The 63,017-nt window shown below is 46.7% G+C and overlaps 1 protein-coding gene across 2 annotated transcripts; it reads right to left on the reverse strand.

Annotated features, from left to right (window-relative positions):
- Positions 1-2,136: 2,136 nt before the first annotated feature.
- XPO7 (exportin 7) lies at positions 2,137-38,029 on the reverse strand. Of its 2 annotated transcripts, none has more exons than XM_069767000.1 (28): positions 37,947-38,029; positions 29,497-29,643; positions 26,866-26,959; positions 26,189-26,355; positions 23,541-23,606; positions 22,975-23,079; positions 19,959-20,124; positions 19,801-19,874; positions 19,588-19,707; positions 18,384-18,530; positions 17,705-17,877; positions 15,512-15,705; positions 14,851-14,956; positions 14,390-14,525; positions 13,753-13,826; positions 13,592-13,672; positions 13,296-13,359; positions 11,800-11,908; positions 10,951-11,057; positions 10,635-10,723; positions 9,332-9,439; positions 7,195-7,277; positions 6,888-7,102; positions 5,190-5,328; positions 4,945-5,105; positions 4,380-4,478; positions 4,165-4,292; positions 2,137-2,733 (listed from the first exon to the last, which is right to left on the reverse strand). In XM_069767000.1, exons 1-28 carry the CDS (start codon positions 37,962-37,964, stop codon positions 2,640-2,642), a joined length of 3,264 nt encoding a protein of 1,087 aa, XP_069623101.1. In that variant the 5' UTR covers positions 37,965-38,029; the 3' UTR covers positions 2,137-2,639. The 2 variants fall into 2 exon arrangements, with proteins under 2 accessions (XP_069623101.1, XP_069623100.1); XM_069766999.1 differs by having other exon boundaries at positions 2,485-2,733; positions 13,296-13,356; positions 13,589-13,672.
- Positions 38,030-63,017: the final 24,988 nt, after the last annotated feature.

Below are 63,017 nucleotides of genomic sequence, written 5' to 3' on the forward strand. Positions count from 1 at the left end.
AGAAGCTCATAGGGAAAAAAAAAAACAACCGCGCCATGTCTGTAGACACTTCAAGTAAAAGTATCGAGAGAGAAAAAAGTAAAAACTATAAAACTCTGTGTAACTAATGAATTTAACAGATATAGTAAAATATAAAGCACTACAAACAGAATTTTGTCTTTTTTCCCCATAGGCTTCTCTATAGTATTTGGAAAAAGTGAATGTTGCCTGGAGTCGGATCATTGCAACCTGCATTTACATGAATCATTTTTAACTTTTGCAATTAAAAATTATCCTGAAATGACATGGACCTCTTTCAGCTGCAATTTCATTTTACTTAAAGGGAATCAGTCAGCAGGTTTTTGCTATGTAACCTGCCAACAGCATGATGTAGGGGCAGAGACCCCGATTCCAGCGATGTATCACTTAGTTTACTGGCTGCAGCTGTTGTGATACAATCCCTGTTTGCAGAAGAGCTTGGAATGTTGAGATGTGTATAACCCCACCCACTCCACTGATTGGCTGCTTTCTCTGAAAACTGTGATGGGGGGCGTGGTTGGACCAGGAAGCACGAGACACTTAGACCTGCAGTGATAAAATCGGGTTTTTTTTTTTAAGAAAAAGATTATAAAGACAATAAATAGCCTAGTGAGTGACACATTGCTGGAATCGGGGTCTCTGCCCCTACATCATGCTGCTCTCAGATTACAGAGCAAAAATCTGCTGACAGAGTCCCTTTAAAAATAAAAATGGGCTGAAAATCATTTTTGCAATTGGGTTTCTTTATAAATTTTGCACCATTTGCCTGCTATAGCCTGTGATACTTTGTCTATTATTGGCCGCAGAATGAGTTTACTGAGATTTCATCAGTGAGCTCCTTCTGACTGAAGAGTTTAAGTTTTAACCTTGTTCCTTATGAGCTCCTCATTTTTCAACTCGTGTTGTACATAATTATAAAATCAGCAGAGAGATCACAGGTAGGAAGATAAAGGCTTTAAGTTCTCCCTTGAGATGGATCTTCGCTGATAGATTCTCAGTTGACTCATCTGCCTTCTTCTGAGCCCATTATGGACCACATGAAACGTGAGCTGAACTTTGGGATCAAGGTTGGAAGAAAAAAAATAAAAAAAATGATGAGTTACAAACTCTGTCAGAAGGAGCTCTCTGATGGATTCTCCGTTAACTCATTCCGCAGCTAGGAATATAGTGCGACAAAGGTTATATAGAAGGCAACATTTTTAATGACAACTAATTGCAAAAATAGATGCATTTAAAAGGCGTCCATACCATGGAAAATGCATGCAACTTCCAACATTTGGATGAAGTTTTTGGATGTGTTTTTCTTCCTGCGGTATCTGAATAATTTTTTTAAGTACCTAAAAAAAAAAAGAAAACCCCGCTGTAAATGCACAGCTAAGAGTATGCCGAGGCATTAAAAAACCACTAATTTTTCAGCAGAAACAGCTTCAGGAAACTCCACTTTTTTGGGGAAGTTTTTTGATTCCGAAAGTGTTTTTTCTTTAGGACGTTTTAGGGTCTGTGCACACTGAATTTTTTTGCTGAGTTTTTGGAGCAGTTTCAAAGTTTTAAAAACTTTTGACTTTTTTGAGCAGCATTTGGAGAGTCCCCCCCCCCCCCCCCCACAAAAAAGAAGCAAAATTACTACCTGATCACATAGCCTTGAAGTGTTCTTTGCAGCATTTTGATAGGACATTGCCTAAGTTTGGAAAGTTTTGCTTCAGGATCCTTAAAAAAAAAAAAAATAAATAAAAGTGGCAGAAACTTTAATTTTTCTACTGTCTGATTCACGGAACCTTTTCAGGATCATAATACAAAAAAAAAGCTCCAAAAACTCAGCAATGTGGAAATGAATTGGAAAAGTTTTTTGAAGCAGAATCTGCCTCCAAAATAAAACAGATCACCTAAAATGTAAAAATGCCGCCGCTGTGCACTATGTGGGACGCAGTTGTGACCGATCCATCCGGGACCAGTGAGGCAACTATTGGCTATGGTAAGCACTGGTGGTCTCCCAATACTTCGGTGTGAGCGCTGATCGGTGGGCTGCATTCTCTCTGGTTGCATCCAGGTGGCGCCGCAGACCCAACGAGAGAGACGAGAGCTGGTTCTGCTGCCAATCATTCAAACCCACAGTCAAAATAAGAGCAGAGAGGGCTGTGTCCCTCAGTATACAGGAGCGTTTATTACAAAATGTCCTTGCAAAACCTGTCCACCCTTTTAAGTGCAGTCTCTGCAGAGCTTCACTCCAACAACGCAATGCTCTGCCACTCCTCCGTTCATCCACGCTGAGGGGAAGGGGCAGGGGAATCTGTGGGGTAGGCGATTTTACTTGTCACTCCAAATGACGCATACATACATATAATATATATATTTATATATTTGTAATTTATCAATAGGGGGGCTCAAGTCCAGGTGAACAGGCGTGACTATCATTCGCTCATCATATCAGCGCCCCGACCACCTCCACTCTGTGGAAAGAGGGGGCAGGAGGCAGAGATCCACTCGCCATATTTATATCCCCCTGTCCGTAGAAAGAATTCAAAACATTACCAAAAAAATGTGCAGGGGGGAGAGGATTTTTTTTTTTGTACAAGGGGAAGGAAGATGGTGGGGAGAAGGATGGCTGGAGCTGTGGGGAGAGGTCAGCTCATCATTTCATTACTGTTGGGGCCGCAGGTTGAGTTTTTCATGGAGTCGTTGACTTCTCGTCGGAAGGCGGAGAGGTTCTGCGTAAACCTGCGAAAGGGAGAAAAGTCAGGGCTCACTCATATGTATCTGCAACATTAAAACATGGCTGCTGGGCTCCACACCTGTCCGTGGGTTGTGTCTGGTATTGCAGCTCGGCTCCATGCAGGAGAATAGGGCTGAGCTGCAATACCACAAATGACCTGTGGACGGGGGTGGCGCTGTTTTTGGAAGCATTTTATTTGGTCCTATGAGTCTCATGAGCACCAAACCGTCAGGATTGACTGACACAGGATATAAACTGGTAATGTAATGATATAATATACCAGATATAGAGCAGTTGGCCAAAATGGTTCCCCATCGAGCCTCGCTGAATAGAAGTTTCTGAGAAAACTAAACTTTATTCCGTTTTTCTCTATCCTACCTAGCAGACACTTTAATTGCCTGCAGATCAGTGGGGGTCCGACTCCCACTATTCACTCCATAGACCTGAGAGTGCGCGGCTTGGCAAGCGGGAGTGCGCGGCTCGGCAGGCGGGAGAGTGCGTGGCTCGGCAGGCGGGAGAGTGCGCGGCTTGGCAAGCGGGAGTGCGCGGCTCGGCAGGCGGGAGAGTGCGCGGCTTGGCAGGCGGGAGAGTGCGCGGCTTGGCAGGCGGGAGAGTGCGTGACTCGGCAAGTGGGAGAGTGTGCGGCTCGGCAGGCGGGAGAGTGCGTGACTCGGCAGGCGGGAGAGTGCGCGACTCGGCAAGTGGGAGAGTGTGCGGCTCGGCAGGCGGGAGAGTGCGTGACTCGGCAGGCGGGAGAGTGCGTGACTCGGCAAGTGGGAGAGTGTGCGGCTCGGCAAGTGGGAGAGTGCGTGACTCGGCAGGCGGGAGAGTGCGTGACTCGGCAGGCGGGAGAGTGCGTGACTCGGCAAGTGGGAGAGTGTGCGGCTCGGCAGGCGGGAGAGCACGCGACTCAAAATAAGTCAAACTTGAAACATTTGTGTCGACATTTTTCGAGGCTCATAACGTTTTTATTTGGGCTAGTATGACGACTTGTTTTTGAGTGGCCAGTCTTGGTACCATTTGGGGGGAGTAGATCAATCACTTTGATCACTATCAATAGCATTTTTTGAGGAGGTGTGTGTTGGCATTTTCAATTTTTTTGATGCACTGGGCATTTACAAAGCCACTAATAGGATTCCCCCCGGACAGGTAAATGCGTACGATTTAAACATTTTGAGCATGTTCCTAACGCCCATGTCTTCAGTATAAAGCACTTTATCCACAAATATGATTAAAACTGTAGCTTCCTGTTGCTGCCACAAGGGGGCAATCTGTAAGTAGATTTATTCTTATCCATTGAGCCCCTAGTGGCAAGTTAGAGATATACATCTCCATCTATTCTCTTACTTGATTATATAGTAGATTTTTCCCCATTTCTTATTGGGGAGAGAAATATTTCCATTGTTGAGACCACGTTGGCCATTGACACCACTAACCTGTCTCTGTTTTTTGTGAGGAGGTTTCCCTCAATTCCTTCCATTAAGTTCTCAAAACAAAGATGCATGGCTTGCTGCTTCTCCGGGGGCTGACTACTTACAATGCTTCTCCGAAGGTCCGAGAAATACTAGCAGCAAAAAACAAACACATTAAAAATGGTGGAGAATGGACCCAACTAAAAACGGTGTATATAATTATGGTGCGGACTTATTACCTTCTCGTTGAGGAGGATGAGGCCTAACAATGGCCGGCTCATTGACCACTGATTTCGACAGTCTTCAAAGATAATGATATTGAGAACCGTGGAAAGCATCTGGGGGTGTAAGAGAGAGGAGCACATACGATAAGGGGGTCCTCGTACACAAGGGAAGACCGGACCCACATCCTTGGCCTCAGCTAAAAGCAGATTTCACATCACATCATTAAATAGATCTCAGACCTGATGGGTCGGGTGTACTTACTTTACAAATCCATGTCAGATTGGCAGTATAATCCTTCGTAATTCTCCCCTCTTGATGTTAAGAACAAGAGCTTGACTCATTTTAATAATCAGGATTGTACAGCTATATGGATCTGAATTTTGAAAAGTAAGTACACCAGCCACATCAGGTCTGAGAGATTTATGCAATAATGAACGTCTGCGTATTGTGAAATTAGGCAACACATTTGCTTTAACCCAGGTAGGAAATCTAATAATGCTTCCGGATTTACCACTATATATAAATGGAAACCTAATTTAACCCCTTAGTGGCCAGAAGGTTTCGCGATTGAGGGGTCACCTGTTGGATCATTTCCGGGTGCTGCTGCATTATGTGTAGGAAGCGTTCACTTTCCTGCGGCGGCGGCGCTCCCCTTTTCTTCCCGCTGCGAGATAGCTGTTTAAAGAGGTATGTGACTATGTGGTCCAGGCAGGAGCAGCACCCCGTACACACCATGGTGTCTGTGGGCATAAGACACGTGATGAATCAGGACATCACACAAGGTGGAGGAGGTACGGGGAAAGGTGACCAGGCCCCCCGCTTACCCAGAGCAGTCAGCCCCTCGGAGATGGAGGAGAGGATGTACATGATGACGTGCGGCTCCAGGCTGGCGATGAAAGACATGTGATCCTGAGTCAGTACCTCCAGAAGCGAGTAATAGGACTGACTGAGCTTGGGATAATCCTGCAAAACAGGAAGCCTCCGCGTCACAAATCCACAGCTGTGGACGATTCACATAGTGCGAAAAAAAACTATAAAAAAAGGGCATCTCTCAGTAAGATCAACCATCCTAAGCCGTCTATATGGACACGCAGGTCATAGGAAGCTGAATAAAATTATACCTTCATATCTGCAATCCAATCTTTTATTCTAAAGAAATCCACGTTTTTCCTAATATGTAAATGAGCTGTTAAGATCTATGAGCCGGGCATAGATCGCCCCGAGAATCTGCCTCTAGGGTTTATTTTTAATGAAAAGGGGTCGTTATCATTGTGCTATATATAATTACTGACAGTCTGCTCTCCTGATCTCATTGCAGAGCCGTGTGATTATAACTAACACGGTACAGCAGAGCAGAACTTTGTCTCATTACAAACACATCTACAGCTGTAGCTCTCACAGTGCAGTTTGCTCTCCTCTCACTTTTTTGTCTACTCAGATCCAAGGTCGTGTCTCATTACAACTACCCCTTCTTCAGCATCCCATTTCAGAAAGGCAGTGTGGGAAGGAAGGAAAGTACAACTGAGCTGAGAGCACTTTGAGAGAAGGACTACAACTGCAGATGTGTTTGTAATGAGACAAAGTTCTGCTGTGCTATGCTAGTTATAATCACACACAGCTCCGCAATGAGATCAGACTGTCAGTCATTTCAGATGTCACACTGGTAATGCCTCTTTTTCTTTATAAAAAGCCCTAGAGGCAGATTCCCAAGGAGATCTATGTCCCGCCCATAGATCTTAACAGCTCATTTCATATTAATGAAAAAAACTGAAAACCGTAGATTTCTCTGGAATAAGATATCAGATCGCATATATCAAGGTATCAATTTATTCAACATCCTATGGCCTGCATGCCCATATAGAAGCTTAGGAGGGTTAATCCTACTGACATATTCCCTTTAAAAAATAGACACCTTCAGGGACATGTTTCTGTACTTAAATGCATGGATTTGAGATAAAAATCCTTTTAAAAATTGGGTTTCATTAAAAATGTTGCAGTTTTTGGCTCTTTGTATCACTGCACATTGTTGGCTGTAGTATGAGTTGTTCTGTCAACAGTATTTCTAACTTTTTCATCTGTTTTTTTTTTGTTTCAACTTTGATAGGGTCTGTGGTCATAAATCAGCACAGAGAAGCTCACTGTTGTATACTCAGTTAACTCATCCTGCAGACAATAACGTGCAGGAAAACAGAGTGCTTGAAAAAAAATACAGAGTGCAAACATTTTCAATACAATCAACTTAAAAAAAATTATGTGTTTGTACAAAATACATACATTTAGAGAAAATCTGTTTGCTCATTCCACCCCACTGTAAACCACATACATGTGGATGTAGGATATAAGGACAAAAGTGAATCGAAAAACTCTGATCTGGTGCAGAGAGATGCACTCTAGAGGTGATATGCAAATGAGTCAGTAAGTGCTCTGGGTGGGACTGAGCACTTTATCTGCCTCGGCTCCATTCTCTGCTAGGTGATGGTCAGCGCTGCAACCGATCATAACATTTTGCAAAGGTTAATTACCAGCAGATCACTGTGTGGCACAGACAGCAGTAATTTGACAAAGGTCTGAAGAGCGTTGTCCAGAGCTTCATCACCGTAAAGGCGGAACACCCCAAAATTGACGTAGCTGCCGCTGAGAGCAGCTTTTAGCACCGAGAAACATATGGAGATTCCCTTCAGCTTCAGAACGTACAGCTGCTCCTTGGGGAGCTCGCCCAGCGTCAGGATCCGGTTACCTGGTGGTGAAAACAAAGACACGTGTTCATTATCTCCTGCAGAGAAAGAAAACACGACCGGGTCCAACAGGTAAAGATACGAGAGAAATCACCGTAAGTTGTGATCATTTTGCTGGTCTCCCGAAACAGAAGAATGCCATTTGGAGAAGAGACGTCAAACTGTAACCTCTGTGACCTGCAGGAGACAAAGCCGCAGGTAAGAGCAGGATGGAAATGTCCACAAGGACAATACATTTGTAGTTGGATTAATTACTCTATCGTGTTGCCTTCTTGGAGAAGAAATATTCTAAAGTGAGCAGAAGAAAGATGCTAAAGTGAGCAGAAGAAAGATGCTAAAGTGAGCAGAAGAAAGATGCTAAAGTGAGCTACAGAAAGATGCTAAAGTGAGCTACAGAAAGATGCTAAAGTGAGCAGATGCTAAATTGAGAAGATGCTAAAGTGAGCAGAAGAAATATGCTAAAGTGAGCAGAAGAAAGATGCTAAAGTGAGTAGAAGAAAGATGCTAAAGTGAGCAGAAGATGCTAAAGTGAGCAGAAGAAAGATGCTAAAGTGAGCTACAGAAAGATGCTAAAGTGAGCAGAAGAAAAATGCTAAAGTGAGCAGAAGAAAGACTAAAGTGAGCAGAAGAAAGATGCTAAAGTGAGTAGAAGAAAGATGCTAAAGTGAGCAGAAGATGCTAAAGTGAGCAGAAGAAAGATGCTAAAGTGAGCTACAGAAAGATGCTAAAGTGAGCAGAAGAAAAATGCTAAAGTGAGCAGAAGAAAGACTAAAGTGAGCAGAAGAAAGATCTAAAGTGAGCAGAAGAAAGATCTAAAGTGAGCAGAAGAAAGATGCTAACGTGAGCAGAAGAAAGATGCTAACGTGAGCAGAAGATGCTAACGTGAGCAGAAGAAAGATGCTAACGTGAGCAGAAGAAAGCTGTAAAGTGAGAAGATGCTAAAGTGAGAAGAAAGATGCTAAAGTGAGCAGAAGAAAGTTGCTAAAGTGAGCAGAAGAAAGATGCTAAAGTGAGCAGAAGAAAGATGCTAAAGTGACAGAAGAAAGATGCTAAAGTGAGCAGAAGAAAGATGCTAAAGTGAGCAGAAGAAAGATGCTAAAGTGCTAAAGTGAGCTTACCAAGTGCACAGAGCTGTGCTCAACAGATCATAGATCTCCCAACTATGAGAGCAGGCTGCAGCTGTTATGAAGAGACTATGCTCTCTATGGGGACTCTGCTCCCCCTGCACTCCTAGTTGGGAGAATTAACATGTTACACTCTCCAATGTGCTGCAATGTAGGGTCCCATGATAAGAAGCCTCCCTTCGCCTTCCAGGTTTCCCCAAATTACATTGCAGAGGGGCCAAGCCAGCAATCAAGTTCCCTTTAAAGTCATTACATGGGGGCCTAAAGGTGTTGTGCGTCGCCGCTCATGTCGGCATCTGGTGGTGACTGGTGCAGACGTCTGCAAATACCTGCAAGTACACATGTGCAATCCCTGCTGAAGGTGCAACCTTCATGAGGGGTATGTGCAGACATGACGCCATCAGCGACAGTCAGCTCCCTAAGTGGAAGAAAGTATTTAGAGACTATTCTTGCCAAAACTCCGTGCTCATTCCTAGGTGGGACTTCAGCATCCAACAACCAGCGCAGATCAGTGGTTTGAAGGGGCCATGGTGTCCCAGCCAGCACCACGTCTTCGTGTTTACCGGGCAAAGCTTCCTACCTTGAGTCGTGGCTGATACTGCAGCCGAGTCCTAGTCACTGGAATCGGTAGACAGTGTAGCGAGCTGTAATACCAGTAGCTGATCAAAGGGGTGTCTATATTCGGACCCCCACTGATCTAATACAGATAGGTCCTCAATTGTAAAGTCCTGTATGACCTCTATAAAAACATTACTGGTCCCCTCGTAGTTTCTCATCCTGGTTAGTAGGGGGGTTATAATATATCTACTGGATCAGTGGTCCCTAGCTTTCTGTGGGTTGAAATAAAAACTCTTAAGTTTGACACATGGTGTAAACTTCATTTAAAGGGGTCGTCCTCTCCGTGGGGAGAACTGCACTACAAAGACGGTTTCCTTCCTACCTAGCGAGTGACTACTAGCTGGACCTCTGCAGAGGTAATCAGCATGAGAGGTATAATTGCGCAATAAAGAAAAAAACATGATGGTGGATAAAAAGAAGAAAAGATGAGAGTATATATCATTGATAGGTAAGGAAAAAAACAATATAAATATAAGATAAAGAACCAACCTGTTGTGCACTAGTTCTGCCATGAGCTTGAGGATGGGCGTAGTGCAGGCCGGGTCATGGAACCAGAGTTCTAGCGCCCTCTGCAGGATGGGCATGTATGCGGGATATCTGAGGAGGGCTAAGGAATAACCCCAGCCATCGCTGCCCACAACAATAATGTCACCTAGAGTATTCAGGACTAAAAACTGGACTACGGCTCATTTTAAATTGTCATAATGGTGCTCTAGTCGATGATTTAAAGGGAACCCATCAACAAGATGACGCTGCCCTCACTGTATGACTAGTGACAAAATGTTCCTGTGCTGAGATAATCTTATAAATCTGCTGTGTCCTGTGTAATGGCTGTGTCTGACCAAGTAGAGGTGCTCCAGGTTATGGTCAGGATATACAACAGCTCCTGGCTGAAGAGGGAAGCATAAGTCACTTATGATAAGTGAGTATACAGATGAAACAACAGAGGCATACAACTCCTGCTTTTTGAGAAAACACATTTCCCTGTCTTTTATCACAGGAGTGTGTGTTTCCGCTGCTTCACCAATCCTGAGAGCTCATCATAAATCAAGTCAGTGACGCAAGAGCTCCAGCAGCCGCTGACCTTACAGGTTACTGATCTGGTTTTTAATGAGCTTAGACAGATGGAGTCACATCAAAAAACACTCACTCCTGTGATAAACCAAGCAAGAAAATAGCAGCTGTGAACGCCTGCTGTGGTACTTTCCGACCATAAACTGGAGCAGCTATGCATGGTCAGATATAGCAATTGCACAGTACATAGGGGTGCATTTATAACATTATATTTTAACACATTCAATTGTGCAACTTATTATTATTACTAGATATATTGATTAAAATGTATTTTGTTAGTGGGACAATCCCTTTTAGGCTTTTATGAAAAATTTTCTGGGATTTTGAAGTTGAAAATATTTCTGTGACGTGAACTTGCACAACATTTTTAATCTATTTAAGCTTTGAGAAAATAAAAAAAAGTTTTTCGGGCTTAGATAAAAGGAACGGATCCAAAGGTATCCTGACCGAGTCACTATAATTTGCACCAAAGAGTGGCACAAATTATAGCAAAAATCTACTGTACAGGGGCAGCCCAAAAAATGTACCAAAATCATTAAGATGCGCGCAAACTCTTAATAAATTTGTCACTATATCAGAGGATTTTCATCCATAACTTGATTTAGAAACACCATTTTTGATGACTTGAGCCCTACGATTTCTCCAAACGCAACAGCGCCTTGAACTGGATTGTACGATCTGAATTTATCCGCTCAAGTCCAGAAACATTTTAGGATACATCCAGTCAAATAGCATCATGAAGCTGCTCTTAGCATTGAACGCAAAGGCGATTCCTCTGAGATCTCTCACCAATCCAACCAGACTCCTCTAAAAACACAGAAATCAAAGTTAAATGTTAATCTCCACCCTTAAAGGATTATGCATAAAGTATGGAAGTTATCGTTTATCCGTAGGGTGATCAGGAAGCTAGAATTGGTACAACCCTCTAAAAGAGATGCACATGATTAGATAGACATGGCTGCTTTTGTTTGGAAACAGCACCACTCCAGTCCACAGGATAAGTCTGGTACTGCAGCTCCGCAGCAACGTCTTACCTTGGCTTCTTGTTCGTTGAAGCTGTTGCTGTTGAACATTTGGGCCATTGACTCGAAGGCAGCGGTGAGAGGCATCATGAACTGAGAGAACTGCTCCTCATCCTCTCCTATGAGCGAAAGAAAAAACACCAAATATGACATCTGACCACCACTAGATTTTACTTTTGTGCTTAATAAGGACTGATCACCTCTTGGCGAAAAGTAAATAAAAAAAATAATATATATATATATATATATATATTAAAGAAACTAAAAAAAATCCTCTCCGATATTGCCATAATAGTTCCGGCTCTTTAAGAGAGGGTGACAGAAGGGCTCTCCACTGTCTCACTATCTAGACAACTGTGTAAAGACTTTCTGCCTCAGTGCTGGGAGATACCACTGTGTGTGGGAAGGGGGGGGAAGCTGTGAGCAACTTGGAAACACAGATCTGTGCATCTGTCATTGTTTAACGTGGATGTATCACTACATGAAGCAAAGTGAGATGGATTCCTGTGTATTATGGAGCAGCAGGAGGTAGAAAAAAATAAGACTAAACGCCAATATAGGACAATTGATGTGTTCACCCTGAATCCTATCCAGATGTGAGCACAAGGTTCCAGCTACAGTTCAGATGCTGTGTAGTATTAGCTCCCCCCATCACAGTTGGTATCTCCCAGAGTAGACCATCTCACCAGATTCCGCCTTCTCTGTGATAAAGTGAAAGTAAAACCAGTTTCGCTGTAATACCAAGGGAAGTCATTGGATTTAATAATTATATGTATTTGGGAATTTTTTTTAAATAATTTCATGTCACCATTTGTGTTTTTCTAAAAGGCGCTAGGTCGCCCTTTAAATACCAGGCAGTACCTAAATCCACCATGAGGAGGCGTCCTAGTGCAGTGTAGAAGGTTGTCCGGCAGCGCATGTCTGACAAGTTCGATTGGCTGTTGATTCCCAAGAAGGAAAAGTGCTCGCTCTGTAACACAATGCACAGCTCGGGGTTATAACGTGCGGAGGACAGGACGGCATCAATGTCATCTACGATTATGTGAGAGCTCCATGATACTGTTCACCCCCCCCACTGAGCCAGCCTCCGGGGGGCGTCAGACAGAGGAAGGGCAATGGAAAAATCATTCACAATTTCCAGACTATTGTGTAATTTCCCCAGGAAAGAAAATATTAACCCCCAGACATGTGCCGACTGTACACCCAGGACACCAGGCATGTGCCGACTGTACACCCAGGACACCAGGCATGTGCCGACTGTACTCCCCAGAATGTGCCGACTGTACCCAGAGGACACCAGGCATGTGCCGACTGTACACCCAGGACACCAGGCATGTGCCGACTGTACTCCCCAGCATGTGCCGACTGTAGCCCCAGGACACTGGGCATGCGCCGACTGTAGCCCCAGGACACCGGGCATGCGCCGACTGTAGCCCCAGGACACCGGGCATGCGTCGACTGTAGCCCCAGGACACCAGGCATGTGCCGACTGTAGCCCCAGGACACCAGTCATGTGCCGACTACGCCCAGGCACGTGCCAACTATACCCCCAGGACACCAGTCATGTGCCGACTGTAGCCCCAGAATACCAGGCATGTGTCGACTGTACCCCCAGGACATGAGTCATGTGCCGACTGTACCCCCAGGACACCAGGCATGTGCCGACTGTACCCCCAGGACACCAGGCATGTGCCGACTGTACCCGCCGGCATGTGCTGACTGTACCCCAGGATACCAGGCATCTGCAGATTGTACCCCCAGGCATGTACTGACTATATTAATTTCCAAGACAACCAGGGATGTAGTTTATTCACCCCATGTCCCCCAGGCATGTATTAATTACTCCCATAGACACCAGGGATATTTATCTCCACCCTTTCCCTCAAGGCATGTATTTAATATATCCTTAGACACCAGACATGTTAGTTTTAAATGCCCTAGATGCCAGTCATGCTAATTATTAACCCTCTAGACACCAGACTTGTCATTAACCCCTGAGACGTTATTTTATTACCCCATAGATATCAGATATGTTGTTTATTAACCCACTAGATGAAAGCATGCTACTAACCTACGAGGCGTAACGAATGGTTAGTACACCTGTCCTGACATCCTGTCGTGTTTTACTTTATTTGTTGAGTTTGCAGGTCGACCATTTACATGACCCAAAGCAATGATAGCTGGCCGCCACCATGGCGCATTTTCCAGCTGTAAGGACTCCCGTTACCATCAGTGTGCGATCAGTCATCGCGTCTGAACGCCGCATAAACCGCTTGACGCCAAGAATACCATCATTTGTTAACCCTTTAAACACCAGGGATACCTGCAGACCCTATGGAGGTGCCCCTCGTACTCACCGTATGGTTATTTAGCATGAATTGCACAGCACTGAGCTTCACCAGCTTCCTGACACTGCTGTATGTGCGAGGGGTTAAGGGGACAAACAAAATCGAGAGGGTAACATGCTCCCCTCCTCCTCTATGGCCTATACGTCTATAGCCTGATCAATAATATACGGATAATCCTGCCAACATGAGCTAGATACAGAGGTCAGACCCATCTGTGGTCACAGGTCGCTGCCCCCCCCAGGTGATCCCACATGAGTATACGTCACTTATCCCCTCCTACACCCATATCACATAGTAAAGGATATCCTATAGACAGGTCGTTCAGCAGCTGCAGGGTCTTCGACGTGATGGGCTCGCAGCGACCCCAGTACTTGAGATTGGTGATACTGTGGGGAAACACAGGGGTTACCGCTCTCTTATTATACAGGTGAAAAACTAGATTCCGATTAGCTAGAAATGAACTTACATTTTGCCAATAAAAATGCTCAGCACCATGGTCTCATCATTCAGACCCAGAACGTCTGAAAGACGCCGATAAAGCTGTGAGAGAGAAAATGACGCCATATTAGAGAACAAAGGAGATTAATCTGTAATCTACTGGTAATGTGGACAGTCGCCATATGGAGGATCCACTGATTTTTATTAATGCGGCATCATCATTGCCGATATATACACTCACTCGTTTTTTTTTTTCCTGCTGTCAATCACACCGGGATGGCGAGAGCTGCACTCCATCATGATAGGATGGCAGGGCGCCTTTTTCTCCATATATAAGGATTAGTGATGTGCTTCGGTAAGGTGTTATCTGAGCATGCTTGGGTGCAAACCGAGTGACTTCGGTGTGCTCGAAAATTGTGTTTGAGTCCCTGCGGCTGCATGTCTATTCGACCGCAGCAGCTATCGCCTGTTTGTTAGGTAATCCCCACATATATTGTGACTGTCTAACAGCCTTAAGATTTGCTGATGCGGGGACTCGAACATATTTTTCGAGCACGCTGAAGACACTTGGCTAGCACCCGAGCATGCTCAGATAACACCTTATCCCAGCACGCTCGCTCATCACTAATAAGGATCGCACGCTCCATGAAGCTCTCGCCGCTTACCTTGGATGACTTTTGAACTTGATCCCCAATGTATATTTTCCTGAATTGCTCAAAGAAGCTCAGCATTGACAGCTCAAGCTTCTCGTTGCCGGCCTGGGCAAGACGCGAATCCGTGAGGTTCATCAGTTGCAGCACACTGCGGAGGAGGAATAGATTAGTCCTGACTCTTCTCTTATTTTCATGGCTGTTTGATTGACAGTGGAGATGTCACCTCTGCTCTTGGCCAAAATCTTATGCACGATCCAATCTTCTTTTGCGCAGGACGCTACTACGCGTTGGCCAAGAGAAGAGCGGTGCATGTGTGAGATTTTGGACAGGTGCGGAGTTAACATTTTGCGCCAGGTCTCCACTGTCAAGTAAGCCGGGCGGGGAGCACTTAGTCTAAAAAAAAATATAAAACTCTGAATTTAGCTGCAATGAAGCAACGGAGCGTGATGAAATACTATTGAAATAACACGTACCGACACACTAACTCTCCATCCATGGCGTCCTGTTCATCAGTACTGGCAAAAGATACTCTGCCTCCAATCACTGCGCCAATAATGTAAACCAACCAAGTGAGCCGACCTGTGAAAATAAATAGCAACAGCGTAAATAGCTGGGAATTGCAGAAACGGCCAAAAACTGAGAAATATTCAGATATCACGGAGAAAGGCAGCCATGTACTGACCATGCCCATGCATATAATGCATGGACCTGTGGGGTCTGAAAATATGGGAGACTGTCTTTTCTCTGGCCAATTAAAAGTGGTCAGGAGTGGTGGACTCCTCTCTAGTAGGACATACGGACAGGTTTTGTAAACGCCTGTCAGATTTGTACCTCCTGTTACATATAAAATCATTAGAGTGCACATAATAAGTTTTTTTTAAGTACATTGCATAACAGATTGTGCAGCAGTGAGGAGCAGCTGCAGTCCAGGCTGCTGGTATCTGTCCTGCTAATTATAGAGAAGCCGGAACTGCAGAACCTCATTAATGGGAGATAAAGCTCTGCCTCCCGGTGCACAGATAGGAGCATTGTACAGCAAGGACTGCGGCCACTCCGAGCCACTGTGCACGGTAATATTTTTGCTGTAATATAGGGAATGCACTTTAATGCTGGAGAGGGCAGCGAGCCGCTTACCTTCCTGCACGGTCAGCTCCATGCTGGGGGCAGATCCGCTCTGCAGAAGCTCCTGATAGGTCTGAGCTGACTGGTCAAACAGCTGCACCAAGAGAGCGCACGTCTTGTCGTACTCGCACCTCCCGATGGTGGAGAGCTGATCTAGCTGCTGCTGTACCAGACCTGCATCATCTAGAGGGTCTTCCAGGCCGTCCCTGCGGAAAAGCAATTTGTTAAATGCTAGAGATGTGGCTTAAATATTGCAAAGTGTAAATTATAAAAACATTTACTGAAGCAATGCTGAGACATCATACTATTGCTTTAATGGGGGGTGGGCGGGGGTGTCGAGTTAAAAAACGGGTAACATTGTAAAGTGCTTGCAAATATAAGCAACTGTACAGTTTAGGCTACGTTCACACTAGCGTTATGCTAGTTTGCGTCGGGCGACGCATGCGTCATGCGCCCCTATATTTAACATGGGGGACGCATGCGTTTTTGTTTGTTGCGTTGTGCGACGCATGCGTCTTTTTTGCCGCAAGCGTCGGACCAAGAAAACGCAACAAGTTGCATTTTTCTTGCGTCCAAATTTCGGCAAAAAACGACGCATGCGTCGCACAACGCTAATGTGAACGTAGCCTTACCCCTTATTAAAAGTCCTCTCCGTGTATAGACCCATCTCGCTATTACAATCTAATGTACAAAATGCTCGGCAAAATCTTAGCTAATCAGCTGCCATCTTCTATCCTTCAGATTATTCATGGAGACCGTGGATGAGTGAGGTAAGCGAATGTCTATCTGGGGATTCAGGTCTCCAGGAGCCTCGGAGACATTCACCGCCTGATTAGCTTGTCTCCACTATCCTGTACTCAGACTAAGATAACGGGATGGGAGACGCCACCCTTATCGTCTCCGCATCAGCCAGGTGTTATACATCGTCCTACAGACGCCAGCACAGGTAGTCATTCGCTTGATATTTTTATCTGGGGGGCCGTAGAGCCAGAGTCAGAAACTGTGGTATGCCTGAACACGAGGCGGTGCTGGACTGTCAGACCCCAAACTATATTACTGGGGTGCCCAGCTTTCTAATCTGTGTTGTTGGGGAGAGGGGAATTAGTAGAGAGCTCTTCTGAAGATCGTCCGTCCCTACAACCCAAAGATCTCACTACCACTACATGTGCCATTTTGCTCCTCAACGAGGGCCCCACGAGTCTCAATTAGGCCCTTATGGTCTGGTCTGCGGCATAACAAAACCCTTACTGGAATGGGGTCCTATATGGGAACACACAGGATTGATCGATCTCGGTCAGATCTTTGTGGCCTTTCCGGACACTAAAATAAGAGCTGAACCTTCCAAACAATTCCTTCTTCCGCTTCCTACAATTACGACCTGCCCTTCAGACCTTGTTCCCGGGCCCACCCCCTGTCCTGTGAGACTTCTCCTTATCCCAGGTGCTACTGGAGGCTCCTGGATCTGGGCTTATATCCAATTTACATGTCCCTTTACTGGCAGGGAGCCCGGATCCACTACATGACCTGCCAAGAAGCAAGTGGGAGACACATATGGGACTGATAAGCGATGAGCACTGGGAGCTCGGCCTTGGAAGCCCCTAACCATGTTTCCCCTAGATAAGCGATGAGCACTGGGAGCTCGGCCTTGGAAGCCCCTAACCATGTTTCCCCTAGATAAGCGATGAGCACTGGGAGCTCGGCCTTGGAAGCCCCTAACCATGTTTCCCCTAATTATATATTCTCAACCGTACGTCTTACACCTCCACACGGTACAACCTGAATTCCCAGATTAGTGCCTCAAATGTCAGAGGCCCAGGAACGTGACTCCCCAGAGATCAGGGGACCCTGGGCTGAAGTGATTCCGTTCCAACTTGACTGCATGTGAATCCCCGTCATAGAGAAGCCCAAGACTCGTCTGTTTGTTGGCCTTGAACAATATGAGAGGACCGTAGATAGATCGTTCCTGACTGAGGTCCTACTTATGGCCCGAAAATATGTGGCCAGACGTTGGATGTCATCAAGAGTGCCAACCAATTGAAATAGGCAGTAAACCTCTCCCTCACTTTTTAAAAAAAATGATGCATCTATGCCGAGGCTGCCCTGGAGAGTTCCAAAAAAATTTAGGGTACATGAATTGATTCCCCCCGACCGCCAGAATCCCTGCAATCTCTGAGTGCAAAATTACTCATCGCAAACACACTGTACCTGAGGATAATGTGCACAGACTCCAAGCGGGACGTGACGTAGGCTTTGGTCACCTCTGGGGTGTAGGTCTCTAGAAGATGTGGCTCCGTTGCCTTCACATAGGGCACAGATGCTGCAAGACGCTGCCATAAGCTCAGAAGATAATGTACTGAGTTGGGGGCAAATTCCCAATGCTGGAAAAAATAAAATAAAGAGTCCATTATAAACCAGAGTCAAGACGATACGGGAAAGTTCTAAAAAGACTCAATGGCTGTATTATAGAGAGGACATACGATGGCCATGGGGCCACCACCACCCCTCGGGCACATGGTGTGCGATGTTCATGACAGTCTTGATGAGGGAGTGTGTTGGGAGTCAAGTAGACGTGTCTTAATGAAACAGACATGTCTAGCGAGTGGTGTGCACCTTCATGCGTCTGGTCACAAATCTTACTCTAGTCAGCGCCTGGGGTAAGATTTCTGGTGCAAGGAATGCCACAGCTCATCATGGATTACACCAGCAGTGGCCTCACACCAACGCGGTGCACAAAAATTTTGAGACTTTTCAAAAGTAATTTCCTGCAGAATTCTGGGGTAATGGCTTGGATGGCCGATAGATTTGTTGGCCTCCGTAATAATTCAAGAAGCTTCTCCTCGGCCTGTAGAGGTACAAGATGGACTACACGGACTGATGCATTTACCTGTAGACTGGTGACGGTGAAATTTGCGATGAGTCTGATGACCTCGGGGTAGTTTTCTACCTTCACCAACTCCCCGAGCTGGTAATTACTCTTCAGGCGCGCCAGCAAGCGGCAGAACTCATGGTAGTTATTGGGGTCTGACAAGCTCTAGAGGAGCAAACACAGTAAGTGATGATGTATATACACATGATAATCATAGGGCAAAGCACGGGGGTCTCCCGAGTGGTTTAACGACCATTGTCTATGAGAAACCATAATGGCAGCCGGTATATGTGTATGTGGTGCAGTCATCACCTGCGGTTTTGGAACAACGTTCCCTCTGCGTGGCTCAGCTGCCGAGCAATAAAAGGAATCTGTCAGCGTAATATGACTGTGCAAACTAAGCACAGGCACTCGGTGCTCCCTCTGCAGTACCCAGATTAGTGCACTAATTGTTTTCTATCTCTGCTTCTTCCTCCTTGATTGACAGCTCTGGCCTTACAGGAGGGTGAGAAGGTGAACTATACTGTTCAGCCATGCCAAGGAAGGAGCACAAAGCACCTGTGCTTGGTTTGAACAGTCATTTTGTGCTGACAGACCCCCTATAAGGACTCCCCTCGCATAGAGATGGGGCTGAGCGTTTATGAAGTGCTCTGCTCAATCGTAGGCGAGAACCGTGTAGATTCATGGTCGTCCCTGCTCCCTGGAAGGCAATGATGGAGCCTGGAGAGGCAAGTGGCCTCTACGGATCTACAGACCATGAGTGATTGCAATATTCTGCCCTACACCACCAGGGATTTCACATTTACCCATATAATGGCCTGGATCATCAAGGATTTCAATACTGACCCTTATTGGGGGATCCTAGCATTTCCCCTACCTGTGCCCTAGAAAACCAAGAATACTGATAAGAACCTACTCTTTCCCCTACACCATGCTAAAGGCATGCATAGACCCCAAGGGATGCAAACATTAACCCCTAACCCTCCACAAATGCTCATCTACGTCTCCTATGCACCATACCACCAGGGACGATGATAATAGTCATCTTCTTTGCCCTAGACCACCAGGGATCCTATCAACAACCAATTCTCTATTACAGACCATTTGGGATGGTCTATTTTCCACCTTCGACCCCAAGGTCTGATTAGCGTTGGGCTAGTCCAAGAATATTAATGACTGTTCCACAATATGTAAGAGCGATTTCACCTTGCTTCATACTTACTTGGGGATTTTCTAAAATTCTCTTCACTCCGTCCACCAGGTGAGAGAGGAACTTGGCTCTTTCTGCATTGTTAAATAGGGAGCGCCGGACAGAGGCGATTTGTACCAGACATGAGAGGACCTGTGGGGTGGAAAGTCTTACCAGTAAGATACGGATGTGGTAAATACAGAGAATAACCAGCCTGCGGCTTTCTTCTCTCCGCCATGTACTCACCAGTGGGGAGAAGTTGGGAGGGATGGAATGATACAGGTCGAAGAAGAGTTGTAGTGTGGAAGAGTCCAGGAAAGCTGGCGAGACAATGAACACGGCATGAGAACGGCTTGTTACACCCCCGAACTCCCCGTCCGTTCTTGCCCCGGCTCCTCTCTCACCTGAACGCCAGCTGGTGGGGATCTGTACTGTACAGAGGTCGTCGGAGGACTCGTCTGTGGATGTGCCGATGAAGTCAAAATTCAGGCAGCTGTGGGTGAGCTTGAGAAGCTGCATGAGGAGGTCTTGTTGGGACCCATCGGAGAGGAGCAATGACTTTCCAGACGCCTTTAAAATAAAAAGGAATAAAAAATGCACAAAAATGAATATTAGGCCTTTGATTCCTGATTATATATTAGATGCTAAAGCAACTCCAGAGAAATAAAAGGGTCATCTTACACAGACAAGTCCTGTGCGTACACCACGGTATCACTTAAAGGGCCACCGAGGCAAGAGGGAAACGTGCCCAAGGCCCTGGGTGCTACACTGGCCCCGCTGCCACGTGACATTACACCGCTATTATCAGGGTGTTACACTGGCCCCGCTGCCACGTGACATTACACCGCTATTATCAGGGTGTTACACTGGCCCTGCTGCCACGTGACATTACACCGCTATTATCAGGGTGTTACACTGGCCCTGCTGCCACGTGACATTACACCGCTATTATCAGGGAGTTACACTGGCCCCGCTGCCACGTGACATTACACCGCTATTATCAGGGTGTTACACTGGCCCTGCTGCCACGTGACATTACACCGCTATTATCAGGGTGTTACACTGGCCCTGCTGCCACGTGACATTACACCGCTATTATCAGGGTGTTACACTGGCCCCGCTGCCACGTGATATTACACCGCTATTATCAGGGTGTTACACTGGCCCCGCTGCCACGTGATATTACACCACTATTATCAGGGTGTTACACTGGCCCCGCTGCCACGTGACATTACACCGCTATTATCAGGGTGTTACACTGGCCCCGCTGCCACGTGACATTACACCGCTATTATCAGGGTGTTACACTGGCCCCGCTGCCACATGATATTACACCGCTATTATCAGGGTGTTACACTGGCCCCGCTGCCACGTGATATTACACCACTATTATCAGGGTGTTACACTGGCCCCGCTGCCACGTGATATTACACCACTATTATCAGGGTGTTACACTGGCCCCGCTGCCACGTGACATTACACCACTATTATCAGGGTGTTACACTGGCCCCGCTGCCACGTGATATTACACCGCTATTATCAATGGTATATACCTGGCAGGGGCCGTGTCACAAACTTTGTATTGGGATCCCGGAGCCTAATGAGTTATTCCCATCTACAGATGGGGGGGATGTTTGCAAGGGGCTTGTAACTTTACATATATAGTTATTATAATCTCCTAGTCCTACTTTTATTTTTTTTTTCTGACCACTGCTGCCTTCTACAGACGAGTGGCACTGAAAAGCCTTCTTTTTCCTTTCCTGTCGCGCAGCCCTTACAAGATCTTTTTTTGTTGTTGCCAAGCAGCGCTTACAAACTATTTCCTGTTGAGCAGCAGCACTTACAAGCTCTTTCCTGCCTAGCAGCGCTTAAAAGCTCTATCCTGCCGAGCAGTGCTTACAAGCCTCTTTCTTGCCGAGTGGGGCTTACAATCTCTTTCCTGCCGAACAGCGCTTACAAGCCCTTTCCTCCTGAGCAACCTTTAAAAGCACTTTCCTACCGAGGGGCGCTTAGAAGCTCTTTCATGCCAAGCAGTTCTTGCAAGGTCTTTCCTACTTAGAAGTGCTTACTACCATTTTTATACTTAGCAGTGCTTACAAGCTCTTTCCTTCTGAGCCTGTAAGCGCTACCCTGATGCCAAAAGCGATCGTGGGAGCGGCCACCTCTACTTCCAATGCTACAGAGGGCAGGTTGCCTAATAATGCAGCATAGGAGAAAACACAGGGCAGTACAGCGGAGCAACAACATTGCTGTGAACTGTCAATCACCAAAGGGCCACCCCTGCTTTCCTATGGAGCGGAGGCGCATGTGACCGGCCACCCCTGGTTTCCAGCTAGGAGAGGCTGCGGAGCTGTGTGCGCCTGAAGATATATCCAAAGGATAAGCGATAAAAACTAAATCAATGAGGGTCCGTCCAACCGACTGGACCCCCAATAATCTCAAGAACGGGCTCTGAAATGCCTTCACAGGATGGAGACGTGGCTGTGGACATGTGCCATGCCTTGATTCATTCTCCATAGGCTGCTAAATAAAGGTGAGCGCTGCATTCAGCAATCTGTCACATGAAAAAAAAAGCAACATGGAGCGGAGGCGCATGGGCCGGCCATCCCTGCTTTCCTATGGAGCGGAGGCGCGTGCGACCGGCCACCCCTGCTTTCCTATGGAGCAGAGGTGCATGTGACCGGCCATCCCTGCTTTCCTATAGAGCGGAGGCACATGTGACCGGCCATCCCTGCTTTCCTATGGAGCGGAGGCGCATGGACCGGCCATCCCTGCTTTCCTATGGAGCGGAGGCGCGTGCGACCGGCCACCCCTGCTTTCCTATGGAGCGGAGGCGCGTGCGACCGGCCACCCCTGCTTTCCTATGGAGCAGAGGTGCATGTGACCGGCCATCCCTGCTTTCCTATGGAGCAGAGGCACATGTGACCGGCCATCCCTGCTTTCCTATAGAGCGGAGGCACATGTGACCGGCCATCCCTGCTTTCCTATAGAGCGGAGGCGCATGTGACCGGCCATCCCTGCTTTCCTATGGAGCAGAGGTGCATGTGACCGGCCATCCCTGCTTTCCTATGGAGCAGAGGTGCATGTGACCGGCCATCCCTGCTTTCCTATGGAGCAGAGGCGCATGTGACCGGCCATCCCTGCTTTCCTATAGAGCGGAGGCGCATGTGACCGGCCACTCCTGCTTTCCAATGGAGCGGAGGCGCGTGCGACCGGCCACCCCTGCTTTCCAATGGAGCGGAGGCGCGTGCGACCGGCCACCCCTGCTTTCCAATGGAGCGGAGGCACGTGCGACCGGCCACCCCTGCTTTCCAATGGGGCTTTTTCCAAGCTGATGGCAATTTGTATCGTTTAGTCATTTAATAATGTAATTTGAGGAAAGGATAAAATTGTGCCATCTCCTGGTCTCTCTGTCCATACCTGTTTCAAGAGGTTACAAGACAGAGTGAAGATATCAAAAAGCGAGGAGTCTCGGAAAGATGAAGCAATCTTGCGGTGCTTGGTCAGTGGGTGCGTGGCATCTGCCTGCAAAAATAAATATGTCCAAAAAATGTTATTCATCCATTTTCATATCAGGCTGAGCTACATCAATTCACGATACAACAATGTGAGGAAGCGACACTCGTATCAGGCCGTAGGACAACCAGCTGCAGCAGAAGCCTCACCTCTATGGCCTACCACATGGTGAAGGGGGGAGGCTCCTGCTGCAGCTGGTTGTCTTACGGCCAGATACAGGGCAGTGAGGTGAAGAGGGGCAGGGCTGAATTTATGGGACACAGACAATTTAAATATATATTTCTCAACTAAAAAAAAAAAAGGAGGAAATGTAGGACTTCGATATCGGCAGACTTTCCTTTTCTGCAATAAGACAGGATTATTTTGCCCCCCACACGTACGCAGGATGCCCCTCCTGTTCACTTTGCAGTTCATCCAACACAGAGATTTTACAGGATATTTTGCCAACGTTTCCTGGAGGAGTTTCTTACCTGGTTGATTTCATTGGTCAACTGCGATAAAATACTGACTCCGATGACGCAATAGTCCACGCTGTCCTGTGGGGGCGACACAAGCGTCGGTCAGTGCAAAGGTATAAACAGGGGACAAGAATCATCACTGATGCCGATCAGTCTGCGCTCATGTCAGCCCTAGTTCTTTTGCATCAGGTCTCCATTGCTTTCTGATGGACAGATTTCCATCCCCAAAACCTTGGCGACCCTGTATCAGTCACACGGCAACAATACTGACCCTAATAAACTGTGACGGATCCATCAAATGGGTCACAACTGTCCCGTCTTACATCCAGCAGAACAGGCAACCACATAGCTGGTGTGATCAAAGCTCCAAAAGGCAAAATGGGTTTTACACTGCCAAATGCTGGGTATTTAAAGGGAATGTGACATCAGAAAAGAACAGTGCTTAAATCAGGCACTTATGCTAAAAAATGCTGTTCGTTTTGATAGCGTTACTTGAAATTTTCCATATCACTAATATATATATATATATATACATACTGAAATCTTACAATTCTAGACTCATGCTTCCTGTTCTGTCCAGGAAACTTTTCAGTAGCACCACTACCATCACAGACGGAATTACATTGTCAGGTAACACCTCTATGTTCAGTTTATAACACAGGATCCACCAATCACAATCAGTGATATCACAGCTCACCTCCTCCTCCTGTACAATGACTGATAACACCTCTATATACAGTAGATAACACAGGATCCAGCATTCACAATAGATGATGTCACAGCTCACCTCCTCCTCCTGTACAATGACTGATAACACCTCTATATACAGTAGATAACACAGGATCCACCATTCACTATAGGTAATGTCACAGCTCACCTCCTCCTCCTGTACAATGACTGATAACACCTCTAAATACAGTACATAACACAGGATCCACCATTCACTATAGGTAATGTCACAGCTCACCTCCTCCTCCTGTACAATGACTGATATCACCTCTATATACAGTAGATAACACAGGATCAACCATTCACAATAGATGATGTCACAGCTCACCTCCTCCTCCTGTACAATGACTGATAACACCTCTATATACAGTAGATAACCCAGGATCCACCATTCACAATAGGTGATGTCACAGCTCACCTCCTCCTCCTGTACAATGACTGATAACACCTCTATATACAGTACATAACACAGGATCCACCATTCACTATAGGTAATGTCACAGCTCACCTCCTCCTCCTGTACAATGACTGATAATACCTCTATATACAGTAGATAACACAGGATCCACCATTCACAATAGGTGATGTCACAGCTCACCTCCTCCCCCTCCCTGTACAACCACATTTGCCCAGATTAGAGTAGGATTGCATCAGTCTATTGCTGTTAAGAGCCATGTGCCCAACAGGACATAGGGGTCTAATATTAGGCCCAGTGTGAAAATTGCAATATTTTATTCTATATTTAATATAGACAGCGGTATGAAAAACAAAAAATATATACAGTGAATCACAATGATTTCTAAAAATACATATTTATATAAAAATGCTATTTAAAAAAAAAAAAAGAAGGTAATTTACTAAGGTCCTGTTCCCTATAGATCCACATGACGTCAATATCCGTAGCAGATTGGCCTCAGTTTTTTTTCCCGATTTTCAATTAAAAAAAACAAAAACAAAAATCCTGTGCTAATGGTAGCCTAGTCCCCCTGCTGACTTCCAGCAGTGACGTCTCATTACATGACCGCTGCAGCCAATCATACAGACGTCATTGCCGGAGGCCGATGGTGGCCCAGGCTACTGTAATTACTGTGAGTATGTGAAATCACATCATACATTCATGCACCCACAAAGGTGACATTTTACAGTCTGCACGACGCAGGATCCGTATTGCTCATTGCGTGGGATCCGAGTGTTGCAGCCACATTACTATGGTGTATACCCGCACATGCTGCTACCAATCAGTCTGACAAGGGTCGCTCAGTGTCCGTTTTTTCTCTATGATTACACTGTAGGTCCGGCACCTTTGCAAAAGCAATAAAGTTATAAACCACGTGATTATACTCCACAGAACGCGATGGACCCAAATAAAGCTGAGGGCGAACACGTCAGAGTTGGGGTCAGCACAGCCGCGACCGCTGCGGAAAGCACAGTCCGTACCCTACTCCTGGATAACGCATGGGGGACTGAGGTTCCCTGCAACCAAACCAGAGGCTGGGAGGGAAGTATCGCTATTGGCATAGATGAAAATCCACTTCCTATCTCACTTGGTGGTGACAGATCTATCCTGTCTGATCGGCGGACCTCTGACCACTGGACAGGAGTCAATCATGCATCCACACGGCGATCATGGGGGGGACTGGTGAGAATTCCTCGCAGGGCTCATGCAGATGTCCATGCTATACCGTCCTCACAGCGGTCTCCTGACTAACGTGTGACAGTCTCGAAGAATTATATGAAGCTGTCACGCTCAGGTCGGGAGTGCACGGATGTCGGAATGAGTCCTGACATATTATGACCCATGTTCCTGTCCACAGTTATGATGGGTGATAATACAGTAAAGATACTGACCGCTGTAGAGCGAGGCCGACCAGCTAATTGTTATCTGATACCTGGAGTTAGGTGGCTAGTGAATTCGCTGGGTGGCCACTAACCTGCAGGAAGCGTGTGACGTCCACGATCACGCTGCGGAACACGTACTCGTCCTTTTGATTGTCAAACCAGCCCAGTTTGGTGATGCGGGCGTACAGCTGAATCAGGGCTTGGGTGACAAAAGAAGCAAGTTTCGGGCGGGTGGCCAAATAGGTCAGAACATAGTTCCCTGTAACGGAGAGAAAGGAGGACAATATATAAAAGCATCTACGCATTCAGCAAAGAATCTGGTGCCCCAACCAGGAATGTGGACGTGATAGATGACGGTATGCCACCCAGGACCCCTGTTTGAGCCACTTTGATTGACACATTTCAGCTTCAGGAACTGCTGGGATTCAGCTACCATCACCGGGGGTCATGTCGTACAGATTGTTGGGCCCGGCCTTTCTTCTGTATCGGCTAATAAAGTTTTTTGGCCTTTCCAACTTGCTGGACATGTTTGAGCCCTATTGGGGTGGAGGACTTTTCTGGGACCTTCCCATTCACCTGAATGGGGTTAGCAGAAATCCTTGGGATTGTCGCATCTAAGGAGCGGACTCTTCAGTCACAGAAATGTCTGCGCCCCCACTAACCTCCTGAGCGTCAATCTCATCCCCCAAATCGGCCAGGTCTATCTGTGCTATTCTGTCCTCACACTGATGATGGCCAACGAGCGGTACGGCGTGCGCCATGTACTTACGGATGTCAATTCTTTGCTCCAGTGGCAGGGGATTACTGGTCCTGGACACCAGCTTGGTGAGACACGTGGCAGCAAGAAGCTGGGAATAGGAAGACTGCGGATAGAAGAAGGGAAGGAAGATTAATAGGATTTAAAAGAAAAAAATAACATGTTTAATAAATACTGAAGGTCTGAAAATCGCTGCTACATGTGAAGAGACAATTTTGGACAATATTTGCTGAAACGGCGGCAATAAACTGTTAACTATGTCCTCGAGCGATCATGGCGGTAAATGTTTCCCTGCAGCACCCCCAGAGGGGAAATTAGGTATTACACAGTTCCTAGGACAGGACATGGCAGGCCGTCCATGGCGAAGGACACTAAGGGTATGTTCACACGTTCAGGATTTCCATCCTTTTTTTTTCCTGACTGTTTTTTAAAAAACTGCAGCTCTTGGCAGAAAACGCAGGTCCTTTTTTTGGTCCTTTTTTGGTCCGTTTTTGATGCGTTTTTTGATGCGTTTTTTGATGCGTTTTTTTGATGCAGTTTTCTAGCCAGAGTCTGTGTGTTTTCTAGGAATTTTTTTAGGGTTAAAATGGCTGAAAATACCCTAACCCTACCCCTACCCCTACCCCTAACCCTACCCCTAACCCTACCCCTAACCCTACCCCTAACCCTAACCCTACCCCTAACCCTAACCCTACCCCTAACCCTACCCCTAACCCTAACCCTAACCCTAACCCTAACCCTAACCCTACCCCTAACCCTACCCCTAACCCTACCCCTAACCCTACCCCTAACCCTAACCCTAACCCTAACCCTAACCCTAACCCTACCCCTAACCCTAACCCTACCCCTACCCCTATTCTAACCTTAGTGAAAAAAAAAAAAAAAAAATTCTTTATTTTTTTTATTGTCCCTACCTATGGGGGTGACAAAGGGGGGGGGGGTGTCATTTACTATTTTTTTATTTTGATCACTGAGATAGGTTATATCTCAGTGATCAAAATGCACTTTGGAACGAATCTGCCGGCCGGCAGATTCGGCGGGCGCACTGCGCATGCGCCCGCCATTTTGCAAGATGGCGGCGCCCAGGGAGAAGACGGCCGGACGGACACCGGGACGCCGGGTGAGTATAAGGGGGGGAGATTAGGGCACGGGGGGGGCATCGGAGCACTGGGGGGGGGGCATCGGAGCACTGGGGGGGCATCGGAGCACGGGGGGGCGGGATCGGAACACGGGGGGGGCAGCCACACTCCGCCCACGCACTTCCGCCCGCTCCCCGCACTTCCTGCTGCAGCGGTTCTGCACATCAAATCGCAGTAAAACCCGCAGATATATTTTTGATCTGCGGGTTTTACTGCGGTTTGGACCTCACAATGGAGGTCTATGGGTGCAGAACCGCTGCGGCTCCGGAAAAAGAATTGACATGCTCCTTCTTTTTTCCGGGAGCTATTCAGCGCGTCTTTTTTTTAACAATTTCCGGACCATGTGCACAGTGTGTCCTGTTTTCCATAGGGTACAGTGTACTGTACCCTGCATGGAAAACAGCTGCGGAACCGCAGCGGCAAAACCGCCGCGGTTCCGCGGTAAAAAACGCACTGTGTGAACATGGCCTTACTATAGTTCTCCATCCTGACCAGTCCGGAAGTAATAAACATGTGAAAAAAAAACAAACAAACAAAAAAAAAAAAGAAACTTTTTATCTAGTTTTCTTACAGAAGAAAAAATGGTATTGCTGTGTCTGTGATGATAATAATAATAATAATAATAATGTGTTATTTATCCCATGTGATGAATGTTGTATATTAAACGCTTAAAAAAAAAAAAAAAAAAAAAAGACCTCTGCCAGAAAGAGGTAAAACATTTTGATTTGTATATCAACAATCAAAGGTTGAATTAAGGAGAATTAGGCCGAGTATATAGTACATCCTGTATCAGGTCCCATGTATGGAACGGGCTCAGGAGCGGAGCCTGCACCGTACCAGGCAGGCGCCGGCTGTGTTACATGGCCGGCATCTGCGTGTAACACCGATAGCTGCTGTTTAACCATTAGGATTTCACCACCTCTATCTGTTACAGCAAATGTATAAAGAGATCCCAGCTAGATAATTAATCAAAAATTATATTTTAAATTAATATACAAAAAGAAGAAACAGGGCAATATACCTCCAAATAAAAGGGAGTGCACAAGCAGTATATTATCAATCCACGTACGATAGGATTTTTTTATATGTAAACATATTCAAAGCATAATAAAGTGCAAATACTAATACAAAAAAAAAAATCTAAATTCATAAAGAAAAAAATACGTATAGGCATATTTGCTATAGCTGCTAGTAGAATGATGTGGCTATATAATCAAAGTACAAGTGCAATCTCAATTACGATAATAAAATGCTCAATTATATGTTACTTGTGCCTGGATAAGACATAGCCAAGTCTAGGTAGCAAACAATCAACTGAGCTGACAATAAACGGTATAATACCTAGATAGAGTCACCAGAGGAAACACTGACCACACCTGACGCCGTTTCGCCTATGCTTTTTCCGGGGGCGCCGTTTATTACCATTACCTTTCATTGTCAGCTGAATTGATTGTTCCCTGGGGTGGCTATGCGGCACCCCCCATATACCCGTCCCCGTACTCACACTGCCCCTCTCCAGCAGGAGCTGGCACTTGCTCAGACACTCCGGGCTGTTGGTAAACTCCACAAGGGCTTTCTCCGCCTGCAGTCGGGTGCTGGTGTCGGTGGTCTCATACAGCTGCTTGCACAGGATCTCTAGCTGGGCTAGACTCTGAGAAAAGAGAAGAGGGAATGTATTATATGAGGGTCACACAGAGCACCAAACCATGCACGGGGTCCGTCACTGCGCCAATACTGTGCAGGGTGGACAGATCTCTGACCGGACGTACCACAAGTATCAGTATGGCTAATGTGGATAATGTACTAACTGGTCACAGTGTTGTCAGTGCAGCGCTGGGGTCTTCAGGACACATCTGCCAGTCAGCACCACTTCCTACAGCGTATCCTGGCATGTAATGCCCATGTCTTGTGTGGCTCCTAAATGCCCATTCCTGTAATCCTAGGGCAGAGCAGCACTGCTAGTGGGCATTGTGCTCCTTGTCCAGTGCCATGATTCAGAACTTTACTCATTTTGCAAATAAAACCGAGGAACGTGTAAAGGAATAATCTCGATGCCTCAAAAGCAATGCCGCCATGTGCACCACTTCTCCTCCTCCCCGCACTGTCCTGCAGCAGGAGCCTCCCCCCACTGCCTTGCAGCAGGAGCCTCCCCCCACTGTCCTGCAGCAGGAGCCTCCCACCACTGTCCTGCAGCAGGAGCCTCCCCCCACTGTCCTGCAGCAGGAGCCTCCCCCACTGTCCTGCAGCAAGAGCCTCCCCCCACTCTCTTGCAGCAGGAGCCTCCCCCCACTGTCCTGCAGCAGAAGCCGCCCCCCCACTGTCCTGCAGCAGGAGCCGCCCCCCACTGTCCTGCAGCAGGAGCCGCCCCCCACTGTCCTAGCTAAGCACACCACTGGGCCTTGGCTAAACTCTCTTCTTCCAACCAGTGAAAAATAGAAAATATCAGAGGGTTTGTCCAGGTGCAAAAAAATGCTTTTAAATGTCTGGATAGAAATTAATAGCAGTGACACTCCTCAATCCTACGCTTACATGTTCTCTGCTGGCGTTTACTTCAAGGCCCCATCTCCTCGCACTGGAAATGGCCATAAACATCCACACAGCCAATCACCGCTTCACCGACAGCCTCGGTGCCGTGTGACTTCAGGCAAACGAACGGTCAGTCAAGCAGGAGGAGGCAGATCTGGGGGATAGAGCTGGAGTGACAGAGGCTTCAGATCTACCATAGCTCTTTAGCCTCATTTGCATATCAGTTCAAACACTGATTTCTCAATAATGGAGGAACAGACTGGACATGTAAAGGTGTTGCGGGACTTATCTTTGAAAGAGCTGCATGTGCATATAAATAGTTTGGTGTGTGAAATCCTGCTGACAGATTCCATTTAAAGTAGAACCGCCACCGATCGTAAATTTAGGTCATATGTTATAAAGGTGTTGCCAAGTTGGAATGAATGGATGACTTGTCCATAGAGTAGGATCAGGTTGGTTGGGGTCTAACACCATTCTATGTGTAGAAGTAGCTGCCGGGTCCTGCAGATCAGCAGCTGTTCTGCTGAATATTCTTGTAAGCGGCAGCTACTCTGCAGCACCTGACAGCAGCCGCTATACAGCTAACACATCTGCTCCATGTGTTTACACCCGGCTACCGCAGGAGTTTGTAGCCAATGATGAGTGGGACGCTGTGTGATGGACCCTCACCAATATGATATTGATGTTGTCGTATGCTAAGGACACATCACTATATGCTGACCAGACAATCCTTTCTATAAGCCATAAATGTTTCAAAAGGTAAGACTTCTTTAATTTTTATTGTGGCTCTTGGGAGTGATTTAATATGACAACACAATTCTATGGCCAGAAAACATTTTGCCCCTCTGCTGTAGATGCTTTCTTCCCTCTCCATATTGTGGACACGTGCACAATCCTTTCCTCGTCTTTATTGCTATGTCTAAGGGGCAGATACCCCACCCTTCTTTCAGTATTAAGGTACAGACAGACGTCCGTATAACTTGTGCGAAGACCGCAATGCATGGACCGGACCGTCACCTCTCCTGTGACCTGAGCATGACAGGGTGATGTATCTCTATGCAGCTGGCGGAGAACAGACAGCCAGTATGAGGATCGCAACACGATCATCGCACCAGTTCTACGGCCGTCTGCCTGCACCATAATACTGAAAGAAGGGTGAGTAGAGCAGGCGAGACAAGCAGGGGGAGCTGGCGGGGGGCGAGCCAGACGGCGGGAGCAGGCCGGGGGCGAGCCAGACGGCGGGAGCAGGCCGGGGGCGAGCCAGACGGCGGGAGCAGGCAGGGGGCGAGCCAGACGGCGGGAGCAGGCAGGGGGCGAGCCAGACGGCGGGAGCAGGCCGGGGGCGAGCCAGACGGCGGGAGCAGGCCGGGGGCGAGCCAGACGGCGGGAGCAGGCCGGGGGCGAGCCAGACGGCGGGAGCAGGCCGGGGGCGAGCCAGACGGCGGGAGCAGGCCGGGGGCGAGCCAGACGGCGGGAGCAGGCAGGGGGCGAGCCAGACGGCGGGAGCAGGCCGGAGGCGAGCCAGACGGCGGGAGCAGGCAGGGGGCGAGCCAGACGGCGGGAGCAGGCCGGGGGCGAGCCAGACGGCGGGAGCAGGCAGGGGGCGAGCCAGACGGCGGGAGCAGGCCGGGGGCGAGCCAGACGGCGGGAGCAGGCCGGGGGCGAGCCAGACGGCGGGAGCAGGCCGGGGGCGAGCCAGACGGCGGTAGCAGGCCGGGGGCGAGCCAGACGGCGGGAGCAGGCCGGGGGCGAGCCAGACGGCGGGAGCAGGCCGGGGGCGAGCCAGACGGCGGGAAGAGATGGAATTAACAAATTTGTGACCGATTCACGTCAAGAACAAAGTCTGTAAATCAATTAACAAGCAGATATTTTTCCACAGCTTATTAATGAAAATGCAGTGGGTTTTGCAAATCCAATTAAAAAAGAAAAAAAAATACCCCAAATTGTCAGGACGGGAGCAAATACAGTAACACGAGCGGTCACCTTCTTTTTTAAATAAATTTCAAATCAAAAGAAAAAGAAGTTGTATTACACAAGAATAAACAAGGAAAAAATTAAATTGAATCTTCAGGATGGTCGGTGGTATCCGGCCTGTGCTGGTGGAGCGGGCAGGGGATGACAGTCACATGCCAGCGTCATACATCCTCCAGTGCGTGACGTCAGGACCCACTGACCGGACAGAATGTGAGGACTGGGAAGCCCGAGGGTGTGTGCCCCGTGATAAGGGGACGGGAGGGAATAGGTACACAGAAAAGGCAGATCTGCCTCCCCGAGATAACACAGCGCTGGCACACTGTGACGCAGCACTCACTGCGCTCCGTCCTGTGCACGACTGCAAACCCCATCACTACTGTGAACACCTTCCCACAGTTAGAGCATGCTGGGAGTTGTAGTTTCACTGCATAGAGAATATCACAGGTCTCTGACCCCCCTTTAGGGTCTATATGGAAGGACTCCATCCAAAAGGCATGGCCAGCAAATACTGACACGGCTCGGGCAGAGGAAGGTGTCAAACCTCATGTAGCTGCCCGACACGACGGCTGCGCTCCCATTACCGGCCCGACGGCTGCGCTCCGATGCTCTATGGGCCACACATAGTGGCTTGACAATAACAACTATCGTAGACATCATTGGAAAACAAGTCAAATGAGGAGCAAGTGACATGATTTCCAGAAGTATGGGCTCTCAGATACTTGTTAGATCAAGCAGGCGCCAAGTCCCCAGGGATGGGCAAAATACTGTGGACTCCAGGAGCAAATATGATTATTTTAGGACCAAGGAAAAGAACGTTCTCTTCCAGAAAGTGAAGCATCGGAACCTGGGATTTGTCCATTTCACTGGGCAGCCAATTTACTACGGCCTTATTGAAAACATAAACCTATGACGTAGGGGACGCGGCCGCCTTGTGTACCTATGACGTAGGGGACGTGGCCGCCTTGTGTACCTATGACGTAGGGGACGCGACCACCTTGTGTACCTATGCCATAGGAGACGTGGCCGCCTTCTGTACCTACGACGTAGGGGACGTGGCCGCCCTGTGTACCTATGACGTAGGGGATGCGGCCGCCTTATGTACCTATGCCATAGGAGACGTGGCCGCCTTCTGTACCTATGACGTAGGGGACGTGGCCGCCTTGTGTACCTATGACGTAGGGGACGCGACCGCCTTGTGTACCTATGCCATAGGAGACGTGGCCGCCTTCTGTACCTACGACGTAGGGGACGTGGCCGCCCTGTGTACCTATGACGTAGGGGATGCGGCCGCCTTATGTACCTATGCCATAGGAGACGTGGCCGCCTTCTGTACCTATGACGTAGGGGACGCGGCCGCCTTGTGTAGCTATGACGTAGGGGATGCGGCCGCCTTATGTACCTATGCCATAGGAGACGTGGCCGCCTTCTGTACCTATGACGTAGGGGACGTGGCCGCCTTCTGTACCTATGACGTAGGAGATGTGGCCGCCTTGTGTACCTATGACGTAGGGGACGCGACCGCCTTGTGTACCTATGCCATAGGAGACGTGGCCGCCTTCTGTACCTACGACGTAGGGGACGTGGCCGCCATGTGTACCTATGACGTAGGGGACGTGGCCGCCTTCTGTACCTATGCCGTAGGAGACGTGGCCGCCTTCTGTACCTATGACGTAGGGGACGTGGCCGCATTGTGTACCTATGACGTAGGGGACGTGGCCGCCTTCTGTACCTATGACGTAGGGGACGTGGCCGCCTTCTGTACCTATGCCATAGGAGACGTGGCCGCCTTCTGTACCTATGACGTAGGGGACGTGGCCGCCTTCTGTACCTATGACGTAGGGGACGTGGCCGCCTTCTGTACCTATGACGTAGGGGACGTGGCCGCCTTGTGTACCTATGACGTAGGGGACGTGACCGCCTTCTGTACCTATGACGTAGGGGACGCGGCCGCCTTCTGTACCTATGACGTAGGGGACGCGGCCGCCTTGTGTACCTATGACGTAGGGGACGCGGCCGCCTTGTGTACCTATGACGTAGGGGACGCGGCCGCCTTGTGTTCGTGGGATTATCTCAACAACCAACTGTAAAAGTTAACAGAGCAGTAACCTGCTAGGTCAGGTCAGGAAGGGACATAAGTGGCCGCCAAACATCTAAGAAGAAGCTAAACCCCAATCCTGGTCTCCCCTGAAGACAGAAGTGTCTCCAATAAGAAAACATGTTGTAATGGAGCTGTACTCCACTGACCCCAACCTCGTGTACGAGACACGAGCCTCCACCCTCCTTATCTTTTTTGGGTTCATCTTTCTCCTTCAAAATCAAACACAAATTGTCCTGCTCCGTGCGCCAACGAGACACCGCCCCAGGCTCTTTAAATGTATACAATGACTGGCGGGGAGGCACAGCACAGAAATGCCCAAAGGTTAAAGGGATTGTACCTTTTTTTTTTTTTGTTTTATTTGGTGCTTTTTGTAATTGGTTTTCACTAAAAATGTTGGCTTTTACAGGCACTTTGTTTGCTTGTAGTTTCTACTTTGATGTGGTCTGTTGTCATAAATGAGCACAGAACAGTTCCGAAAAAGAGGGACAAACTCTCCCATCTGTCAGAAGGAGCTCACTGATGGATCCTCAGTTAACTCATTCTGCAGCCAGCAACAAACAGTGCAAAACAGTGGCTGTAGAAGGCAAATGGTGCGACATGTTTAATGAAAGCAGATTACAAAACTGATTTTTAGCCAAAAATATATGCATTTAAGTAAAAAAAAATTTTTTATCAACAAAAGTAGACAACTCCATTAAGATGTCACTGAGTTTAAGAAACTTAGCACTCCATGGGCACTTTCTAATCTGATTGGGGAAGAATAGCATGTGTGCACCAAGGGGCGCTCTGCAGAATCAGGGGGGTCCCCGCAGGGTCTCCCACCAATCTCTGGGGACTGGAGTTTGCGGTGGATCGCTATGCACAGACCTAGCTCCTTTCAATGGGGCTAGATCAAACGTGGCTTAACATTGAACCTTTTTTGTTCCCCCCAAAGCGTGGATTCCTATTAATTCACATGGATTTTCGCTGTGAAAGTTCCGTCCTTCCCCACGTCTGGTAATCATCCGGTTTTCTACAATTATCACTGATATTACACAAAGGCAGGAACCGACCTCCGGAGGCGTGAATCTGCCCCTGTCGATTATCAGCTCATGTGACAACTCCCCAATATTGCGGCACCTACCGCAGCCTTCCAAATAAACTACGAGACACAGCTGAAGGGGTTAAAAAAAACAAACAAACTGTGCCTTACATGCCCTCCCCAGGTCTATGCCGCTGCTCCTAGTGCCCGTTGTTGTTTTCAGCGCTGACGTCACATCAACAGCGCTGCAGCCAATCAATCAGCTCTGTGGCTTTAGAAGAGTTGCTGGCAAGAGTCGCTCAGGCCACCGATTGGCTGCAGTGCTGTCAATGTCACATCAGCGCTGCAGCCAGTAACAGGCTCAGCGCTGGACCCGGGGAGGAGGAGATTGTTGTTTTCTTCCTTTACCTGCATCCATGGAGCAGGCTTTTTTTTTTTTTTTTTTTCGAAAACGGAAAATTCCTTTAATATTCTCCCTCATTACGCATCACGCGATCAGAACTCAAGAGTCAAAATCAACCATGGATCTGTGACATCAGTAAACAGACGGCAGGCGTGTACGTGACAGAGAGGAGACGAGTGGGAGGTTTTTTTATTTTTGCGTACGAGAAAAACCGATGAAACATCGATGGCGAAGACGAACACGGACGAAAATCGGATTCAGAGAAAGTGATGAAAAAACATGGACGCCTGAACAAGACGCTCAATAGGTGTCACCTGCAGAAAAAGTAATTTGTAAGAAAAAACACACAAATACACTGTGCTTTACTCCCCCAACCCAGGTCCACAGTGTCTCCGCCGCTATCTGTAACGCTGCAGCCAATCCGTGAGCCCAGCAGCAGAGTAGCCGACACATGCTGCCGAGCTCCCTGATTGGAGGGGACGTCAGACGATAACAGACACAGGCTCAGCGCTGGACCTGGGGAGAGTGAGAGAAGCTCAGTCAGACGATAACAGACACAGGCTCAGCGCTGGACCTGGGGAGAGTGAGAGAAGCCCAGTCAGACGATGACAGACACAGGCTCAGCGCTGGACCTGGGGAGAGTGAGAGAAGACCAGTCAGACGATAACAGACACAGGCTCAGCGCTGGACCTGGGGAGAGTGAGAGAAGCCCAGTCAGACGATAACAGACACAGGCTCAGCGCTGGACCTGGGGAGAGTGAGAGAAGCCCAGTCAGACGATGACAGACACAGGCTCAGCGCTGGACCTGGGGAGAGTGAGAGAAGACCAGTCAGACGATAACAGACACAGGCTCAGCGCTGGACCTGGGGAGAGTGAGAGAAGCCCAGTCAGACGATAACAGACTCAGGCTCAGCGCTGGACCTGGGGAGAGTGAGAGAAGCCCAGTCAGACGATGACAGACACAGGCTCAGCGCTGGACCTGGGGAGAGTGAGAGAAGACCAGTCAGACGATAACAGACACAGGCTCAGCGCTGGACCTGGGGAGAGTGAGAGAAGACCAGTCAGACGATAACAGACACAGGCTCAGCGCTGGACCTGGGGAGAGTGAGAGAAGCCCAGTCAGACGATAACAGACTCAGGCTCAGCGCTGGACCTGGGGAGAGTGAGAGAAGCTCAGTCAGACGATAACAGACACAGGCTCAGCGCTGGACCTGGGGAGAGTGAGAGAAGCTCAGTCAGACGATAACAGACACAGGCTCAGCGCTGGACCTGGGGAGAGTGAGAGAAGCTCAGTCAGACGATAACAGACACAGGCTCAGCGCTGGACCTGGGGAGAGTGAGAGAAGCTCAGTTTGTTTGTTTTTGTACTAGTAATGGTCCGTCTAGGAAAAACGCTTTTGTTAAGGCGAAGATCCCTTTAAGAAGGAATCGTTTCGCCACCGTCTGGAGTAGGAAATAAAGGGCAGGCCCCAGTAGGGCGACATTGATCATATGATCATAAAAATGGTGAACTTGGCGGATCTTTGGTGCCACCGTAGACCACCACGTACGCGGCGAGACCCCCGGCTGCGCTCGGGTCATTTTTTTTTCCCTAAAATTTTTGACCAAATTAGTGGCAAAAGTGAAATCCTGCAGCGCTCCTCTGTAGCTCCGCAGGGCAGGGAGCATGGCAGGGCTGGAGGGGGCGCAGACCTCCAGGTGCCAGGCTGTGCCCACTGCTGCCCTGCAGCCAGCCACACACATGCATCCCCCTGTGTTTATGTCCACACTGCTCAGTCTGCAGGCCTCAGCCTCCTGTCACACTGTGCTGCCACACGAGCAGCCAGCACCTTGTCACACAGGGGCCACAGAGCGCTCCCGGGGGCCCCCTCGGCGCCCATCTGCTGCCCCCTTCCCTCCTTCTTCAGCACATCCTCAGGGTCCCCCCTCACCTGCACAGGATCCGCCATCTTGCTCCATTCATGCTCCTCTGTCCCCCCCGAGGAACAATCTACGCGTGCGCAACCGTTCACAGTTAGCACTGCGCAGGCGCGCACAGGGATCCCCGCAACCATAGACAACAGAGGAGGGGCTGAAGGCGGGCAGCCGCCATGTTGCTTACGGTGAAGTCTCCGAGCGGACATGTTGGTAAAGGGCGCGTGAGGGAAAAGCGACATCTTTGTCGAGGGAAGTGAGGAATGTCACAGAGGATGAACCCACCGAGCCGCTTTTTGGCTGAAGTTATCGAGGCAGGTAAAAGCCGCCATATTGGTTGAGGAAATAAAACAAACCGGATCCATCTTGTAGGGAACCGGCGCCATCTTGGAAACCATGAGGAATGACAGAAAAAAAGGAGTAATATCTGTCTATGTCGCATTTAATAAGCTGGAAGTTTTCCGGTCACCGGGGTAGAAAGGTCTCTCAGGGGCTGCTGCACTTTACACCCGAAAATGTGATTGTTTGCCCTATGAGGGGCAGAGGAGGAAACTGAGACATCCCTATAACCCTTTATATGCCAGGAGATGTTAGTTTACTTAGTTTTTTATATCCACTATTTATGGTGCTGATACATTAGTGCTTAATTTATATTCATTGTTATCTTGGCAGAAATGCAAAACAAAAAAGAAACACAAATGACCCTGGAGCTTTTATTATTTGTTATGTCGCACACCGACACCGTAAACGTCTCGTGCAGCTGGTTCTGGTCGTGGCGATACCACAGACGTGCAGGTGGTTCTGGTCGTGGTGATACTACAGACGTGCAGGTGGTTCTGGTCGTGGCGATACTACAGACGTGCAGGTGGTTCTGGTCGTGGCGATACTACAGACGTGCAGGTGGTTCTGGTCCTTGTGATACCACAGACGTGCAGGTGGTTCTGGTCGTGGCGATACTACAGACGTGCAGGTGGTTCTGGTCGTGGCGATACTACAGACGTGCAGGTGGTTCTGGTCGTGGTGATACCACAGACGTGCAGGTGGTTCTGGTCGTGGCGATACTACAGACGTGCAGGTGGTTCTGGTCGTGGCGATACCACAGACGTGCAGGTGGTTCTGGTCGTGGCGATACCACAGACGTGCAGGTGGTTCTGGTCGTAGGGCGATACTACAGACGTGCAGGTGGTTCTGGTCGTGGCGATACTACAGACGTGCAGGTGGTTCTGGTCCTTGTGATACCACAGACATGCAGGTGGTTCTGGTCGTGGCGATACTACAGACGTGCAGGTGGTTCTGGTCGTGGCGATACTACAGACGTGCAGGTGGTTCTGGTCGTGGCGATACTACAGACGTGCAGGTGGTTCTGGTCGTGGCGATACCACAGACGTGCAGGTGGTTCTGGTCGTGGCGATACTACAGACGTGCAGGTGGTTCTGGTCGTGGCGATACTACAGACGTGCAGGTGGTTCTGGTCGTGGCGATACCACAGACGTGCAGGTGGTTCTGGTCGTGGCGATACCACAGACGTGCAGGTCGTTCTGGTCCTTGTGATACCACAGACGTGCAGGTGGTTCTGGTCCTTGTGATACCACAGACATGCAGGTGGTTCTGGTCGTGGCGATACCACAGACATGCAGGTCGTTCTGGTCCTTGTGATACCACAGACGTGCAGGTGGTTCTGGTCCTTGTGATACCACAGACGTGCAGGTGGTTCTGGTCGTGGCGATACCACAGACGTGCAGGTGGTTCTGGTCGTGGCGATACTACAGACGTGCAGGTGGTTCTGGTCGTGGTGATACCACAGACGTGCAGGTGGTTCTGGTCGTGGCGATACCACAGACGTGCAGGTGGTTCTGGTCGTGGCGATACTACAGACGTGCAGGTGGTTCTGGTCCTTGTGATACCACAGACGTGCAGGTGGTTCTGGTCGTGGCGATACCACAGACGTGCAGGTGGTTCTGGTCCTTGTGATACCACAGACGTGCAGGTGGTTCTGGTCGTGGCGATACTACAGACGTGCAGGTGGTTCTGGTCGTGGCGATACTACAGACGTGCAGGTGGTTCTGGTCGTGGTGATACCACAGACGTGCAGGTGGTTCTGGTCGTGGCGATACTACAGACGTGCAGGTGGTTCTGGTCGTGGCGATACTACAGACGTGCAGGTGGTTCTGGTCGTGGCGATACCACAGACGTGCAGGTGGTTCTGGTCGTGGCGATACCACAGACGTGCAGGTGGTTCTGGTCGTAGGGCGATACTACAGACGTGCAGGTGGTTCTGGTCGTGGCGATACTACAGACGTGCAGGTGGTTCTGGTCGTGGCGATACCACAGACGTGCAGGTGGTTCTGGTCGTGGCGATACTACAGACGTGCAGGTGGTTCTGGTCGTGGCGATACTACAGACGTGCAGGTGGTTCTGGTCGTGGCGATACTACAGATGTGCAGGTGGTTCTGGTCGTGGCGATACCACATACGTGCAGGTGGTTCTGGTCGTGGCGATACCACAGACGTGCAGGTCGTTCTGGTCCTTGTGATACCACAGACGTGCAGGTGGTTCTGGTCCTTGTGATACCACAGACGTGCAGGTGGTTCTGGTCGTGGCGATACCACAGACGTGCAGGTGGTTCTGGTCGTGGCGATACTACAGACGTGCAGGTGGTTCTGGTCGTGGCGATACTACAGACGTGCAGGTGGTTCTGGTCGTGGCGATACTACAGACGTGCAGGTGGTTCTGGTCCTTGTGATACCACAGACGTGCAGGTGGTTCTGGTCGTGGCAATACCACAGACGTGCAGGTGGTTCTGGTCGTGGCGATACTACAGACGTGCAGGTGGTTCTGGTCGTGGCGATACTACAGACGTGCAGGTGGTTCTGGTCGTGGCGATACCACAGACGTGCAGGTGGTTCTGGTCGTGGCGATACCACAGACGTGCAGGTGGTTCTGGTCGTGGCGATACCACAGACGTGCAGGTGGTTCTGGTCGTGGCGATACCACAGACGTGCAGGTGGTTCTGGTCGTGGCGATACCACAGACGTGCAGGTGGTTCTGGTCGTGGCGATACCACAGACGTGCAGGTGGTTCTGGTCGTGGCGATACCACAGACGTGCAGGTGGTTCTGGTCCTTGTGATACCACAGACGTGCAGGTGGTTCTGGTCGTGGCGATACCACAGACGTGCAGGTGGTTCTGGTCGTGGCGATACCACAGACGTGCAGGTTATATCAGGCCTCAATATTTGTATATAATAAAGGTGTTTTTTTTTTTCTTGGAAAAAAAAATTATTTTTGTGGATTTTGTCCTATTTTTTTTTTAAAAGGGGGTTTTCCGCGTTCCCGCTGTTTGGTCTCATTGTTTTGTTTTCCAAGAGTAATGTCTGGTCTACAGCACACATCATCGCTGCAGCCAATCAATTAGATGTGCTGATGCCATCTACACCATCAGAACTGCTGCAGTCAATCAATAAGATGTGCGGATGCTGTCTACAGGACCGCTTCAGCCAATCAAATGCGCTTTTCAGTTTTTGAATTTCCACAAAAAGTTAAAATAACCAATAAATTTCCTTCAACTTCACAATTGTGTTCCACTTGTTGATTCTTCACCAAAAATTTACATTTGGTATCTTTATGTTTGAAGCATGATATGTGGGAAAAGGTTGAAAAGTTCAAGGGAGCCGAATACTTTCGCAAGACACTGTATGTATATATATATATATATATATATATTATATATGCACCCACGCCTGGTTGTTTTTGTGCATGCACAAAAATAGCACATTCTTGATGTAATGGTGTGTGCTCATGTATGAGGCGGTTGCAAGAGCTGAGGCTGCACCATGCCCAGCAGATGAAGGCTGTGTGATACAGCTGGCATCTGTAACAGCAGCGGTCAGACTTGTCGCTCCCATCACTGTTGTTTGGCCACTTAGATGCCTTTAGTCACTCAGTGACGGCACCATTTTAATCGGTGTGGACACTGTTACGCATGCGCACCATCGACCCCTGTGCAACACTAATCAAAGCAGGGATTTATAGGAAAATATTAGAATTTGACTATATACTGCAGGACTGAAGCAGTGTGATATGTACTACACACCATCAATACATAGACAAATAAGCAATTTTCGGTCACTAGTTCCTCATCCCCCATGGGAGACTAAACGATTGAGCAAAAATTAACAAAAAAAAAAAGTAAACAAATTAAAGTTTAAAAATCACCTCCCCCTTTTTAATAAAGAAATTAAAAATAAACATAAAACATTTTGCAATCCCTGGTTTTTAAAAGTCCAATTCATGAAAATGTAAAATTAATTGACCCTTAAAGGGGTTCACAAACCAAAAAGAAAAAAGCAATCAGAAGTCCAATAATATGCAAATAAACAAGTAATCTTTATTTAGAAATCACAGGTGAACAAACAGCAGGGGATGTATTCCCCATGGTAACCTCGACACGTATAAATAGGGCACAGGTAGGTGTGCATCAGAATACCCAGTAATAGGGACAATATACCACCCAATTAAAACCATATAGCAGCCAAGTGACATAAATCACAATCAAAGATAAATATGCAGATGGTACATACCCGTAGCTGGAGAAAAGGGTCACTGCACTCACTACCGCGCCCACCCCGACGCACGTTTCGGCAGATGCCTTTTTCAAGGGGTGCCATCTTGTATTCACGGATTTAATTTATATCTCCCAGAGGATGCCAATTTGCGCCAAAAAGACCCCTTCCTATTGCGTCATCAACTCCAGACACCGGCGCATCGGTGCGGCGACACCGGAAGCACATGGGCCCATGTGATCCAGGGTCACCAGCCCTGCAGCGACCGAGACCGGAAATGACGCGCACGCACATGCGCAGAGTGAAGAATCGGCGCATCTGCCGAAACGCGCGTCGGGGTTGGCGCGGTAGTGAGTGCACAGTGTTATACGTACTGGCATGTTTTATTTTGTTTATTGGTTAATTCTATTTGCTGTGTTATGCACAGGACTTTTGGAAGACTTAATGGACTATTGGGCCAAAGAAAAGGTTTGGCTCGAACAGGTGGATCAGGTGTTAAGTGGCGGGGGTATGAATGCACAGCTGCCGGTGGACTCGATATGGGACGATAAATTGCAGTCTATCAAAACCATGCTTCTGAGGCGTTCTCGTCTTTGGTGGAACAGGTTGTTCTTGGACAAATATATAAGAAACTAGATGGCAGCCCGATTCTAAAGAATCGGGAGTCTAGAATCCATATATACTTTATTTATTCAAATGTAAGAATAATCTAATATATAATTGCCTAGAATACTACTTCCTGCAATTTGTGCCAACTTCCGTGGCTTTGTCCGGAGCTAATGTCCGGAGCTAATGTCCGGAGATAAGTGACGTCAGCAGTGTCCAGTGTCTGATTGGTTGCCGCCTGCTGCGAGCGACCAATCAGAAACGTGCCGTACTGTGACACACTCCGCCCGCCATTTTGGTGTGATTTTTGAATTTTTACCTCACAGCAAGTTTCTACTGCGTGGAGGCGGCCCAGTGACGTTGCTCTTCAAGCTCCTGCCGAATTTCGTCAAAAAAATGATAATACCATTTACCAAAACTATATATATTTAGTTGTGAAGTGGTTCAAGTGACATTTTCACACCAATTTTGAACTTTTGTTTGGTGTTTTCTCCATATACTGCCTATTATTTTTGTTCTTTCTTACTATTATTTATTAATTGTATTATTCTTACATTTGAATAAATAAAGTATATATGGATTCTAGACTCCCGATTCTTTAGAATCGGGCTGCCATCTAGTACAATTAATAAATAATAGTAAGAAAGAACAAAAATAATAGGCAGTATATGGAGAAAACACCAAACAAAAGTTCAAAATTGGTGTGAAAATGTCACTTGGGTTAGTAACTGGGTTAGTAAATGGGTTAGTAACTGGCTTAGTGATAGAAAGCAGAGGGTGGTTATAAATGGTATAGTCTCTAACTGGGTCGCTGTGACCAGTGGGGTACCGCAGGGGTCGGTATTGGGACCTGTTCTCTTCAACATATTCATTAATGATCTGGTAGGTTTACACAGTAAAATATCGATATTTGCAGATGATACAAAACTATGTAAAGCAGTTAATACAAGAGAAGATAGTATTCTGCTACAGATGGATCTGGATAGGTTGGAAACTTGGGCTGAAAGGTAACATAGTAACATAGTTAGTAAGGCAGAAAAAAGACATTTGTCCATCCAGTTCAGCCTATATTCCATCATAATAAATCCCCAGATCTACGTCCTTCTACAGAACCTAATTGTATGATACAATATTGTTCTGCTCCAGGAAGACATCCAGGCCTCTCTTGAACCCCTCGACTGAGTTCGCCATCACCACCTCCTCAGGCAAGCAATTCCAGATTCTCACTGCCCTAACAGTAAAGAATCCTCTTCTATGTTGGTGGAAAAACCTTCTCTCCTCCAGACGCAAAGAATGCCCCCTTGTGCCCATCACCTTCCTTGGTATAAACAGATCCTCAGCGAGATATTTGTATTGTCCCCTTATATACTTATACATGGTTATTAGATCGCCCCTCAGTCGTCTTTTTTCTAGACTAAATAATCCTAATTTTGCTAATCTATCTGGGTATTGTAGTTCTCCCATCCCCTTTATTAATTTTGTTGCCCTCCTTTGTACTCTCTCTAGTTCCATTATATCCTTCCTGAGCACCGGTGCCCAAAACTGGACACAGTACTCCATGTGCGGTCTAACTAGGGATTTGTACAGAGGCAGTATAATGCTCTCATCATGTGTATCCAGACCTCTTTTAACCCCTTCATGACATGCGCCGTACTAGTACTGCGCATGCCGTGTCACCCCCTTTGATGTGGGCTCCGGCAGTGAGCCCACATCAAAGTCGCGACATGTCAGCTGTTTTGTACAGCTGACATATGCGCGCAATAGCGGCGGGTGAAATCGCTATTCACCCGCCGCTATTAACCTGTTAAATGCCGCTGTCAAACACAGACAGCGGCATTTAACTACCGCATCCGGCCGGGCGGCCGGAAATGATGTCATCGCCGACCCCCGTCACATGATCGGGGGTCGGCGATGCATCAGGAAGGTAACCATAGAGGTCCTTGAGACCTCTATGGTTACTGATGCAGGCCTGCTGTGAGCGCCCCCCTGTGGTCGGCGCTCACAGCACACCTGCATTTCAGCTACATAGCAGCGATCTGATGATCGCTGTTATGTAGCAGAGCCGATCAAGTGGTGCCAGCTTCTAGCCTCCCATGGAGGCTATCGAAGCATGGCACAAGTAAAAAAAAAATGTTTTTAAAAATATGAAAAAAATATAAAAAATACAAAAGTTTAAATCACCCCCCTTTCGCCCCATCCTAAATAAAACAATAAAAAAATCAAACATACACATATTTGGTATCGCCGTGTTCAGAATCGCCCGATCTATCAATTAAAAAAAAGCATTAACCTGATTGCTAAGCGGCGTAGCGAGAAAAAAATCCGAAACGCCAGAATTACGTTTTTTTGGTCGCCGCAACATTGCATTAAAATGCAATAACGGGCGATCAAAAGAACGTATCTGCGCAAAAATGGTATCATTAAAAACATCAACTCGGCACGCAAAAAATAAGCCCTCACCCGACCCCAGATCACGAAAAATGGAGACGCTATGGGTATCGGAAAATGGCACTTTTTTTTTTTTTTTTTTTTTTTTTTTTTTAGCAAAGTTTGGAATTTTTTTCACCACTTAGATAAAAAATAACCTAGTCATGTTAGGTGTCTATGAACTCGTAATGACCTAGAGAATCATAATGGCAGGTTAGTTTTAGCATTTAGTGAACCTAGCAAAAAAAGCCAAACAAAAGTGTGGGATTGCTCTTTTTATGCAATTTCACCGCACTTGGAATTTTTTTCCCCGTTTTCTAGTAAAAGACATGGTAAAACCAATGGTGTCGTTCAAAAGTACAACTTGTCCCGCAAAAAATAAGCCCTCACGTGACCATATTGACGGAAAAATAAAAAAGTTATGGCTCAGGGAAGGAGGGAAGTGAAAAACGGAAAAGCAAAAATGAAAAGGGCCGCGACTTGAAGGGGTTAATGCACCCCATGATCCTGTTTGCCTTGGCAGCTGCTGCCTGGCACTGGCTGCTCCAGGTAAGTTTATCATTAACTAGGATCCTCAAGTCCTTCTCCCTGTCAGATTTACCCAGTGGTTTCCCATTCAGTGTGTAATGGTGACATTGATTCCTTCTTCCCATGTGTATAACCTTACATTTATCATTGTTAAACCTCATCTGCCACCTTCGAACAAAGAAGACCCAGGAAAACATACTCAGAAGGGAGGTAAGAACATTTCTAAAATAATCCACAGCGAGGAGATTGGAACAAAACAAAATCCTCTAAACTGCATGCTCGCAAACGCCAGAAGCCTGACAAACAAGATGGAAGAACTAGAAGCAGAAATATCTACAGGTAACTTTGACATAGTGGGAATAACCGAGACATGGTTAGATGATAGCTATGACTGGGCAGTTAACTTACAGGGTTACAGTCTGTTTAGAAAGGATCGTAAAAATCGGAGAGGAGGAGGGGTTTGTCTCTATGTAAAGTCTTGTCTAAAGTCCACTTTAAGGGAGGATATTAGCGAAGGGAATGAGGATGTCGAGTCCATATGGGTCGAAATTCATGGAGGGAAAAATGGTAACAAAATTCTCATTGGGGTCTGTTACAAACCCCCAAATATAACAGAAACCATGGAAAGTCTACTTCTAAAGCAGATAGATGAAGCTGCAACCCATAATGAGGTCCTGGTTATGGGGGACTTTAACTACCCGGATATTAACTGGGAAACAGAAACCTGTGAAACCCATAAAGGCAACAGGTTTCTGCTAATAACCAAGAAAAATTATCTTTCACAATTGGTGCAGAATCCAACCAGAGGAGCAGCACTTTTAGACCTAATACTATCTAATAGACCTGACAGAATAACAAATCTGCAGGTGGTCGGGCATCTAGGAAATAGCGACCACAATATTGTACAGTTTCACCTGTCTTTCACTAGGGGGACCTGTCAGGGAGTCACAAAAACATTGAACTTTAGGAAGGCAAAGTTTGACCAGCTTAGAGATGCCCTTAATCTGGTAGACTGGGACAATATCCTCAGAAATGAGAATACAGATAATAAATGGGAAATGTTTAAGAACATCCTAAATAGGCAGTGTAAGCGGTTTATACCTTGTGGGAATAAAAGGACTAGAAATAGGAAAAACCCAATGTGGCTAAACAAAGAAGTAAGACAGGCAATTAACAGTAAAAAGAAAGCATTTGCACTACTAAAGCAGGATAGCACCATTGAAGCTCTAAAAAACTATAGGGAGAAAAATACTTTATCTAAAAAACTAATTAAAGCTGCCAAAAAGGAAACAGAGAAGCACATTGCTAAGGAGAGTAAAACTAATCCCAAACTGTTCTTCAACTATATCAATAGTAAAAGAATAAAAACTGAAAATGTAGGCCCCTTAAAAATAGTGAGGAAAGAATGGTTGTAGATGACGAGGAAAAAGCTAACATATTAAACACCTTCTTCTCCACGGTATTCACGGTGGAAAATGAAATGCTAGGTGAAATCCCAAGAAACAATGAAAACCCTATATTAAGGGTCACCAATCTAACCCAAGAAGAGGTGCGAAACCGGCTAAATAAGATTAAAATAGATAAATCTCCGGGTCCGGATGGCATACACCCACGAGTACTAAGAGAACTAAGTAATGTAATAGATAAACCATTATTTCTTATTTTTAGGGACTCTATAGCGACAGGGTCTGTTCCGCAGGATTGGCGCATAGCAAATGTGGTGCCAATATTCAAAAAGGGCTCTAAAAGTGAACCTGGAAATTATAGGCCAGTAAGTCTAACCTCTATTGTTGGTAAAATATTTGAAGGGTTTCTGAGGGATGTTATTCTGGATTATCTCAATGAGAATAACTGTTTAACTCCATATCAGCATGGGTTTATGAGAAATCGCTCCTGACAAACCAATCTAATCAGTTTTTATGAAGAGGTAAGCTATAGGCTGGACCACGGTGAGTCATTGGACGTGGTATATCTCGATTTTTCCAAAGCGTTTGATACCGTGCCGCACAAGAGGTTGGTACACAAAATGAGAATGCTGGGTCTGGGGGAAAATGTGTGTAAATGGGTTAGTAACTGGCTTAGTGATAGAAAGCAGAGGGTGGTTATAAATGGTATAGTCTCTAACTGGGTCGCTGTGACCAGTGGGGTACCGCAGGGGTCGGTATTGGGACCTGTTCTCTTCAACATATTCATTAATGATCTGGTAGAAGGTTTACACAGTAAAATATCGATATTTGCAGATGATACAATACTATGTAAAGCAGTTAATACAAGAGAAGATAGTATTCTGCTACAGATGGATCTGGATAAGTTGGAAACTTGGGCTGAAAGGTGGCAGATGAGGTTTAACAATGATAAATGTAAGGTTATACACATGGGAAGAAGGAATCAATATCACCATTACACACTGAATGGGAAACCACTGGGTAAATCTGACAGGGAGAAGGACTTGGGGATCCTAGTTAATGATAAACTTACCTGCAGCAGCCAGTGCCAGGCAGCAGCTGCCAAGGCAAACAGGATCATGGGGTGCATTAACCCCTTCAAGTCGCGGCCCTTTTTCATTTTTGCTTTTCCGTTTTTCACTTCCCTCCTTCCCTGAGCCATAACTTTTTTATTTTTCCGTCAATATGGTCATGTGAGGGCTTATTTTTTGCGGGACAAGTTGTACTTTTGAACGACACCATTGGTTTTACCATGTCTTTTACTAGAAAACGGGGAAAAAAATTCCAAGTGCGGTGAAATTGCATAAAAAGAGCAATCCCACACTTTTGTTTGGCTTTTTTTGCTAGGTTCACTAAATGCTAAAACTAACCTGCCATTATGATTCTCTAGGTCATTACGAGTTCATAGACACCAAACATGACAAGGTTATTTTTTATCTAAGTGGTGAAAAAAAATTCCAAACTTTGCTAAAAAAAGAAAAAAAAAAAAAAAGTGCCATTTTCCGATACCCATAGCGTCTCCATTTTTCGTGATCTGGGGTCGGGTGAGGGCTTATTTTTTGCGTGCCGAGCTGATGTTTTTAATGATACCATTTTTGCGCAGATACGTTCTTTTGATCGCCCGTTATTGCATTTTAATGCAATGTTGCGGCGACCAAAAAAACGTAATTCTGGCGTTTCGGATTTTTTTCTCGCTACGCCGCTTAGCAATCAGGTTAATGCTTTTTTTTAATTGATAGATCGGGCGATTCTGAACACGGCGATACCAAATATGTGTATGTTTGATTTTTTTATTGTTTTATTTAGGATGGGGCGAAAGGGGGGTGATTTAAACTTTTGTATTTTTTATATTTTTTTCATATTTTTAAAAACATTTTTTTTTTACTTGTGCCATGCTTCAATAGCCTCCATGGGAGGCTAGAAGCTGGCACCACTTGATCGGCTCTGCTACATAACAGCGATCATCAGATCGCTGCTATGTAGCTGAAATGCAGGTGTGCTGTGAGCGCCGACCACAGGGGGGCGCTCACAGCAGGCCTGCATCAGTAACCATAGAGGTCTCAAGGACCTCTATGGTTACCTTCCTGATGCATCGCCGACCCCCGATCATGTGACGGGGGTCGGCGATGACATCATTTCCGGCCGCCCGGCCGGATGCGGTAGTTAAATGCCGCTGTCTGTGTTTGACAGCGGCATTTAACAGGTTAATAGCGGCGGGTGAATAGCGATTTCACCCGCCGCTATTGCGCGCATATGTCAGCTGTACAAAACAGCTGACATGTCGCGACTTTGATGTGGGCTCACTGCCGGAGCCCACATCAAAGGGGGTGACACGGCATGTGCAGTACTAGTACGGCGCATGTCATGAAGGGGTTAAAAGAGGTCTGGATACACATGATGAGAGCATTATACTGCCTCTGTACAAATCCCTAGTTAGACCGCACATGGAGTACTGTGTCCAGTTTTGGGCACCGGTGCTCAGGAAGGATATAATGGAACTAGAGAGAGTACAAAGGAGGGCAACAAAATTAATAAAGGGGATGGGAGAACTACAATACCCAGATAGATTAGCAAAATTAGGATTATTTAGTCTAGAAAAAAGACGACTGAGGGGCGATCTAATAACCATGTATAAGTATATAAGGGGACAATACAAATATCTCGCTGAGGATCTGTTTATACCAAGGAAGGTGATGGGCACAAGGGGGCATTCTTTGCGTCTGGAGGAGAGAAGGTTTTTCCACCAACATAGAAGAGGATTCTTTACTGTTAGGGCAGTGAGAATCTGGAATTGCTTGCCTGAGGAGGTGGTGATGGCGAACTCAGTCGAGGGGTTCAAGAGAGGCCTGGATGTCTTCCTGGAGCAGAACAATATTGTATCATACAATTATTAGGTTCTGTAGAAGGACGTAGATCTGGGGATTTATTATGATGGAATATAGGCTGAACTGGATGGACAAATGTCTTTTTTCTGCCTTACTAACTATGTTACTATGTTACCTTTCAGCCCAAGTTTCCAACCTATCCAGATCCATCTGTAGCAGAATACTATCTTCTCTTGTATTAACTGCTTTACATAGTTTTGTATCATCTGCAAATATCGATATTTTACTGTGTAAACCTTCTACCAGATCATTAATGAATATGTTGAAGAGAACAGGTCCCAATACTGACCCCTGCGGTACCCCACTGGTCACAGCGACCCAGTTAGAGACTATACCATTTATAACCACCCTCTGCTTTCTATCACTAAGCCAGTTACTAACCCATTTACACACATTTTCCCCCAGACCAAGCATTCTCATTTTGTGTACCAACCTCTTGTGCGGCACGGTATCAAACTCTTTAGAAAAATCGAGATATACCACGTCCAATGACTCACCGTGGTCCAGCCTATAGCTTACCTCTTCATAAAAACTGATTAGATTGGTTTGACAGGAGCGATTTCTCATAAACCCATGCTGATATGGAGTTAAACAGTTATTCTCATTGAGATAATCCAGAATAACATCCTTCAGAAACCCTTTAAATATTTTACCAACAATAGAGGTTAGACTTATGCTACGTTCAGATTAGCGTTGCGCGCCGCTGCGTCGGCGACGCAACGCACGACGCACGAAAAACCGCGTGCAAACGCACGCAAAAACGCTGCGTTTTGCGACGCGTGCGTCGTTTTTTGACGAAAATCGGACGCAAGAAAAATGCAACTTGTTGCATTTTCTTGCGTCCGACGCTAGCGTCAAAAACGACGCACGTGTTGGAAAACGCAACAAGAAAAACGCATGCATCCCCCATGTTAAACATAGGGGCGCATGACGCGTGCGTCGCCGCTGCGTCACCCGATGCAGCGTCGGGAAACGCTAATCTGAACGTAGCCTTACTGGCCTATAATTTCCAGGTTCACTTTTAGAGCCCTTTTTGAATATTGGCACCACATTTGCTATGCGCCAGTCCTGCGGAACAGACCCCATCGCTATAGAGTCCCTAAAAATAAAAAATAATTGGTTTATCTATTACATTACTTAGTTCTCTTAGTACTCGTGGGTGTATGCCATCCGGACCCGGAGATTTATCTATTTTAATCTTATTTAGCCGGTTTCGCACCTCTTCTTGGGTTAGATTGGTGACCCTTAATATAGGGTTTTCATTGTTTCTTGGGATTTCACCTAGCATTTCATTTTCCACCGTGAATACCGTGGAGAAGAAGGTGTTTAATATGTTAGCTTTTTCCTCGTTACCATTGTACCTGGTAAACCCTGCTATACTGCCGACATCGTCCGGAATGGTGTGAGGAACATGACAAGGAGATCTCCAAATCACCAAGATCTCAGTCTGATTGATCATCTGTGGGAAGTGCTGCAAAAACAAGTCAGATCAGTGGAGGCCTCGATGGATCAGAGCTGTTATGTCATTTACGGCTGATTCGTGGTATCTCTTTAGTGGCAGCTGCTAAAAACCTTTGCAGTAAATGAACTTGTTCAAGATTTCTTGCCCATTTTGGAAGACTTCAAGCCTCTCAGTGAGAGAAAGTAATTTATTTCTACACATATGTACAGTATGCATATACTGTATTAAGCACTGGGGGACTTATTATTGAAGCATAGTTCATTTTTTTCTGCTCTTTGGAGGTGTTACAAAAGCAAGTTTGTCTTAATCCTCATTTTCACGTACGTCTCTTATCTGTGTTTTCCATAGCTACATGATGTGCCCATTATAGTCTATTTCACAGTTCACATGTTCTTGTTATTTTGTGCGTGGTCGGCAAAAAAAAAAAAAGGTAGACGTCCATTTTTAATCCATGTCACAGGCCAAAATCATCTGTACAAGTCTATGGGCCTGTGAGAATCACGGACAGCATGCAGATGCCGTCCATGTGCAGTTTGCTGTCCATTGTTAACATTGTAATGAATAGGTAGATAATCGTTCAGGTTTTTTTTCTGTATATGTGAAAAAGTACATGGGTGAAGGAGTCCTTAGACTTCAGAGACAAATAGATGAAAATGTACAGAGATTTTTTTCTGCGTGCACCTTTTCCAGATATTCACATCATTGGGGTAAGAGCTGCAGGTAGAGTTACTTGTACTTGCTCCACAGAAATTTGCAGACAATTAATTCTTTTGAAAACTCTGCTATTTGAAATGTAAATAATGAACAAAAACAACTAATTCTAAATTAAAATAGAGGAGCAAGAGAAACAGACTACAATCTAAAATGTGTCTATACAAGTGCACAGAGCATGTGAAACAAACAAGGAGAATTGCAGCTGCTAATACAGGTATAGAGATATGATCAGGCATCACTGAAACTTGGCGGGATGATACACATGATTGGAATACAAACCATGAAAGCTACAACTTATTTATTAGAAACAGGATTAACAAGTGTAGTGGAGGTGTTGCATTGTATGTTAGGAAAGCGTATATATCTCCATAGAGATCCAAGCTTCAGAGAATGGTGGCTTTGTAGAAATTGTTTGGGTAAGAATGCAAGGAAAGAAAGGACACTATTGTAGGTGTTTTTATAGGCTACCTGGAGGGATTGAAGATATGGATGAAGCCTTTTTACATCATGTCTTTGTTCTCCAAAAAGTTCGACATAGTGATCATGGGAGATTTTTACTATCCAGATATTTGTTGGAAATCTTTTTCAGGCAGAAGTAATGATTTGGGAAAATTGTTATCTTCTCTTGCTGACAACTTTATCTTTCAAAAGATAGAAGAGAGAACAAGAGGGATCTGCTATCTTTGACCTAATTCTTACCAACATGGAGGAAATGATTGAGGAAATAAAGGTGACTGGGAATTTCAGAGGCTGTGATCATTCTACCCTTGAAATTTTGAATTACAAGAGGAGGAAGACCATCGAGGACTCAGACTTTAAGATTGGACTTCAGAAAAGCACATTTTAATGAATTCAGAAAGATGGTGGGAAAGGTCCAATGGCTGGATATTCTAAAGGACAGAAATGTCCAAGAAGAATGGGAGATTTTGCTAAATGAAATTCTCACTGCACAATCGGTAACAATACCTAAAGAATGAAGAATTGGAAGCATTTAAAAAGACAAGGATGGATGAATATTGGGGAATGTATAGCTCACACTCTATTACCGTATATACTCGAGTATAAGCCGAGATTTTCAGCCCACGGTGGGCGGCAGGGTCGGCGGGTGAGGGGGAGAGGGCGCTGAGGCATACTCACCTGCTTCCGGGGCTCCTGGCGCTGTCCCTGCAGTCCCACGGTCTCCGGGTGCCGCAGTTCTTCCCCTGTTCAGCGGTCACGTGGGACTGCCCATTAGAGAAATTAATATGGACTTCACTCCCATAGGGGTGGAGCCGCTTATTCATTTCTCTAATGAGCGGTAACGGTGACCGCTGATAGAGGAAGAGGCTGCGGCACCGAAGACCAGCTGTCCGGGAGAAGGAGTGGGACGCTGGGAGCAGGTAAGTATTACATATTCACCTGTCCACGTTCCACACGTCGCGCGCCGCTCCATCTTCCCGGCGTCTCTCCGCACTGACTGCAGGTCAGTGGGCGCGATAACGCATATAGTGTGCGCGCCGCCCTCTGCCTGATCTGTTATGGCTGGTAATTCAGTACCACAATGGACATAGAGGTCAGCGCACATACAGTGACCTGGCAATAACCCAAAAAACAAGAACGAGCTCTGAGACGTGGGAACTCTGTTGACCGCAATCCCTAATCCTCTCCAACCACACTAAAGGCAGCCGTGGATTGCGCCTAACACTGCCTATGCAACTCGGCACGGCCTGAGAAACTAGCTAGCCTGAAGATAGAAAATAAGCCTACCTTGCCTCAGAGAAATACCCCAAAGGAAAAGGCAGCCCCCACATATAATGACTGTGAGTTAAGATGAAAAGACAAACGTAGAGATGAAATAGATTTAGCAAAGTGAGGCCCAACTTTCTGAACAGAGCGAGGATAGGAAAGGTAACTTTGCGGTCAACACAAAACCCTACAAAAACCACGCAAAGGGGGCAAAAAGACCCTCCGTACCGAACTAACGGCACGGAGGTACACCCTCTGCGTCCCAGAGCTTCCAGCAAGCAGAAAAAAACAAATTGACAAGCTGGACAGAAAAAAACAGCAAACAAATAGCAAAGAGGAACTTAGCTATGCAGAGCAGCAGGCCACAGGAACGATCCAGGAGGAAACAGGTCCAATACTAGAACATTGACTGGAAGCCAGGATCAAAGCACTAGGTGGAGTTAAATAGAGAAGCACCTAACGACTTCACCACATCACCTGAGGAAGGAAACTCAGAAGCCGCAGTACCACTTTCCTCCACCAACGGAAGCTCACAGAGAGAACCAGCCAAAGTACCACTTGTGACCACAGGAGGGAGCTCTGCCACAGAATTCACAACAGTACCCCCCCTTGAGGAGGGGTCACCGAACCCTCACCAGAGCTCCCAGGACGACCAGGATGAGCCATATGAAAGGCACGAACAAGATCGGGAGCATGGACATCAGAGGCAAAGACCCAGGAATTATCTTCCTGAGCATAACCCTTCCACTTAACCAGATACTGGAGTTTCCGCCTTGAAACACGAGAATCCAAAATCTTCTCCACAATATACTCCAACTCCCCCTCCACCAAAACCGGGGCAGGAGGATCAACAGATGGAACCATAGGTGCCACGTATCTCCGCAACAATGACCTATGGAATACGTTATGTATGGAAAATGAATCTGGAAGGGTCAGACGAAAAGACACAGGATTAAGAACCTCAGAAATCCTATACGGACCAATAAAACGAGGTTTAAACTTAGGAGAGGAAACCTTCATAGGAATATGACGAGAAGATAACCAAACCAAGTCCCCAACCCGAAGCAGGGGACCCACACAGCATCTGCGATTAGCGAAACGTTGAGCCTTCTCCTGGGACAAAGTCAAATTGTCCACCACATGAGTCCAAATCTGCTGCAACCTGTCCACCACAGTATCCACACCAGGACAGTCCGAAGACTCAACCTGCCCTGAAGAGAAACGAGGATGGAACCCAGAGTTGCAGAAAAACGGTGAAACCAAGGTAGTCGAGCTGGCCCGATTATTAAGAGCGAACTCAGCCAAAGGCAAAAAGGACACCCAGTCATCCTGATCAGCAGAAACAAAGCATCTCAGATATGTTTCCAAGGTCTGATTGGTTCGTTCGGTCTGGCCATTAGTCTGAGGATGGAAAGCCGAGGAAAAAGACAAGTCAATGCCCATCCTACCACAAAAGGCTCGCCAAAACCTCGAAACAAACTGGGAACCTCTGTCAGAAACGATATTCTCCGGAATGCCATGCAAACGAACCACATGCTGGAAAAACAATGGCACCAAATCAGAGGAGGAAGGCAATTTAGACAAGGGTACCAAATGGACCATCTTAGAGAAGCGATCACAGACCACCCAAATGACTGACATCTTTTGAGAGACGGGAAGATCTGAAATAAAATCCATAGAGATATGTGTCCAAGGCCTCTTCGGGACCGGCAAGGGCAAAAGCAACCCACTGGCACGAGAACAGCAGGGCTTAGCCCGAGCACAAATCCCACAGGACTGCACAAAAGTACGCACATCCCGCGACAGAGATGGCCACCAAAAGGATCTAGCCACCAACTCTCTGGTACCAAAGATTCCAGGATGACCAGCCAACACCGAACAATGAACCTCAGAGATAACTTTATTCGTCCACCTATCAGGGACAAACAGTTTCTCCGCTGGGCAACGATCAGGTTTATTAGCCTGAAATTTTTGCAGCACCCGCCGCAAATCAGGGGAGATGGCAGACACAATTACTCCCTCTTTGAGGATATCCGCCGGCTCAGGTACACCCGGAGAGTCGGGCACAAAACTCCTAGACAGAGCATCCGCCTTCACATTTTTAGAACCCGGAAGGTATGAAATCACAAAGTCAAAACGGGCAAAAAACAACGACCAACGAGCTTGTCTAGGATTCAACCGCTTAGCAGACTCAAGATAAGTCAAGTTCTTATGATCAGTCAAGACCACCACGCGATGCTTAGCTCCTTCAAGCCAATGACGCCACTCCTCGAATGCCCACTTCATGGCCAGCAACTCTCGATTGCCAACATCATAATTTCGCTCAGCAGGCGAAAACTTCCTGGAAAAGAAGGCACATGGTTTCATCACCGAGCAATCAGAACTTCTCTGCGACAAAACAGCCCCTGCTCCAATCTCAGAAGCATCAACCTCGACCTGGAACGGAAGCGAAACATCTGGTTGACACAACACAGGGGCAGAAGAAAAACGACGCTTCAACTCTTGAAAAGCTTCCACCGCAGCAGAAGACCAATTGACCAAATCAGCACCTTTCTTCGTCAAATCGGTCAATGGTTTAGCAATACTAGAAAAATTGCAGATGAAGCGACGATAAAAATTAGCAAAGCCCAGGAACTTTTGCAGACTTTTCAGAGATGTCGGCTGAGTCCAATTATGGATGGCTTGCACCTTAACAGAATCCATCTCGATATTAGAAGGGGAAAAGATGAACCCCAAAAATGAAACCTTCTGAACACCAAAGAGACACTTTGATCCCTTCACAAACAAAGAATTAGCACGCAGGACCTGAAACACCGTTCTGACCTGCTTCACATAAGACTCCCAATCATCCGAGAAGATCAAAATGTCATCCAAGTACACAATCAGGAATTTATCCAGGTACTCTCGGAAGATGTCATGCATAAAGGACTGAAACACTGATGGAGCATTGGCAAGTCCGAATGGCATTACTAGATACTCAAAATGGCCCTCGGGCGTATTAAATGCAGTTTTCCACTCATCGCCTCGCTTAATACGCACAAGATTATACGCACCACGAAGATCTATCTTGGTGAACCAACTAGCCCCCTTAATCCGAGCAAACAAATCAGATAACAATGGCAAGGGGTACTGAAATTTAACCGTGATCTTATTTAGAAGGCGGTAATCTATACAAGGTCTCAGTGAACCATCCTTCTTGGCTACAAAAAAGAACCCTGCTCCCAATGGCGACGATGACGGGCGAATATGCCCCTTCTCCAAAGACTCCTTCACATAACTCCGCATAGCGGCGGGCTCAGGCACAGATAAATTAAGCAGTCGACCTTTTGGGAATTTACTACCAGGAATCAAATCGATAGCACAATCACAATCCCTATGCGGAGGTAGGGTATCGGACTTGGGCTCATCAAATAAATCCCGGTAATCAGACAAGAACTCAGGAACCTCAGAAGGGGTGGATGACGAAATAGACAGAAATGGGACATCACCATGTACCCCCTGACAACCCCAGCTGGACACAGACATGGATTTCCAATCTAAAACTGGATTATGGACTTGTAGCCATGGCAACCCCAACACGACCACATCATGCAGATTATGCAACACCAGAAAGCGAATAACCTCCTGATGTGCAGGAGCCATGCACATGGTCAGCTGGGTCCAGTACTGAGGCTTATTCTTGGCCACAGGCGTAGCATCAATTCCTCTCAATGGAATAGGACACTGCAAGGACTCCAAGAAAAACCCACAACGCCTAGCATACTCCAAGTCCATCAAATTCAGAGCAGCGCCTGAGTCCACAAATGCCATGACAGAATACGATGGCAAAGAGCAGATCAAGGTAACGGACAGAAGAAATTTTGACTGTACCGTACCAATGGTGGCAGACGTAGCGAACCGCTTAGTGCGCTTAGGACAATCAGAGATAGCATGAGTGGAATCACCACAGTAGAAACACAGCCCATTCAGACGTCTGTGTTCTTGCCGTTCAACTCTGGTCAAAGTCCTATCGCACTGCATAGGCTCAGGTTTAAGCTCAGGTAATACCGCCAAATGGTGCACAGATTTACGCTCGCGCAAGCGTCGACCGATCTGAATGGCCAAAGACATAGACTCATTCAGACCAGCAGGCATAGGAAATCCCACCTTGACATCTTTAAGGGCTTCAGAGAGACCTTTTCTGAAAATAGCTGCGAGCGCACCTTCATTCCACTGAGTGAGTACGGACCACTTTCTAAATTTCTGACAATATACCTCTATTTCATCCTGACCCTGACACAGAGCCAGCAAATTCTTCTCTGCCTGATCCACAGAATTAGGCTCATCATACAGCAATCCGAGCGCCAGGAAAAATGCATCGATATTACTTAATGCAGGATCCCCTGGCGCAAGGGAAAATGCCCAGTCCTGAGGATCGCCACGCAAAAAAGAAATAACGATCCTAACTTGTTGAACTGGGTCACCAGAGGAGCGAGGTTTCAAAGCCAGAAATAGTTTACAATTATTTTTGAAACTCAGAAATTTAGTTCTATCTCCAAAAAAACAAATCAGGAATAGGGATTCTCGGTTCTAACATAGAATTCTGAACCACAAAGTCTTGAATACTTTGCACTCTTGCCGTGAGCTGATCCACACATGAAGACAGACCTTTAATGTTCATTGCTACACCTGTGTCCTGAACCACCCAAATGTCTAGGGGAAAAAAAAGGCAAAACACAGTGCAAAGAAAAAAAAAATGGTCTCAGAACTTCTTTTTTCCCTCTATTGAGAATCATTAGTACTTTGGCTTCCAGTACTGTTATGGCTGGTAATTCAGTACCACAATGGACATAGAGGTCAGCGCACATACAGTGACCTGGCAATAACCCAAAAAACAAGAACGAGCTCTGAGACGTGGGAACTCTGTTGACCGCAATCCCTAATCCTCTCCAACCACACTAAAGGCAGCCGTGGATTGCGCCTAACACTGCCTATGCAACTCGGCACGGCCTGAGAAACTAGCTAGCCTGAAGATAGAAAATAAGCCTACCTTGCCTCAGAGAAATACCCCAAAGGAAAAGGCAGCCCCCACATATAATGACTGTGAGTTAAGATGAAAAGACAAACGTAGAGATGAAATAGATTTAGCAAAGTGAGGCCCAACTTTCTGAACAGAGCGAGGATAGGAAAGGTAACTTTGCGGTCAACACAAAACCCTACAAAAACCACGCAAAGGGGGCAAAAAGACCCTCCGTACCGAACTAACGGCACGGAGGTACACCCTCTGCGTCCCAGAGCTTCCAGCAAGCAGAAAAAAACAAATTGACAAGCTGGACAGAAAAAAAAGCAAACAAATAGCAAAGAGGAACTTAGCTATGCAGAGCAGCAGGCCACAGGAACGATCCAGGAGGAAACAGGTCCAATACTAGAACATTGACTGGAAGCCAGGATCAAAGCACTAGGTGGAGTTAAATAGAGAAGCACCTAACGACTTCACCACATCACCTGAGGAAGGAAACTCAGAAGCCGCAGTACCACTTTCCTCCACCAACGGAAGCTCACAGAGAGAACCAGCCGAAGTACCACTTGTGACCACAGGAGGGAGCTCTGCCACAGAATTCACAACAGTACCCCCCCTTGAGGAGGGGTCACCGAACCCTCACCAGAGCTCCCAGGACGACCAGGATGAGCCATATGAAAGGCACGAACAAGATCAGGAGCATGGACATCAGAGGCAAAGACCCAGGAATTATCTTCCTGAGCATAACCCTTCCACTTAACCAGATACTGGAGTTTCCGCCTTGAAACACGAGAATCCAAAATCTTCTCCACAATATACTCCAACTCCCCCTCCACCAAAACCGGGGCAGGAGGATCAACAGATGGAACCATAGGTGCCACGTATCTCCGCAACAATGACCTATGGAATACGTTATGTATGGAAAATGAATCTGGAAGGGTCAGACGAAAAGACACAGGATTAAGAACCTCAGAAATCCTATACGGACCAATAAAACGAGGTTTAAACTTAGGAGAGGAAACCTTCATAGGAATATGACGAGAAGATAACCAAACCAAGTCCCCAACCCGAAGTAGGGGACCCACACAGCATCTGCGATTAGCGAAACGTTGAGCCTTCTCCTGGGACAAAGTCAAATTGTCCACCACATGAGTCCAAATCTGCTGCATGAACGGTGCAGAGCACTATATGGCACAGCTATGGGGCAATAATGAACGGTGCAGAGCACTATATGGCACAGCTATGGGGCAATAATGAACGGTGCAGAGCACTATATGGCACAGCTATGTGGCAATGATGAACGGTGCAGAGCACTATATGGCACAGCTATGGGGCAATGATGAACGATGCAGAGCACTATATGACACAGCTATGGGGCAATGATGAACGGTGCAGAGCACTATATGGCACAGCTATGGGGCAATAATGAACGGTGCAGAGCACTATATGGCACAGCTATGGGGCAATAATGAACGATGCAGAGCACTATATGGCACAGCTATGGGGCAATGATGAACGGCGCAGACACTATATGGCACAGCTATGGGGCAGTAATGAACGGTGCAGAGCACTATATGGTACATCTATGGGGCAACAATGAACGGTGCAGAGCACTATATGGCACAGCTATGGGGCCATAATGAACGGTATGGAGCATTTATTTTTGAAATTCACCGGTAGCTGCTGCATTTTCCACCCTAGGCTTATACTCGAGTCAATAAGTTTTCCCAGTTTTTTGTGGCAAAATTAGGGGGGTCGGCTTATACTCGGGTCGGCTTATACTCGAGTATATACGGTAGATGATATTTTTAGTTGATAGGCAAAAAAACTGGTGACAGGTTCCCTTTAAGAAAGCATATGTAACATCAACTAATCTTCACTGTGCTATAGAAGGAATAAAATAATCCATACTATCTATAAACATAGAGATGGTGCATTGGTGAGGGAACACTTAGCTAATTTAGATGAACTTCAATCTCCTGGTCCAGATTAATTACATCCTAGTGTACTGAAAGAGATACTAGAGGAAAATGCAGAACCACTAGCCAGAATCTTTGAAAAATCCTGGAGAACAGGATAACTCCCAGAAGATTGAAGTAGGGCAAATGATGTACCTATCTTCAAAAAAGAAAAGAAGATGGAGCCAGGAAATTTCAGGCCAGTGAGTCTTACGTTTATACCAGGAAAGATCTTTGAACACATTATTAAACAGCATTCTTGGACAAGAATACTGTAACTAACCAGAGCCAGCATGGGTTTGTAGCAAACAAGTCATGCCAGACTAATCTAATTTCCTTCTATGATGGAATCACTGACTGGGTGGATCAGGGAATTGCGGTTGATGTATATCTCGCCTTCAGCAAATCATTTGACAAAGTATGTCAAACTATCCTTATTTAAAAAAATTACCAAGTATGGGATTGAAAATGTTATGGTTATGTGGATTCATAACTGGCATGGTGATCATACTCAGAGTTGTAATAAATGGTTACACATCCAATTGTAACAGTGTTTCAAGTGGGGTACCACAAGACTTTGTCCTGGCCCCAGTGTTCAACATTTTTAACATGCGCACCCACGCAGGTACCTTGCAAACCTAGACACCCACACACTCTCTGACTATCCTACCACTGGCATCCATATCCTCACTCCACAGACACTGCCACTGCTTTCTATAATGCCACTCTTGCATCAGCTATCGACATGATCGCCCCTGTCATGCATAGCAGAGTGCGACGAACCAATAGACAACTCTGGCACAATAACCACTAAAAAGCTTTGGCAAGTATCCAGAATTGCAGAATGGCGTTGGAAGAAAACACATTCACAAGACGATTTCACTGCAGTCACCTATTATATATAGAAATGGGGACCTACCTAGAATGGAAACAATATCTACTCTAAATTGTTTGCATGTCTCTACTGTGAATATCAGCAGCACAAATTGACAGGCAGCAAATTGGAAATCTGCAATGTGGATTTTCTTCAAAGCGTTTGGATAAGATTTTGTTAAAATCTAATCCACAACACCATTACTGTAATGTGCTGTGTATGAATGTGATCCCTGAAGGACTTTAAAAGTACCACCATGGTGAGGTGGAGAGATTTCCCCTCTTGTTTGTGCAGGTTGTGCTCTGCCAGTGCCCACGAAGTACTTGATTTTCTGTATAATATTCTCCCTCTACTGATAATACCTTTAAAGGAGTTGTCAAGTACTTATCTAGATATTAATGGCCTACCATTAGCATTGGTCAACAATATCAGATTGGTGGAGTCCAGCACTCAGCATTCCCTCCAGTCAGCCTTTGTTTCAGAGTCGTTCATCGACAGACGGAGCCGAACAGCACAAATCTGTACGATGTGTAGTGGCCATTATCGGGTTCTGCAGCTCATCTATTGAAATTATCTGATATTGATGACCTGTCCGAAGCATAAGCCATCAATATCTTAGTGGGTAGCCCCTTTAAAGGAAGCCTCTAAGGACAATTTTACTTATCAAATTAAAAGTATACCTGTATTGTGGTAATCTAATGTGCAAGTTAGTGTTGGGTGGATCAATTTGTGGGACACCAGTAGTTTCAGGCTGCTGCACGAGAGGCTTGCAAGTCAAACAATTTCCGTGATTCCTAGTGAGCCTTTTGTTTAGCTTTGGGTGACGCAACATCTTTGTTGTGCATGACCCACAGATGATGTTGCGCTAATCAGGCTAATCAAGAGCCGAGACAGCAATCCTGGAA

Source organism: Ranitomeya imitator, chromosome 4, assembly GCF_032444005.1.
Source record: "Ranitomeya imitator isolate aRanImi1 chromosome 4, aRanImi1.pri, whole genome shotgun sequence".
Lineage (NCBI taxonomy): Eukaryota > Metazoa > Chordata > Amphibia > Anura > Dendrobatidae > Ranitomeya > Ranitomeya imitator.

Excerpts from the sequence above, each read along its gene's own strand:
- XPO7 (XM_069767000.1), bottom strand. Across the intron at positions 23,080-23,540 it reads TGACCAATGAAATCAACCAG|GCAGATGCCACGCACCCACT; the intron begins GTAAGAAACTCC and ends TTATTTTTGCAG. Across the intron at positions 11,909-13,295 it reads TCATGCTAAATAACCATACG|AGCGAGCACTTTTCCTTCTT; the intron begins GTGAGTACGAGG and ends ATTGTGTTACAG.